The sequence below is a fragment of the Carex rostrata genome, chromosome 22 (assembly GCF_964058835.1).
Source record: "Carex rostrata chromosome 22, lpCarRost1.2, whole genome shotgun sequence".
Lineage (NCBI taxonomy): Eukaryota > Viridiplantae > Streptophyta > Magnoliopsida > Poales > Cyperaceae > Carex > Carex rostrata.
In genome coordinates this window covers 7028012-7099535 of record NC_135939.1, presented here as the reverse complement: position 1 = coordinate 7099535, position 71524 = coordinate 7028012, and the positions used below count along the sequence as shown (strand labels likewise).

At 35.3% G+C, this 71524-nt stretch overlaps 7 protein-coding genes and 1 long non-coding RNA gene across 9 annotated transcripts in view; 4 read left to right on the top strand and 4 right to left on the bottom strand.

Annotated features, from left to right (window-relative positions):
• Window positions 1–3901: 3901 nt before the first annotated feature.
• On the bottom strand, window positions 3902–6342 carry LOC144574363 (uncharacterized). The gene is made up of 3 exons (XR_013518195.1): window positions 6153–6342; window positions 5482–5525; window positions 3902–4391 (listed from the first exon to the last, which is right to left on the bottom strand). It is a non-coding gene; the product is annotated as an uncharacterized LOC144574363 (long non-coding RNA).
• An 11986-nt stretch (window positions 6343–18328) lies between these two features.
• On the top strand, window positions 18329–20358 carry LOC144573898 (uncharacterized). Its single transcript, XM_078323679.1, has 5 exons — window positions 18329–18883; window positions 19373–19630; window positions 19725–19790; window positions 19881–19946; window positions 20053–20358. Exons 1-5 carry the CDS (start codon window positions 18329–18331, stop codon window positions 20143–20145), a joined length of 1038 nt encoding a protein of 345 aa, XP_078179805.1. The 3' UTR covers window positions 20146–20358.
• A 401-nt stretch (window positions 20359–20759) lies between these two features.
• On the bottom strand, window positions 20760–21677 carry LOC144574342 (uncharacterized). Its single transcript, XM_078324283.1, has 2 exons — window positions 21132–21677; window positions 20760–20922 (listed from the first exon to the last, which is right to left on the bottom strand). Exons 1-2 carry the CDS (start codon window positions 21631–21633, stop codon window positions 20891–20893), a joined length of 534 nt encoding a protein of 177 aa, XP_078180409.1. The 5' UTR covers window positions 21634–21677; the 3' UTR covers window positions 20760–20890.
• Window positions 21678–28703: 7026 nt separating this feature from the next.
• MLH1 (MUTL-homolog 1) lies at window positions 28704–38893 on the top strand. 2 transcript variants are annotated; one of them, XM_078324069.1, is made up of 16 exons: window positions 28704–29074; window positions 29274–29446; window positions 30676–30748; window positions 31133–31267; window positions 31779–31989; window positions 32270–32418; window positions 33257–33355; window positions 33467–33539; window positions 33831–33969; window positions 34148–34242; window positions 34684–34792; window positions 35739–35913; window positions 36448–36606; window positions 37263–37434; window positions 37924–38072; window positions 38589–38893. In XM_078324069.1, the coding sequence occupies exons 1-16, from the start codon at window positions 28799–28801 to the stop codon at window positions 38631–38633; spliced, it is 2232 nt and encodes a 743-aa protein (XP_078180195.1). In that variant the 5' UTR covers window positions 28704–28798; the 3' UTR covers window positions 38634–38893. The 2 variants fall into 2 exon arrangements, with proteins under 2 accessions (XP_078180195.1, XP_078180194.1); XM_078324068.1 differs by having other exon boundaries at window positions 37921–38072.
• A 331-nt stretch (window positions 38894–39224) lies between these two features.
• LOC144574201 (uncharacterized) lies at window positions 39225–39768 on the bottom strand. Its single transcript, XM_078324100.1, has one exon. The coding sequence runs from the start codon at window positions 39723–39725 to the stop codon at window positions 39303–39305; it is 423 nt and encodes a 140-aa protein (XP_078180226.1). The 5' UTR covers window positions 39726–39768; the 3' UTR covers window positions 39225–39302.
• Window positions 39769–40272: 504 nt separating this feature from the next.
• On the top strand, window positions 40273–41005 carry LOC144574180 (uncharacterized). Its single transcript, XM_078324066.1, has one exon. The coding sequence runs from the start codon at window positions 40387–40389 to the stop codon at window positions 40813–40815; it is 429 nt and encodes a 142-aa protein (XP_078180192.1). The 5' UTR covers window positions 40273–40386; the 3' UTR covers window positions 40816–41005.
• A 1191-nt stretch (window positions 41006–42196) lies between these two features.
• LOC144573897 (uncharacterized) lies at window positions 42197–42619 on the bottom strand. The gene is made up of 2 exons (XM_078323677.1): window positions 42475–42619; window positions 42197–42369 (listed from the first exon to the last, which is right to left on the bottom strand). The coding sequence occupies exons 1-2, from the start codon at window positions 42617–42619 to the stop codon at window positions 42197–42199; spliced, it is 318 nt and encodes a 105-aa protein (XP_078179803.1).
• Window positions 42620–67677: 25058 nt separating this feature from the next.
• LOC144574413 (acetolactate synthase small subunit 1, chloroplastic-like) overlaps window positions 67678–71524 on the top strand; it is a 5374-nt gene continuing 1527 nt past the window's right edge. Inside the window, exons 1-8 of the mRNA XM_078324380.1 lie at window positions 67678–67944; window positions 68528–68741; window positions 69456–69539; window positions 69810–69878; window positions 70617–70700; window positions 70802–70954; window positions 71061–71147; window positions 71411–71515. Coding sequence (XP_078180506.1) covers window positions 67724–67944; window positions 68528–68741; window positions 69456–69539; window positions 69810–69878; window positions 70617–70700; window positions 70802–70954; window positions 71061–71147; window positions 71411–71515 — 1017 coding nt within the window. The 5' untranslated portion in view covers window positions 67678–67723. The remainder of the gene's footprint in view (window positions 67945–68527; window positions 68742–69455; window positions 69540–69809; window positions 69879–70616; window positions 70701–70801; window positions 70955–71060; window positions 71148–71410; window positions 71516–71524) is intronic.

The following is a 71524-nucleotide window of genomic DNA, read 5'->3' as shown; positions in this document are numbered from 1 at the left end:
AACTTGAAAATATAAAAAAGTTTGCATGTAAACGCATCACTCTTAAAGTAAATTGGTTTGAACGGTTTGAACTCACCATTTGAACTCGATTTTATAGGTTTTAGAGTTGGTGTTATATAGACTGAAATGACACTGATGTTATATTAGCCATACTCATTATAAATTTTAGAAGGAAAGGAAAAAATACGAAATTTCCAAATTTTTTGTGGGGCATGAAATCCCCCCTAATAAGTAAGGGTGTTCATAACTCTTATTCCGTATGCGTTTTCCACAAATTAATGCTTCTAAATTTGCAAAAAATAATAATAATAATAATATTAGAACTAGATTGTTGTCCAGTAGACTTTATTTTAGTGACAAAATACAAATATTTTTTTTGTAAAAAGTCATGAGTTTGAAATCTGAATTAATGATTTTTTTATATAAATATTAAAATTTTGAAAACTTAATCTCCATCATTACACGTAAAAAGTAAATTTGCCAAAAAAAAAAAAAAAATGGAAAGGTGGCCCTTCTTTAGAGGAGATTCCTCGTTTTAGCCTTGGAATTTTCCAACGGGCGCCTTTGGACTGGGCACGAAATTTTTATTAATATTTAATATTAAATAAAAATTAATACTAATGTTTACGATTTTTCAGAAATTTTAAAAATGTGCAGCCTTGGTGGCTGAATTTGTTTTAGCCTGTCGAAAAACTCGACGGAATAACATAATTTTTTTTTTAGATTTATGTCAAAAACCGTTATTGGATTTATGGTATTTTTATTTAATTTTATGATTTTATGATTTTTATTTTTCTATTAAAATATTAAAAATATTGTTATATTTCTTTAAAAATAGATGAAATACTATATAATTTAATTTAATAGAAAGACTATAACAAATAATCCCGATCAACATTTTTAGTCAAAATTTTATATAACTGTAAGAAAAATTAAAATATTTTTTATGTGTGATTGGAAAAAAATAAAAATATTTTGAATCTGAGTTATTAATCTCGGTTGAAAAGTCATTTCTGTGTAAATAAAATAGCTTCTAGAAAAATAGATAAAGTTACATTCAAATTTATTCAGAAATAATTTTTGAACCGGGATCAATAACTCAAATCCAGAACATATTTATTTTTTAACTTTAGCACACAAATAAATATTTAAATTTTTATTTCAACGACTGAAAATGTTGGCCAGAGTTTTTTGTTGCAATCTTTCTAGTAAATTAAATTATATAATATTCCATCTATTTAAAAAAATATATAAAAAATTATAATATTTTAATAGGAAAAATAAAAAATCATAAAATTTCTAATTAAATTAAAAAAAAACATAAATCCAAAAACGGTTTCTGACAGAAATTTAAGAAAGCAAAAAAAATTATGTTATTCGGCCGTTGAGTTTCTCGGTAGTCCAGAAAAGAACTCAACTGCCGAGAAACTCGGCAGCCTGGGCATTTCTATAATTCTTCAAAAATTATGGGTATTTTTATTAATTTTATTTTAATGTTGGATAATAAAAATAATAACGGGGACTGGGCAAACATCTGAAATCAAGTTCTTGAATAAAAAAATAAGGACAAATAAAAAGCGATAAAAGAGAATATTTGATGATATGCGAGATAGCTTAATAATGTATACAATTTATTAAGAAGGCAATAAGAGGAGACCAATTATTTCTAACACTAATCATACCTAGATCGCATTCTCTATAATTCTATATAAAAATTGTCGTTTTCAAACACCCATATTATTATTATATCCTTGAAAATTAAGATTACCAAACCGAGTTATTTCTGTTCCCCTACTTTTTTTATACAAAAAATAAATAAAAAAAACTATTAAAAAAGGGTTGCAAAACGACAAAAATAAAGTTTTTTTTTTTAATTTCAAATGCAATCACGCAATCATAGTTGGCACTTGGCAGGGGCGTTCAAATGATTCGGTCAATCTAGTTTTTAACCCAAATAAATTTATTTTTACTAAAATATTCATATTAATTTATCTTTGTTCGATTGGTTTAAAAAATTTGGTGGTTTGTTTTCATCATAGTTGAAAATCAAATGAGGTGAGATTGTTAATAGATATTTTCTTAGTATTGTAATACGTAAAATTGTCAGTTGATATATTTATGATACTATAAATTGAACTTTTTACAATAATTTAGTTAAATTAAATTAATCGACTTAAATTTCACCTTGTTTGGGTTCGTTTAATTTTCATTAAAATCGAAAACAATTTCATTTGATTGATGTTAGTTTATTTTGGCACTAGTACCGACTTTATACGTCATATCATATACAGATGCGAAAAAATTACACATTAATATTGTGTAATGAAAGGAGGTGCTTGCACAAAAAAAAAAAAGCTCATACATACCCACACAATATATCATACACGGATACAAAAAAATTACACATTAATATTGTGTAATGGAAGGAGGTGCTTGCGCAAAAAAAAAAAGCTCATACATACCCACACAATATATCATACACTGATGCGAAAAAATTACACATTAATATTGTGTAATGAAAGGAGGTGCTTACGCAAAAAAAAGCTCATACATACCCACACAATAAGTTAGTTTCAAACCGTGTTCAAAAGTCAGGATTATTTGTACACAGTTTGTTAAAACCTAACTGTGTACAATTTGTGACCTCCATACACAATTAATAGTTTAGAATCTGTATATGTTTTGTTCAAATATTCAAACACAAATTTCTATCAAAATTCGTGTTAGATTCACTCTGCCTTGATCAACTGAACATCTGAACCAATCCAAAATTTGTTTGTATTGATTCAATTTGTATATACATGTGTTTTGAGTTCAATTGCATTCTTATTTTATAAATACATGTTATCATATTAATTTATTTATGTGCGCTTATAAGTTACAACTAGAAATTTAACATGAATATATACACATATAGATTAAATAACAAAGAACCAACAAATATTAAACAAAGAAAAGATATATATATAGATCAAAGTCAATATCATACACATACTTACATGAGTATTTGTTCAAAAAACAAGCAAAATAACACTAAAAATTAAACAAAGTAATTATATAAATAAGTACTAAATAGAAGCATCTTTTCACTACTAGAATTTCCGTTTTTTTCAAGGGTAGCATCTGTATTTTCAAGGGTAAGAAGGGCCCTTGGAAATAAAATCGAGTTTACTGACACATTTAACTATTTTCAAGGGTAGGCCCTTGGAAATAGAAGCGCATGGAAATCTCTGATGCCAACCCTTGAAAATGCTTGTTATCCACTCTTGGAAATACTTTTGCACGACCCATGACCCGCTAAACAGAACGAATACTATATTTTATTGATAGCCCATATTATTTCCAAGGGACTACTCTTGAAAATGTTTTGGCAAGTTTGTTTATATTATTTTATAGTGGGGCTCATGGAAATGCTGGAGCAAAATACTCTTGGAAATATTTTGTTGATTCAGTTTATATTATTTTATGCTAAGGCCCATGAAAATGCTGGAGCACACTCTTGGAAATATTTTATTGATTCAGTTTATATTATTTTATAATTAGATATAATATTTTCATGAGGCTACCGTTGGAAAAGTTTAGCTCTTAGAGACAGAAACATTTTTGATTATTTGAGATGCCCCTTTGAATGATGAAAATAATAAATCACAACAATAAAACTAGTACAATAAACACCCACAATTCCAATTAATAATACTAAATTATATAAAAAGATTACTAAATAACACAATAATAATATCATATTATGCAAGTATCATATTTACAAAATCAAAGTATCTCATTATTCAACACAGTTTCATATATCTATGATCAGAAAAAATCCACCTACAATTTTTCTCAAAACAAGAAAAGTGTCAAAACCATTAAAAAAAACTCAACGCAAACTAATATATCCCCACTGGTTCTAACTAATACAGTGTACAGGGGGGATTTCATTGTGAATATGTCTAATAATCATGAATATCAATTACATTTTCTTTTGCTATATTAATTTTTTTCAAGATGGGATTTCATTGTAGGAGTAAGGCTAGTGACTGGTACCAAACCGGTACCAGCACATCAGTTTTACAACTGACCATATGTCAGCATTACACAACATATATACCAGTAGCATTCTTTTACTAATATAAACTCTTTCTAATAGCTAACCATGCAAAATAAAACCTGAGTTACAACCCAAACAAAACAAGTCTGACAACAACTATTACACTTTTGCAAATAAGTCCACATAACTAAGAAAATATCAAAAACTTGAAATCAGCAGCTAACAAATAAGCAAACTGTCAATTTCCAAATGGTTCAAACAGCCGATTCAAACCGTTAGACGTGGTCTGTATATCAACAACATGTGCATGGTCATGCTCAAATGTAACCTGCTCTGCTGGCTTGAACTGCTCAGCCTGCACAAATTATCAAAAACACCAATTTAAAGCAAAAAAATAACATAAAAAGAAAAGGCATTTATTTTCTGGAGTGATTCAATGTCATAGTTATTAGGCAGACTAAACTCGATAATCAAAACTATAGGTTAGGCAAACAAAGCAAAGGAAACCACTTAAATTTTCCTAACATCAACCTTTTTAACAAAAAATTTGATTTCACTTTCAAACCCTTTCCCAATAGGTAACTATGCAAAATAATTTATGAGTTATAAGTTATAATCAAGTGTGCTCCAGAAAGGGTTAGCGGAGGGGAAAGGGTTTATATCGTAATTGATAATTTGGTTTACTTCCACCTTTGACATTTCACAAGTCATGTACCCCTTTGACATTTCACATAAGGACTGTACCAGTACACTAAGAGAGAAGTAAATCCAATCTCCACTTGATGATTGTACTTTTCAGCATTTAGAATTTGTTACCTGTCTTTCCTGCTTTTTGAGAAAAAAAAAACAACAATTATAAATACAAAATTATTAAGGAAAGCATGTACCAGAACAAGCATAATCAAGTAAATAGAAAGCAAATAGTAAATCAAAATACAACTTAAAGCATACAAGTCAAAAAGCTAACTGCAGAAGTGTATATTTGGATTTCATCATAAATTTTATTTACATATGACTATTTTACCCTTATTTTCATATGACTATAATACAAAAACATGAGACGCACCATCATAGGAACGAAGAAAGTTGTCTTGCAGAAAAAAAAATAGCCAAGTCTAATGCTTGTTACTTGTACCTAAAATCAAGTGAGTCAGATACCAAAAAGGATATTGCGCCATTATAAATTATAATGACATATCATCCGTCGAGCATACTTATTAAAAATAAAATCAAAAGTTTATACTTCTTGATCCATGGAAATGTTTCTTAATCTGTCTATTTGATTTTGCCTAACCTATAGTTTTGATTATCGAGTTTCATTTGTCTAATGACTGTGACATTGAATCACTTAATCGAATGGTTCAGATTTATTAGTTCTCATTAACAAATTAACAAATTTGATAGGAAGGTATTGCTGCTGCATAAGAAATGCATACCCTCTATCTCTCTCTGCCCGTCTCTTCACTTTGCTCTTCGTTACCTGTAAAGGACAAGATCAGTCCAACAAATCATAACAATATCGTACTTAAACCAAGAAAGAACACTAGCTTGTGCTATGGATGCTGGGTTCACAGTTTCTTGAGCTAGGTAAAAACAACTAAGACCAAGCAAAAACAATGTCAAGTACCGGACCAAGTGGGTACCACCACTACCATGCCAGATGGCTCCTCTACAATTATGTAACTCCATACTTTGGTGACAAACAAATTCAACATAGAAAACATAACAACTGGTTCTAAGTACAAGTTGAGTGCCTTAGCACCAAGTATTTCAAAAATCATTTTGAGGAATTTACTGGTACTTTTTAAACTTCTAAAAATCTTTAGGTCTGACATGAGTCATTACATACCAGTTGTATGGACCATTAAACCCAACAAATTAAACAAAATTATTGTAGCTGATCTGATTACATTCAATGTACATTCAGGTTCAGATTGGATTTCAATTCACATCCTTCCTGAATTATGAACCTTGATAAGGACCCATTCAAGATTAACCTATTTAGCCTATTCAGTTGAAATTGGTACAGAAACAAGGAAACAAAGAATTAAATAGAGAGAAATTTGGAACAGAAATCTCAACTTGATTTTAAGCCTAAATTATTAACCTGAAGTGAAAAGGCAGAGGTGGGGACAGGGAACAAGGAAGAGCGGAGGCGGTGGCGATGGGAGGAGGGGAACGGGGAGGAGAAGACTGGAGGCGGTGGCGACGGAGCTCAGATCTGCAGAGGTATGAGCAGGAAGGGGCGAGAGGAAATCCTCGGAGGCGAATGGATCGCCTGTGAATTTTAGCTGAGAGAGAGGATCGAAGAGGGGAGATGAAAGATACTCTGGACGGAGGAATTCGTACCTCTGAGGTAGAGAAAAAGAGAACTGAGCTTTTGAGTCCAATAAGCTCTAGCACTGTCCGATCTATATTAAGATATGGGCGCACAAAAATTGAAGCATTTACACATGGATATTTAAGCAGAGCCCACGCATCTTAATTTGGATCGGACGGTCACCGAGTACATCGAACCAAAGAACCATCCGGACCTCTCTGAATTCAGAGAAAAAAAAAGTTTGGACTTTGGAGAAGAGACGATTTTTTACAGAGAGGGCTGAGATAAAATTTGGTACACCCATGTGGGTCCTCCTAGTCTGTGACACAATATTGATTAATTGGATGTATCCATTGGTAATTTGAACAGCACATCTTCTATCAAACGGTTCAGATTTACATATGTTTCTAACCATTCGATGTTTCGATATTCCGTCGACTTGATGGATAGGTAAACTAAAATAAATTTTCATCAAAATTTGCTGCAGGAATATAAATGCAGTGCTCTTTAATTTCAACGGTTCCGATCGACCAACAGAAGACGTGTTTACGTGCGCCTTCATTAACTCACAAAGCAAGAGTATATGTTTCATAAGACATATACTCTTGCTTTGTGAGTTAATGAAGGCGCACGTAAACACGTCGTCTGTTGGTCGATCGGAACCGTTGAAATTAAAGAGCACTGCATTTATATTCCTGCAGCAAATTTTGATGAAAATTTATTTTAGTTTACCTATCCATCAAGTCGACGGAATATCGAAACATTGAATGGTTATGAACACTTCACGTTAGATCGAAATTCAGACATAATAAAACTTCAAAATTTTTATGTTGGTTACGTTCAATTTTTTCTCTTGATCATTTTAAAACAAATATGGAATAATTTAATTACAGATCGACCGTTAATTTCTCACGTGAAAATGAACGGTTCGTATATATTTGTTAAATATGGAGGGGCAAATAATGATAAAAGTCTATAAGATGGACAATTATAACTATGATTTGGTTATAGAAGATATAAATTATTTTATTTTATTTTTTTGAATTTTTTTCATATTATTTGTTGCACATATATTATTTGGAAATAATTTTTTCATATTTTTTGCTGTGCAAGCATTAATTAATTTGTATATATGTAAATCTGAACTGTCCGATTGAAAATTTGTTGTTTGGATTATCAATGAATATGACCATTTATCTTATGTATTAATTCTGGATCAGAGATAGAATAGAGGATGACAAATGGATCCCACCTGACACATCAGAGATGAATAGTGATTTTTTTGTCAAACAGAGGCGCTTAGTGAAATTTTTGAAAAATAATACCCCCTTTCCTATTCTCCAAGTCCAGTTGAGCGCGAAACGAAAATTTTGCCAAATTATTTCCCCCTCTTCAATTGGGGTTCCCTTCAATTACGATCCGTAATTCTCCCAGTAAATGCAATAGGTCTCCTTTCCATCTCTTCTCTGTAGACTTAACAAAATCTCTCCTCCTCTCCTCTCCTCTCTGTACTCTCTAAGAAAAAAGAGCACTATCGCCAAAACCCTAAATCGGATCTACACACTCCTATCCAAGCCCTCCTCCTGCAATCAAACCAGCGCCTCGCTGCTGTCCACACGGCGGTCCGACAGGAGCTCCTTCAATCCCTCAAATCCTTCAGCCACGGTGTTTGCCTCTGTTGCCGTGGGGTCCACTGAACCCCTTGTTGATCTGTAAAGGTACTAATCTCTCGACGAAACCAAATTGAAACCTCTTAGGAGTCCACTTAGGCGTTTTTTTTTCCATTTTACTTCTCTTAAGTCAGATACCAAGTTGAAACCAAGTACTTCTCGACAAAAAAACCAAATTGAAATCTGCTGAACCTCTTAGGGTCCACTTAGGCATTTTTTTTAAATTAAGTCCGAAAAAACCAAATTGAAACCTCTCTTAAGTCCGATACTTGTCTATTTATTCTTTCAATCTAATAGTTTTGGCATGATTATCCATAGGAAAATTATCCATCTTAAAAGGTTGAGAGAAGGCTAAACCCCCAAAGAAGAGCTTATTTTGAATCATCACCATCATCATTATTTTGGGAAGGGCTGGGTATTTGAGGGATGGGAGGTGGGGTGGTGGGGTGGGTTTGAGGGTTGGAGGTGTTGGAAACATGGAATGAAGTCAATTTAATTCGATTTGATTCATTCTAGTATACTGGTAATTATCCATAGGAAAATTACCACTTGGGCGTTTTAATAATTTATTGTTTCCATAGGAAAATTATCCATCTTAAAAGGTTGAGTTTTGGCATGATATACAAATGTAACAAACTCTGAATTTCAGGTTGAAGGCCGTCATAGCTATTCCAAAGGTGCAGCCTAGACATGCAATAGCTATTTGGAAAAAATACCCAACCATGAGATCTTTACTGAATGTGTATATGGACCCATCTAGACCTGTGAGTTCTGTTTTAAACTTGGATGTGCAGGCCACTTGAGGATTTTGTTACCTATTTTGTGCCATAGCAGCTCAGCAATGGGCTGGGAACAGTAATACAGTAATGGAATCTGATATATAGGGTGGTCAAAGGAAGAATGTATCTAATATATCAGATATACAGTAATACAGTAACAGTTCAACAAGGGTAGCGCATGGAATCTGATATATAGTTAAATAGATGCAAGCCTTAAACCAAGTTAAATAGATAACAAGATAACAAGCCTTAACTTGTTATTGATATAAATTCAACTTGTTGAATATTGACTGACATTTAACTCTTGTAAAATAGGAATCATAAATAATTAATGTTGCTTGGTTAGTTCATAGTTTCCAATTTTAATTTTGTTGCAGAACAATATATAAATAATTAATGTTGCATGCTATATATGTGGATTGTTTCAACGAGGTAACTTCTTCATGTGATATTCAATTTTCAAGGTTTCTGTATTTTATTCCATTTTTCTTATTTTCTAAATGATTTATATTTTTCTAAGGAGAATCTTTATTTCTAATGATGCAGGCTTGCCTTATTGCAGACATAGTACACCACTTTGTAGATGCCAAGCTCGACTTTTCTATAGGAATTTGCACGTTTTGTCACCCAAAACATATCGAATCCTTTAAAGAGGTAATTATTCTTCTATTTCTTTTTCTTAGAGTGAAAATTTAGGTTTGTTAAAAATGTAAATGCTTTATCTCAGGGGCTTGAATTTTTGACACCGTATTATGTGAAAGGCTTGAATTTTTTAATAGATTTTATGTGAAAGGCTTGAATTATATGATATGTGCTGGTACCGATCAGATCAGGAACTGCTCTGAAACTTTGCAGTCCAGTCCTATTCTGTTGCAGTATTTTCAGAATCTGTCACAAACTGAAACTACTCATAACTTTTAATTGACAAATGGTTTTAGATTGATTCTTTCACCAAACGGTTGTGGTTTCAGTGTAGTTTTAATTAAGGTAATATTATTTGAGAAGTTCTGAAAAATGTGTGAAATATTAGTAAATTAAGATGAGATACAAATTCTTAATTTTAGTACCACTAGGTTGAGTTGGCAGCGGTGCAGGTACCTGTCTAAGTTAAAATTGCATTATAAACTTTTAAAGTTAAAGTATATTATCATGTTTCACTTCCTTTCTATACGGTTTATATGATTGAACTTTTCTTATTTATAAATGATTAAATAAAGCGGTGCATAGGCATGAACTTTTAACTAGTATAATTATGTACTGCTATACATATAGCAAGGATTATAGTTTCATCCCCAAAATATGCCAAGTCCCAGTTAACCCAATTGGCAATGTTGATTCATTTGACACTGATTTATTTTATAATTAAGCTTTATTTTATCCATTTCAGCTCTAGTATGTGAATTTCTGAAAATGTTGCATGCTTTGGTTGCTTAATCAAGTTTAACAATCCATTACAATTGTGCCAGCACACTGTAACTGTGTAGTTCTTTGAAGTATCATGGTAACTTTTAAATAGTTTTAACATTTATGTCTTTATATTATATAAAACAGAATGGTGCCTTCATGGTTGGTTGCATGCGCTCCCATTGGTAAGTTCTCTTTTAATGTTCAATTTTCATTAATTTTTCATTTTACTTTTAGTTGCCTCATTCTTAAAACTTCTGTTTTAATAATCTACAAGGTGCATTTTACTGTGCACATTGAAAAAAACTACAGACCTTCATACAAATAGACTTGTGATACAATACTTGGCAATTACTTCTGTCTTAATTCATAGTCTTACTAACTACTTGCACATTACAATTGAACTTTTATTTGAGCCTCGAATGGTGCATGTTTCAGTTCTGCTATACACCTTTAAAATCATGTTCTTTTGTTGTATTGGGCTTATTAGGTTTCCTTGTTAATTGAGATATCTAATTAGTGAGCTACTTGATAGTTACCGTTGTACCGATTTAGTTCTATTACTCTTCAATGTTTATATTTTCTAATAATATAACCTTATTATAAGTACGTGCAGCTAAACTTGTTATTTTTGTTAAGCTTCTATAGGATATTTTGGGAGTTCAATTGGAAGAAAAAAGCAAGGCAGAACTTGCTACTTTACCTACATGGTATTTACTTTTCCTTTTTCTCTCTAAAAGTACAAAAACCTTAATATAAATATATACTATTAATTACTGGATGTAATTTTTGAAACATGATCTGAATATAGGCATTGCATTGTGGTTAGCTGCACGAGGTGCTAGAACGTAGATGGTGAGATCTATCAACTGTTAGAAAATAGCACCAACCATCAACAAGAGTAAGCAAGCACATAATTGTTATTAACCTTGACTACTGCTCATTAATCCAACGACACAGCATTATAATTTGTTAATTTGTAGTTGGAAGGCAACACAAAAGTTCACATGGTTTAGAGTTCCATTAATTCTTGAAGGAAGAGCATAAAAACAAAGCTCTCCTGATAACCATGCATTTCATGTATTTGGAGTGATTGGTAGATAATTATTAAATGGAAATGTTTATGATGCAAAATGAGTACTAAAATGTTGGTGTGTGGCTGAAGCATAATTGGTGCATACTAACAGAGGTTTATTTTAAAATTCAAGGGGTTTAGAATATTTCTTGCATTAGTAAGTTACTGAGTTGTAAAAATAACATAGCTATACAACTTTTCATTAAAAAAAAATTATTAAATGAAAGTATCCTTTTTTTCTAAAAAGATACAGGTGGAGTAACAAGATTTGTGAGTATCAAGCTCAAACTGGATAAGAGGTTGCAAGGAGTGAAGCCGCAATGATCAAATGGTGAGGGCAAAATGTTTTCACTGGTAAAATTGTACCAGTATATATTTATAAATTCTGAAAAAGCCAGAATTTTTTTGGAAATACTGTGTTGCAAGGTGTTGAATTTTTTTTTTTGGAAATACTGTCTTTAATATTTTTGGGTGTATAGCAATGTGCAAGTACACGGTGTTGTGTTGTAATGGGTTTTCGACATTTTTTGATACAATGTGTGTTGATTATGCTATGTTAATGCTTTATTCTTATTAAAAGGTTTATGCTTATTAAATGCTTTATGATGTTTTTCTCAATGTGCTTTCTATCGATTTGTAAGATGTGTTCTCAGTTTGAATGGGAATTGGGGATTGTAAAGGAATACTGGGTTGGTACCGGGAGGATTGTCCAATGAAAGCATTCTGGTACCAAAAATAGGAGGCTAGTAATTCCAGAGGTATATCCATGGAAAAAATGCACGGGCCCATTCAAATAATAGTGCCAATTTCTGACCAAGTGGGGCCCACTTTCGCTGGTCATGGATATGCTGGGGTGGGTCCCCCGTAAACTACCCTTGAAAATACTCAAGTGGGTCCCAGGGGTGTCACCCTTGGAAATGTTCAAGTGGGACCCATGTTCCCTCCCCTTGAAAATAATCTGGTGGGCTCCACGATGCTCCCCTTGAAAATAATGTAGACAGTGGCCAAATTTGAAAGTATTTCCAACGGCCCTTTTTCCAAGGGTAGTCTCTTGAAAAAAGCTAGAAAAGAGTATTTTCAACGGTCCCCTTGAAAATACTGACTATTTCCAAGGAGGGTATTATCAACGGTAGCATTTTCAAGGGTAGCGCTTGAAAATGACGATTTTTGGGCTTTTTTCAAGGGTAATCCCTTGGAAAAAGCCATTTTTGGGAGCATGAAAAAAGAGTGAATTCTAGTAGTGTTTTTTCCTTGGATTTCTCTTAATTTTAGGAGGAGGTATGACTGATTGATCAACATCAATTTCTCCTATTCGCCCCCAATTAATCTATATTGCTCTTCAAATCCTGTATAGAATTGAGGGATTCTCACTTCCACCCATACCCCATCTGACCATACCACCCAATCGATACGTTCTTCTCGTAGCAAATCAGTTAATGGCTTAGACTCATAATTAGAAGCCATAAGAAATGATAATTGATTTGCTTGAAAATGTTGTAATCTGTGAAAATATATCTGAGATAAAACATATATAAATGAGATCTTTCGTACGTATTCTACTTCTGACATAATTAAATTTAATAGAAAATTGATAAAAAAAAATTAAATACTCAAATCTAACATGGTTAAAACAATAAATCGTGTATGATACTGAGTTCTACACGGTTTTCTAAACAAACCGTGTATAAATATTGATAAGAATGCTTGGTTTTCTCACGCATGTTGGTCCAACTGTCTCTTCGATCGACTTACCAATAATTTAATTATATACAGTTAGTATGTGAACTGTGGTATATGTTGTTAAGCATACGCGGTGTTTTATATCAAACCATGCAGTTATATATATATTTTAGGGTTTTTCACTTTTCCGCGCCTTTTCTTGTCTTTAATATTTTTCACTAACTCTCTCACCGTCTCACGTCTAGTAAAAGAACTCTCTCATATATCTCTCAGCTTCTCTTTCTTTATAGTTGTTGATTCATCTTCCCTTCTTCACACTTCTCTTTCTCTCTCTTAGGATTTCGACGTCGCTCACTACATCATGACCACATAACGAATAACTATTGGTGAAATAAAAATTTGAACAATGCAGATCTGTCTGTAACAAAGCTCGTGTCTATTAACCGTCTACTATAGAGAGAAAGTGCAGTTTTGTTTATAAAAATTCTAAATATTTCATAGGATCAAAGATCTTGTTTTTCATGTTCAATAACCATATAATTGTGGTGCGAGGGAAATTTACAAAAAGAAAAATGAGAGATACTAAAATATTTTAATCATCAATAGGTGAAGTAAAGTTATTCCATCTCATTAGGGCTAAAATATTTTCCTTTTTAGTTTTTCATTATTATATATTATTATTATTATTGTTGTTGTTATTGTTATAACTACTAGTGCTATTAATAATTAATTAGTTACTATTTTACCATTACTATAATTTAAAATTAAATTAAGTAATTTAACTTTTATTAATTTAAATATAATCTTATCCTGATTAATTTTAAATTAAGGTAATTTGATTTTCATAGTAATTAATTTGCAAATAAGTGTAAAAATATTACATACAACAATTAATGCAAGAGAAGTTAATGCAAAAAGTTTTCTAGCATCAAATAATTAGTGTACGAGTTCAAATATCTTTTTTTTTTTAATTCACAAGCTGATGTTCTGATAAATTATTTGATCTTTCTTATAATCGAATATAAATTCTTTGGGGCATATTGGTCTTTTATACAAATTCCTACTACTATAATATTATCATTTTGTTTACCTTACTTCACCACACTACAGCAAAACGGAGCTTCAGCGACCGGTATCAGAGACCGGTGGTAACGCCGGTCGCTGATGCTAATTTTTTTTTCCTAAAAATAAAGATTTTCACTCAAATTCAGGCGACCAATAGTATCAGCGACCGGTATTAGCGACCGGGGATGACGCCGGTCGCAGAAATTCAATTTCTCGAAAAAAAATAAAATAAATTCCATTCATCAGCCGACCACTGGCATCTGCGACCATATCAGCGACCGGCGCCATTACCGGTCGCTGAAAGTATTGGGTACAAAAAAAAAGGCGTCAGCCTTCTCCCCCGCGCCAGACAGAACCCTAGTTTTTTCAATTTTCCCCCGCGCCCAATTCAAATTTCAGTGATTTTTGGTGATTTGCTGCGATTTTGTGCTCAAATCTCTGCTCAACAGGTTAGAACCTCGAATCTCTTCTCAAATTTCTGCTCAATTCGATTTTCTATTCAATTCGTATTTTTTTCAATTCGTGGTTAGAAGGAGCTTGAGTGGACCAGCAGAGGCTCGGTGAACCAGCAGAGGCGACACTGGTATCTTCTCTCTTTTCCCTTGTTCGATTTTGCTTAGTGAGATTCTGGATTAATTTTTTTTCGTTAATTTAATATTAATCTAGCTATTGGAAGAGGAGACTGCTAAAAGAATTGAAGAAGCAATTAGGAAGAGGGCCAGCAGAGTTTGAGTTCAGAAGCTACCTTGATCGCAGCCAGAGAACGGTACTTAATTATCATGTATTTAAATAATTGTATCCGGGTGGTACCAAATTAGAACGGTACTGGTATTGACAAGTTAGATATAGGTTTGTGTAGTTTAGATGTTATTTGGTATGGTACAATGACTTATGTAGTTTAAATGTTTTGTGTAGATATTATTTGAGATATGATTGGCATTTATGTTTGATTTTTGGTATGTTTAATTTGTTATGTTTTTTTGGCACTTGTATGTTTGATATTTGTTGTCTTATTTATGTGTATTGATGTAATGTTGTATGTTTGTTATCAAATATTATGGACAAATGTAAATAATAAAACAAACAAAAAAAAATGTTGGTAGAATCATCAGCGACCGGTTTTGAGTATCAGCGACCGGAAAACCGGTCTCTGATACTTTTTTCTGACGTCAGCAAAAAACAACAGCGACAAAAAAAATTAGTCGCAGAAAACTTATCAGAGACCGGATGACATCAATCAGCGACCGGTGACGTCATCAGAAGAGTATCTGCGACAATGCTTTCAGCGACCGGACTATCAGCGACCGGAATCGGATATCTGCGACCGTAATTACTATCAGAGACCGGCGTCATGACTATCAGCGACCGGAAAACCGGTCGCTGATAGTCTTTTCTGCTGTAGTGCCACCAAACACCAATGAATTAAAAGTGAAGTATGTAGATTTATTATTACTTCATTTTTACTCTACTTCACTTGTCAAACGGAAGGAAATTCAAAAGTTATTATGTAATACATTGTTGTATAAAACATTCTAATTGGCCAATTAGTTGTTGGCGGTAATCAAATTGTCATAAAATTTTCTGACTAATTGACCGGTTATTTTCAATTATTCTCGATTAATCGCTTGGTGATACCCTGTCCGTCCGACAACCGCATACCGTTATTTATAACACTGATGTAATTACAATGGACTATTTATTTTCCAAATTATATTGGAGTCTGAAATGAATTACAAGAGAGATATTTTGAAAGGAAATTATCAAATATTTATAAAGAAACTAAAATAGAGTAACAAACGTCTAAAAGATGTCTCAATCCTCCTCTTGATTTTTCTTTTTTTTTGGTAAAAAAAAAATCATAATACTTTCATCCTTTATTACGAAAGTAGTAAATTGCCTTGCGTTCTCTTCTCTTTGTATTTATCAATCGTTTTTCCCTAATAAATAATGACTTCGTACCAAGTATCATTAGAGCATCTATATCTCTGAAACTCTTGGAGTTTTTAATCTGATGTGGCAGTTTTTAAATCAGTTTCAGGGATGCAGATGGGTTTCTTATTTAGCAATTTTGCTTCAAAGTTTCTTAATAAGAAATCGTTTATAAATTCTGACATGGTCAAATAATTCGTTGAAATTTTTTTCTCCTGTAATTTATTTGCTGATGTAGCAATTAAAAAAATCTAATTTTAGTTTCAGCGATGTGGGGGTTTAGAAACTTTCAGAGACAAAATTTCTAAAAATTAGTTAACAGTTATTTAAAAACTCCAAGAGTTTCAGAGATGTAGATGCTCTTATAAACCAGTTGATTTTTCTAAGAGTTAATTTTCATGCGTCCATTAAAAAGGTTTGAAATTTTATATTTCATAGCTAGAATTTCAAAATTATTTATTTTCTCATCAAAACTCAGAAACTTTTTAGATTTTGCTTTTTTTCTTTATTAATTAGAATAATATTAGCTAGAATTCATGTAATTCATGTTTAGCCTTCTGTCGAAGATCAAAATTACTATTTTATTTACACCCCCTTACTATTAAAAATATCATTTTCCTCAAATATATATATATATAGAGAGAGAGATGAGCTACGGTACATTGCAATGTATAGCCTTCTTTGTACATTACACTATAAATCACGTGATTTAAAGTCTAAATAACTGATCCAAACCGTTCATCTTGTTGTTCATATTAATGTGTTTGGAGACCAAATTTTACATTTTTTGGAATTTTTTACTATTTTTTAGATTTATTGAAAATCGCTGTTTTTTTATGGTCCAGATTTGTCTGAAAACAACGATTTTCAATAAATCTAAAAAAATAGTAAACAAATTCCAATTAAAAAAATGTAAAATTTGGTCTCCAAACACATATTAATATGGACAACAAGATGAACGGTTTGGATCGGTTATTTGAACTTTGAATCACGTAATTTATAGTCCAATGTACAAAGAAGGCTATACATTGCAATGTACCATAGCCCATCTCTCTCTCTCTCTCTCTATATATATATATATATATATCTGGCAGTTTATATTTAATTGAGAGACGTCCATTTCGATGACTGGAGATGATCTGCAAATGCAGCTGCCTTTTGAAAGCTGTTGTGTATTTTTATTGATGTTTAAATGTTTCTAATGTTTATGAAAAAAAAAATATATTCGCCAAGTACGCTTATTATAGATCAGTTACTCTTATCCACGTTCTATTGGGCCCCACATATTTCCTTTATTTCAAAATTCATACGAAATATATTTTCTATTTTATTCAGAGTACAGGTTATCATGAAAAAAATATATATAGGTTTTTTTTTATAATTAGGTTGCCAGCTTACCACTAATATATATATTTTTTCTTTTTTGTATTACACTAATCGTAATACTTTTATGTTCCTTTTATTCAGTTTTTGAATGGTAAATTTAGAAGTTAAAAGACTCCAATTTGGACAGCGCTGCTTGATGTTTAAAAATTATAATTAATTCATAGGCAAGATATTCTCAAGGAGGATCTTATACACTCAAGTCAAAAATCAATCAAATCGAACTTCAAATGACGAATTTGAACTGTTAAAATCCGCCTATTTTATGAGTGATGTGTCTACATGTGAAAATTTTAAACATTCAAATTAATTTAGTATAAAGTCAAGAGGTCAAAATTAGAAGGTTAATAAATTAATTTTAATACATTCATTTTTTGAACATGCAAACGCATCACTCGTAAAGTAGGCAGGTTTCAACGGTTCAGATTCCTCATTTAAAGTCGATTCGACGGGTTTTAGACTTAGTTCACCAAGGGACTTGGTGAACTTAAGAACACCCTAGTTCTACTACTGATTATATACTGTAATTGTACATGTAAAATACTTTGATTGGACTGAATTGAATTTATTTTCCACTTATAGCTTTGCACACAATTTCAGTAATTGATCCTTTGTTTTCATTGTTAGAGCATCACATACAATTAATAGTGGCAGCAAACTGGGGTACAAATTGGGACATTGAAGCAGCACTACTTTTCTTTTTTCTTTTCTTTTAGTTTCATGCATTATTAAGTCCCTATCTCCCAAGTATAAACCTCTTATGATTACAATTTACAACCGAACTAACATTACTTAAGAGAAATGTAAAATAATCTTAACCAATACTTAGGGGGAAGTACAAAGTCAACAACCCAATCAAAAAAGATTTTTTGAAGATGCTGGTATAAATACAGCTGAACTGCCATAGCAATACTCCTCCCCACTCCAAATTGAAGCATCTCTGTCAATCCCTCCCTCTGCTTCTTTCCACCCGAATCGATGTCTCAGACTCAGATGGAAACTGGTTCGGCCATACCAGATTCCAACTGGGTCTCGTACCAATCACAAATGCAAAGTGAAGAATCCGAAATAGTGGCCCAATTCCTCACTCCGTACCCGCCATACCAAAATGAGCCAGATGGCTCAGACCTGGGTCTAAGGCAACCATCTATGTTTTGGTCTGACAACACAAACAGCTCAAACATGTACTATTGGTCACAAGGAGAAAGCAATAACAGCAGCAGTAGCAGTAATTACTTTGCATCACAACCAGATTATGAGAACTACTATCTCAATGAGCCTAATGTGGCACTCGAGATGAACACAATTCCAGCCCCAACGGACTTCAACTTGGTGGAGGAGCAACATAAGAATAAATCTATCCATTTGGTACCAAACCCGAGTTTTGGAGAACAGGTTGTGAATGACGAGAATAGTGATGAAAATGAGAATTCATGCCCGAGCGAGTCTGACTCGAGCGCAAAGAGGAAGTTCCTTGGCAAGTTAGACGGCCAAAGTGAGGCAGTCAAGAAGAAAGCCCGTGCTTCGACTCATGTGAGTTATTTTACTTATTTTCAATTGAGCAATTAGTATATTAAAAAGTTGTTTTGAGATTTTCGTAGTTAATCACTAATAAACATGTTTTCAAGAGTTTAGATTTTAATCTTAAATAATTAGCTTTGGACTGAACTCAATTCTTACTGTTGATGGCTTTGTGGTTTTGTCTATCAAATCATGGTGATATCTTTATGAAAGATGAATCAAGGTTGTTGTTTGTTTCTTTTTCATTTAATGTTCTTTTCTGGTAACAGAAGAACATCATGTTTTTAATCCAATTATAACTTTCAACACTTTTATGTTTAATCTTGCTGTTTGATTCTTACATTTTCAGCATAATTCCAGTAAAGAATGTTGAATGAAGTTTACTCTTGTGTTTTAAAACACTACATGCATATATATTTTTTATTTCATTACAAAAGCCAGGTGTCTGCAACTTTTTTTATGCTAAAAAATGACATATCAAATTGATATGATCAATTGTAGATCCAAAAATCTGAGAAGAAAACGAGCTCCAAGAAAGGGCAAAAGAGTGCAAGCAGAGAGGAGGAAGAAAATAAAGGTGCACTTAACAAGCAGAGCTCAAGTTGTTATAGCTCAGATAATGAGTCCAACGGATCACAAGAAAACAATGCTAGTGGAGTTACGAGCAGTAGATCAAAGGGATCTTCGGCTCTAAACTCAAATGGGAAGAGTAGAGCTGGCCGTGGGTCCGCCACCGACCCACAAAGCCTCTATGCAAGGGTACTTAGTTTTGACTTAATTGTTTATGATTTAAATATTGCAAAGGGGGGCAAAAAGAAGAAACCTTACAAAGATTACCATTGTGTGATTGCAGAAAAGAAGAGAAAGGATCAATGAGAGGCTCAGGATACTCCAAAGCCTTGTGCCAAACGGTACCAAGGTGAGACAACGATAACCACACTTTATGTATAACGTGCTTAATTCTGTAATTACTGGTACTTATATGTTTCCTTTATGTATGGTTTTTCAGGTAGATATTAGCACTATGCTTGAAGAGGCAGTACAGTATGTCAAGTTCTTGCAACTACAGATCAAGGTATCAAGAGGACCCTTCTCTAGATCTTTCCACACCAAGTTTGACATTAAAATAATTTTATGTGTTTAACAATGTAATGACAATCTATTTGTTAACAATTTTACAGCTTCTTAGCTCTGATGAACTGTGGATGTATGCTCCGATTGCTTATAACGGGATGAATATTGGCATTGATCTAAAGATATCCCCACCTCAATAAATTCTTCTTTTGTTTTTCCCCTTCCTCTTTTTGATAGTCCACCTCCACAGTTAATAATTTAAGGTCCAAGCAGATACAGCAAAATTCCTCTATCGTCTAATTTCAAGCACATTATTAGGGGTATATTGTCGATGAATTGCTAAAACCCGAGAATGAACTTATGGAGCATCGGGTCTATTTGCCAGATCGATTTTTATTTTTTTATTTATCTATTTTTTGTTCCATTTTGGTAATGAGTTGGTCCATGCACCAAGTCTACGGGAACTTCAGACTAAACCTTGAGAAATCTTTTGTACTATTTTGTACCCGGAACATTCTTGATATGAGCATTAATTTATACAATTTCAGAGCAATTATTTTTTCTTTCAATTCTTTATTTAGATCAATGCTCATAGGACATTCTGTTGATTTTATTCCGGCAGGTTTGATGATATGAACATGATTGGATAATAAAATACTTGGATTTATCCAACTCAAGTGCTATTTTTTTAGTCATATCTAGAAGGATTAGATTACAACAGCCTATTGCTAATCATGGATCTGTTGTATTAATTAAGGCAGGCTAATTACTAAACTATAAGTCTATAAGCTCCGAGACAACTGAACGAGTTTAAGATTGCAACAGTAATTTAACCAATTACCAGAAAAAAAAATTGTTCAGCAAAATAACTGAAAGAGGGACAAAACACCTAAGAGATTGCCAAGAAAGCAACGTCTATAAAGAGCTCATTTACGGCTGCCCCGATCAAACCAACTCAAAACGGCATCCTTCAAAACCTGAAACAGAAAAGAACAAAGAGAATATTTGGTAACGAAATATTATTTCAGTACGGACAAAAATTCTAGAAAATGTATTGGCTCGGGGCCTTCTTTCTATTTGAACCCACAAAGTTCTCAAGAACTAAAACCATAGTAATTTTTTTCTGAAACTTCTTCTTAAATTCCGATTGTTTTGAAAAAGAAAAAGAAAAAGTAGTTAGTATTACTTGGATCGGAGCTAACAACAACAGCAGCACCGCCAAAATCACAGCTCCCACCACTGTTTCTCTCCCTCTGCCAGTAACTGTTAAAAGCGAAAGAGGCATGCGAAATAACAGTATCAGGATAAAAACAAGCCCCGCCCGGTCTGATCTCCATGCAATCAGCTCCTCCAGCCCCGCATGCATAATCCATTGCCTCTTGGAGCAGATCAGCTGGTGCCGTGGGTTTGGCAATGCACCAGGCTAGGAATGGAGAGGGTGCTGGAGAGGAAGAGGGAGGGGTTGGAGAGGGTAACTGAGAGTTGGAGGGCACTGGAGAGGACGAGTGAGGGGTTGGAGAGGCTAACGGAGAGTTGGAGGGGATTTCAGAGGGAGATGAAGTGGGGATGAAGGAAATGGAGGCATCCGTGATTGGAGAAAACTGGAGGAGATGTTTGCGGTGGGATTCAGATTGAGGAGAGTAAGAGAGGAGGAGAAAGAGATAAAAGGTGGCGATAGAAATATTCATTTTCCTTTCTTTTTTGAAACGAAGAGTGGTAGAAAATTGGGAGAATGGGAATAATATGAAGTCTAAATTGATAGAAGTATGTTTGTCGCTTCTCTGTCTGTTTCCCAAGGTGATAGATTTAGAAGAGAAGAGGCGGGAAACATTGGCGGTAAAAAGTTGAGGAGGAAAAGTTTGTCATTGTCAGTGTCAATGGTGGAAATAAATCTGCATTGGAATCGCAGGGATCCTGCTTTTACAAATCAAACCATTCATTTTTTGTAATACACGGATCTCAAAATCAGTTGGTTCTATGCACGAATTTCAAAATAAATGGATGATTTGATTTAAAAAGGCAGGATTCCTGCGATTCCAAATAATCGCAGCAGATTTATTTTCGTCAATGGTACGATACAACCATTTTCATATACATAACTAGGGGTGGCAACGAACCGAACCGAATTTACCTTAGGTTTGAGTTTGGTTTGAATTAATTTTAAACCGAACCTGGTTTGATTCGTTTCGAACCGAACTCATTTTGAATCGAATTAATTGCAAACTACACATTTTTTGAATCGAACCCGAATCGAATCACGAACTAAATTATTTTTTAGCAGTTCTAGTTATACCGATAGTTTATACATTAATTTTTTCTCGCGGAACAATTCACATGGCTTCCTTTTACCGGTATGAACTATGAAATGAGTGTTTTTAAGTTGAAAAATTGTTCATGAAAAAATACATCAGAGACGGTTTTCCTGGTATAAACTATGAGAGACGACCGAAGAGAGAGGAGAGACAATCATCTAGGCCGGAGAGAGGAGTGACAGCCGGAGAGACAGCCAGTCGCCGAGAGCATCGACTAGATTTTAGAGCTAGAGGGAGAGTGGGTTAGGGAAAGGTGGAGAGAGAACTAGGTTGTTGAGATTTGAGAGCGAGGGAGTGTCGGCTAAGTTAAATTATGACTCTCTATCTTTGATTTTAATTTCATCAGGTAAATGGACGGCCGATGTTATTATGAGATTCGAACCATAAAAATGATCGAACCCATTTCGATCGAACCAGGCTAGGTTTAGGTTTGGTTTGAATTAATTCCGAACCGAACCTGATTTGGTTCGTTTCAATTCAAACCCATTTCGAATCGAATTAAACTCGAATCAAACCTGAATCAAACCCGAATCGAATCACAAACCTCGAATTTTTTTGCCAGCCCTATACATAACTATTAAGAGTTGATTTTATTCATAACCCATCTATACTTATTAAGGACATGTTTGATTATTTATTGTGCCCGTGTGAAAAAATAAAATCAATGCCCGTGTGAAGAAATAAAATCAATGACTTTGCGAAAATCAGTCCATGCGTACAGTATTTCGACCATTAAAAAATTTTCATTTCTATTTCATTTAGACGGCCGAACAGATCCTAAGAATATGTTTTATCCTACCCTACTTATATCCGTTAAAAGGATAATGAAACGGTATAGAGTGAATAACAAATAATACAAATATAATGATTTTATTATTTTTACAAATAATTCATCAAAACTTATCATGTCATACATATGTAATCACAATTATTAATATAAAATTAAAATACAAATATACAATCAATCCTAACTAATAGTTTTTTTATGAAGCAAAAAAAAAATCAAAATCAATTCGTTAAGTAAATAACAAAACATTCAAATAAAAAAGTAAAATATTTAGCATAATATTCTTTCTCACAATAAAATACATACATTTTCTCGTGATATAATTTATCTTATATAATTACTCATTACTCAAGAGGTACAAAATAGCCTTTACCCGTATCCGTACCCATTTATCTAACGGAAAAAAATCATTATCCATACCCATATGCAATAAGCTAACAAAAAAAAAAAAAATCTTACATACCCATCTTGTCATATGCGATGCAAATAAGGTAAACGGGTAAAAGGGTGTCATTGACACCCCTACTGTCAGGTTACCAAACCAGATTCTATTACACTCGTGAATGGTGTTTTTTTTAGCAAAGATTAGAGAGGTTTTGAACATGCAATTTTTCACATGATATTTTTTTTTTTCACCAGAACAAAGACCGATTCTCATTACACTCGTAAATTGTGATTGTATATGAATTCCTTTAGATTCGAACTTGGAGTAAATCCAAACTATATTAACTCCGTTAATCTCCCGATTTAAAGTTAGTTATTGGTTTTTTTTTCACTTTTGTTTTTGAATTAAAGTTAGTTATTAGTTCAGTTATTTTAGTTAGATCAGGTTTAGGAGGGACTAACAGCAATACAACACAAAAAGTGAGTTCCCAACTTGCTCTGGTTTGCTGGGTGGTCCTCTGCATTAAGTCAAAAGGGAATATTTTGAGTTAATGCATTTGGACCATCCGAACAGTTTTAAGATTCATGTAAATTAAATCCGCACTAATATTAAAGATCTATGTTTTTTAGGCAGGGGCTGGATGGATTCCGTTTACAATCGGACGGCCGGTATGTATTAACTCAAAAGATGCTCTTTTGAATTAATGCAGGAGATGCGAACTCATGATCCAGTGGTAGTTTGACAGACATCCAACAAACAAAGTGAGTTCGTCGAGTTAGTCTCGTAATTATTTTTATAAAAATCTGTCAGGTTAGTTTCGTATATTATATCTGTAAAAATTTATTTTCATAGAGAATTAATTTTTGATCTAGTGGTAAAGATAATGCTATTCGTGTAAAAGATCACAAATTTAAAATATGAAAGAGACATTATTAAAAAGTTAAATAGTTTAATTTCCAATTTGTATTAAAAAAATACATCTCTGTTAATTCATCTCTCGAATAGCACACACGTGCCGTTAACAAATTTGCCAAATATCAAATGGTGCAATAAATTTTGAATAAACCAAACAACACACAACACGCACCTGCCCTCCGATTGGGGTGGATATAAATATCTCTCCTGCTTATTAAGGAGCTTAACGTTTAGATCCTGCAAGGATTCTGATTTATTGGTTTTTTTTTTTGAAATGATGCTCAGTCGTTGAATTTTCAGATCGCACATAAATGAATTTTTCAAATTATGAGCTTCAACACTTAAGTATGCATTGGTCGCGCCGCATATGATCCCAGTGCCCGTAGACCGCATGCCGTACCTGTGGACCGCGCCTCTGAACCACGCACGGCACCTGCGGACCGAGCATGTACACCGCACACCCTTTTTCTTTTTTTTTTCTGCTAAAGGCGGGATTCAAACCCAGTTGGGTTCTGTTGGTGCCAAAATTCTTACCACTACACTAGAGTTCACATGTGTTATCTTGTAGATAAATATAGTATTTAACTATTTTTCTCTACAAATTTGATTTAAATTATCTCTCCTTATTATTAAGAAGCTTAATGTTTTCTACTATATAATTTGCTCTCGTTGCTGTGCACAGGACGATTACTAGTTCAAACTTATGTAAGTTTATTCAAATTTGCGAGGCTATTTTGTCTTGTTCTGTTAAACTATTGTACAGATATTTTGTATTTCACCGGAATATATATGGTTTAAATTTATCTTTTTCGTATTTGAACAGCCAATTCAGGTTGCTCGATACGTGACGTTGTATACAAATTTCGTAGCATATATAATGTTTTTGATTTTTTTTATTTTTCAGAATTTTAAAAAATGACACTATTTACTATATACATTTTTTTTGGGCACATCTTTCAGAATTCTTAAAAAAATGTAAAAAAATTATAAAAATAGTAAATTCTGAGGTCCTTCAAATTTGACATGTAGTCATGTAGAACACATTAAATGATTTGAAACAACAATTTAGATACAAATATATAATTTCAAAAGAGATGGGCTACAGTGATTTGAGAAGTGTAACCTATGTTTTACTTTCTGTTCATATTTTGTGATTAACGTTCAAACAATCCGTTCGAAATAGTTTCTCAAAATCAAAATGTACCTAAAACCAACTTTTACTACCTTTTTAGAATTTTTGAAACTCACTATTTTTCATGGTCCATAATTTCTAAAAAAAAAGTAATTTAAAAAATTCTAAAAAACTAGTAAAATATTTTAAAAAATATAAAATTTCATGAACAAACACATTTAATTTCAAAACCTTGTTGAACATTTCAAATCAACTAATTGAACTTTGAAGAAAAACATGGACTTTACTTCTCAAAACACCGTAGTTATTTCAAAATGCATATATCTGTACAATATCTAATTATTATTTTTAAAGATGTTTCTAATCTTTATGGTATTGTTTGGGAGATTAAGCTTCCACAAACCTCTTTTAGATTCCTTAGTCGTTTGATCTTTCAATCATCGATTTCTTGACAAGAATAGAAATCTCCTTCTTTAAGCTCCTTTTGCCCGATATATTAATTCTTGTTCGAACCTTAAGGCACATCTATCCTAAATTAAACTTCATCAGCATCCATAATATAGATTAAAACAATCAAACATGAACTCTAGATTTAAATTTAATCTTACTTTTATTACCGAACTAACGCACAACCAAATGCACGGCACCATTAGCACGTCAACACAACCTATACTTGTACTGTCTCTAATTAGGAAATCTAATATAGTTAAGCATCAACTGGTCCAACTGTGCATTTTTTTGTTTCAATTAGCTGTGTGTTTTTTATAAACACTAGTTGTCTAATTTTATATAACAGCTATTTTGTAACTCTTTCTATCAATGAAATTGTTTATGGGTTTTAAAAAAAAAACCGTTCAAGTGCCATGAATCGGGTCGTGTGAGTCGGCAAGCGAGTCAAGCATGTTGGGCACGACCCGTACAAATTTATACCAGACCGTTAAGCTTTGAGAAATATTCGTTTTAAAGTGTGATTCAATTTATTAATTATGGAAAATAACGAGGAACAAAGGAATTTGGAAATTTTATAACTTCATTGATGGAAAGGGAGAAGAAAGTAATGCGATCTGTTTTCGTCGCTGGAAAAAAAAATAGATTGTAAAGAAAGCTTAAAAAGCCATAATGGCTCCGACTACATCGAAGTAATTGCATAGGATTATCTCACTTTACGGTTTGAGGTTAAATATCAACCAGTTTGAAATTCGGATCACGCAGTTTTTTATCTTTTTTTTTCAAGCATGCTTGTATTTTATCCCTTTGCATCAAATTACAGTTGAAATTGAATTAAATCATGCGACTAGATAGATTTCTAATTATTTGGCAACAAGAAGGAGGGTTTAAATGTCTCTTCTATGATTCTATCTTCATCAGTTATCATGCTTTTATATATTTTTTTAAATAGTAAAAAATTAAAACTCTAGCATTAAGATTCGTGCACAATTTTTAAAGTATATAATTCTTCGATAACATGAATTTGATGAATCCGCATGCAAGCTATAAATCTGGACTGTTATTTTCATGTGGCACGAATTTCAAAGCAAACCCCCTTCCAGTTCCAAGACTCCCAACTTGCTCTGGATTGAGTTTGGCCCAGCTAGAATTAATCTCGGCCATCCATTTTTTTAAATTGTACCTGGGGACACGGACTCGAATTTGATCCGGGTCGGACCACCCCAACTTGGTTTACGCCGAAATTTTTATTAATAAAAAATTAATTAAATAAATATTCAAAATGAAGAATGAATATGAGTTTTTTCGAGATATAAAAAAAACGTGATAGTGTATAACGTTCTCTGGACGTTATAGATTATCAAGGATTAGCGATACTAATCACCGCACTTATTAATTAACTAAAAAAAAAATCCTGGCAGTCATTGATAATCACGTCCATATTGATACGAGATATAATATGCATGCCTGGATGTGATTATCAAATTACGACCAGGATTTTTTTTTAGTTAATTAATAAGTGCAGTGATTAGTATCGCTAATTTTAATCGTAACGTTCAGAAAAAATCATACACTATTATATTTTTTCTATATCTCAAAAAAAAAAAAAAGATTCATTCTCCATTATATATATTTATTTAATTAATTTCTTATTAATAAAAATTTCGGTTGGTTTACGGGACTTTTTTCATAAACCATAATTAATAAATCGATTTTTAGGGAACCAATATAATTGATTTTTTTTTTTCAAAAACCATAAGGACCGTGGGGTTCCCACGGTCTCAAATTGTTTTTTTTTTTTTTAATTTTGAAAAACAGATTTTTTTTTTTTTTATTTTCAGACCGTGGGGTTCCCACGGTCTAAATTTTTTTTTTTTTTTATAAAACATAATTTTTTTTAATTTTTGTATTAAAATATTAGAAATGTTGAATATATTTCTTTGAAAATAGATGAAATACAATATAATTTGATTTATTAGAAATACTGCAATAAATTACCCGGATCAATATTTTTTAGGTCGGGTTTTTCGCGGCTGTAAGAAAAATTAATATATTTCTTTATGTGTTATTAGAAAAAAATAAAAATGCTTAGATTCTGAGTTATTGATCCCGGTTCAAAAGTCACTTCTAAGTAATCCAAAAAATATTGTGATCTTTCTAGTAAATTTAATTTATGAAAAGTTGTATCTATTTTTGAAAAAAACAATAACTTTTAAGTTATTTAATAATTGTTATTCAAAAAGAATTCTCAAAATAGATATAACTTTTTATAAATTAAATGTCCTAGAAGGATCACAATATTTTCTGGATTACCTAGAAGTGACTTTTGAACCGGGATCAATAACTCAGAATCTAAGCATTTTTATTTTTTTTCTAATAACACATAAAAAAATATATTAATTTTTCTTACAGCCGCGAAAAACCCGACCTGAAAAATATTGATCCGGGTTATTTATTGCAGTATTTCCAATAAATCAAATTATATTGTATTTCATCTATTTTCAAATAAATATATTCAACATTTCTAATATTTTAATACAAAAATTAAAAAATTAAAAAAAATTCTGTTTTATAAAAAAAAAAAAAAAAATTTAGACCGTGAGAACCCCACGGTCTGAAAAAAAAAAATCTGTTTTTAAAAAAAAAAAAACAATTTGAGACCGTGGGAATCCCACGGTCCTTATGGTTTTTGAAAAAAAAAAATCAATCATATTGATTCCCTAAAAATCGATTTATTAATTATGGTTTATGAAAAAAATTCTGGTTTACGCCCCCCCTCATTCTAAAAAGGCGCGAAAAGAAACCCTGAACCTCGAAATCCCAGAACCCTCATCGAGCAGTCGAGCTCTCTTCTCCTTTCTTCGACAGAACAGAAATGGAGTTGTACCCGCCATCACCAACCTCATCATCGTCTCCACGATCTCCATCTCCACATCAACATCAACAGCCCTCATCTCCGCCGAGAATAAGGAGACTTGAAGCGTCGGTGGTAAATAGGATTGCCGCGGGAGAGGTCATCCAGCGCCCCTCTGCTGCCGTCAAGGAGCTGGTCGAGAACTCTCTCGACGCTGCCTCCACATCCGTCTCTGTCTCTGTCAAGGACGGCGGCCTCAAGCTTCTCCTAGTCTCTGACGACGGCCATGGCATCCGTGTACCACTTCTTCCTTTATTTTTAATTTTGGATAATAATGATTATAAAATAGCAAACCAAAAGTAGGCCTCTGGTAACCCCTCTACTGTGCTAAGGGTAAATTCAACCCCTACTTTAATGTGATGTTGTATATTAAGCTCCTTACTCCAAAAAAAATAGTGTACTTTAAGCTCATCCTTGATCTGAACTGTGGATACAGTATGAGGATCTGCCAATACTATGTGAGAGGCATACCACATCAAAGCTATCAACGTATGAAGATCTACAAACAATCAAATCAATGGGTTTCAGAGGAGAAGCCTTGGCAAGCATGACATATGTTGGCCATGTCACTGTCACAACTATAACTGAAGGCCAGTTGCATGGCTATAGGTTAGCATTTGCACTAATGCACTAAATATTTAGTTTTTCCATAGGATGCGTCCATTTTGTGATCTAATCCAAAGTTATACCCTCAGCCTCAAATGGATTTGCAAGAATATTGGGGGAGGGGTGTGGGGATCAAAATAAACATCAATTCCTGCGAAAAATGATGGATACATTTATTTGAAGGTCCTGGTTTCAACCTATTTGGATGTGAATTCTGGTATGATAACCTTGTAATAAATGTTCTGCATATTTTCTAGCCTTATACAGTCTTAACAAGTTTTCCTTTTGTTCCTATACTGCATGAGTCGACAGCAAGAGCAAACTGTTAAGGATTGTATGGCACTGTTCCCTCGATCCTTATTTTCATTCCACTAATGAACTTTAACAATTAAAATGGCTAGCTTCTGGAACAGTAAGCACCGAAATGAGAATAGACGAAAACTTGAAGGACCGTATTCTTGCAATTTACTAAAAAAAATGATTAAATTTGAGGAATCATTCAAATTCCCGAAAGGAGCAGATAATTTAATATTAACATGAATAGAAATCTTTGATGAGTGTGGTAAGTAAACTATTCATGTTTCCAAGGGCTTTTTGGAAATTAAACAATATTTCTCATTTTTTCCTACACTGTAAGACAATAAAAAGGCAAAATCATTGGAGACGGTATGAGACTGTACCTCATATTCTTGTTTTTATACCCCTAGTTAAATTTAAGAATAAAAATGTGTAGCTAAATAGTAAGAACCAAAATTACTAAATAGACAAATTACTTTCATAATTTACTCGAGAATTGATTAAATTGTGAATCCTGCTGTAGTTACTAAAAGGTTAGAGGAGCCAAGATGCACTTCATATTTTCTGGGACCTTTTGTTTTGAATTAAAACATTTTTCATATTTTGAAATTGCAATCAAATACTTTTAAGGTTCTTTTGAATGGGTACTCATGATCAAAACCGATCATTTACGGTGCTGATTAGTGCTTTATTTACTATTTAATGTGTAGGAATTGTATTAGAAAAACCCACTTGGGGATGTAAATAATTTTTTTTTTATCAATATATTGTCAGCTGGCTTCTTGCCAGCTGACCTTAAAAAAAAAAGGTTCTTTTGTCCCAAATAATATGAACTTCAAATTGTGGTTAAATAGTGGGTATTCATAGAAAATCAGAAGCTATACTACTCTCTGATTTTTCTTTATTTGTTTAATTTCCTTCCCATTTTAACACAGGGTTTCCTATAGAGATGGTGTGATGGAGCATGAGCCCAAACCTTGTGCAGCAGTGAAGGGAACTCAGATAATGGTTTGAAATTTTAATTCTGGAAGTTCAAATACACTAATTTATTAACCTTATTCTTACTTTATAGTATATAAAATTAAGGATATATCAAACGAGGAAAATACCTCGATTATGCAACTAAACTTTAACCCAATGATCTCCTTCAATTTGACTTTAATGATGCTTTAAAAATAAAGGACAAATCGAACCAGTAAAACAAAACAGAACAAGGGACTGAAAGATTGGTGGAATGGCTGGTCAAATTGATATTGCAGGGACCTATTATACCACATCCTATTTGAAAGTTTGTTTTTTAACTTAATTCACAAGGCAGATCTATACAAACAATCTAATTTTTTACATATGGTCCAAGTGGACTCTTTATATATTCTGTTATTTTTTTAATAGGTGGAAAACCTATTTTACAATATGGCAGCCCGTAGGAAAACACTTCAGAACAGCAATGATGACTACCCAAAAATTGTGGATTTGATTAGCCGATTTGCTGTCCATCACATGAATGTGAATTTTTCGTGCCGTAAGGTAGGCTAACTTTTATGTTTTCTGGCCATGTTGATTTCAGAAATAGCTGTTAAGGATACTACCAACTGTGTTTACATTCATGGATAGTGGTATTTGTGCCATTACTTGTTCAAGTATAGCAATTTGGCCTAGTATGCTGAGATAGCAGAGAATTTATACAGGGCTCTTGTGTAGTGTTTCTTCCAATAGTTCATTTAAGCCGACTTAATTGGATAACTTATTTTCAACCTGACCTTTTCCCCCAATTGAACCCCCTTTTGCAATTCAGCTTCTATTTGTTCTACTTCACCCAAAATCAATTTAACCATCAATAGTTTGACTAAATTTAGCTTCGGTCTATCAAGGGAAAAGTAAACAATGAAATGCCAAGAAATAGATGCAAATATCTAAACTATGGTACTAAAGCAAGCATGGTGATGGTGTTCTATTATATATGACTAAACATCTGCATAATAGGTTAAGAGTTTCCTGTGTCTGACTCATCTGATGTAGTACTTTACCCCAATTACAGTATGGTTCCAATCGGGCAGATGTGCACACAGTTGGTGGGACCTCCAGGTTAGATACAATCCGAACCGTCTATGGTGCATCAGTGGCCCGTGATCTGATGGAGATATCTGTTTCAGATGACAACCCTGCCAGATCAATCTTCAAAATGGAGGGGTTTATTTCAAATTCAAACTATGTTGCAAAGAAGACAACCATGATCCTTTTCATCAATGGTATGCTGCACCCAATGATATGTGCTGATTCATTTGTCTGTTTAAGCTCACTTTTCTTTCTGTAATGCCTTTTCTTTTAACTTCTTAAGGTTTGATCCAGAAATTCTGTGAAAAACATTGTGGTAAAATTGGCTTAGGTTGAGTAATTATTGCAAACCTTACGTATATTCCTTCAGGGGAATTGAGTACCATATAACTGAGATTGCAAGTGTGCTACGAGTTACCAGTGTTTACTGTTGGAACTGATTTTCTGTTTTTATTCCATTTCTTGTGTCTGCAGATAGATTGGTGGACTGCACTGCCTTAAAAAGAGCAGTAGAGCTAGTATACTCAGCGACTCTTCCCAAAGCATCAAAGCCTTTCATCTACATGTCCATTAATCTGCCACCTGAGCATGTAGATGTCAATATACATCCTACGAAAAGAGAGGTATGCTCTATTAATGAAAAAATTTCATGACCTAGCTCACCCAAGAATTGCGACAACAATAGCTCCTCTAACCACCCCCACTCTAATGCCCACGCCCATGCCCACGCCCACGCCCACCCCCCACAAACACCCACATTCACACCTTCACATGCACACCTTTTTATAACCTTTTCGTTTTTTGTTTTAATAGTCACCATGTTGTTGACATGGAGGAAAATTTGAGGATTTATATCATATGAGGCCAAGTGAGAGGAATTAGTGTATATTGTGGAATAACTTTATAATCGAAATTAAATAAATTAAACTGTAAATATGTTCAGTTTAGTTGGTTTAAGATTTAAGGAAATAGTAATTTAACTAGAGTAAGGCTACGGTGAGTTGCGAAGTAAAACACGTTTTTACTTCACGCAATATCTTCATTTTCAAAGTTCAAATAGCCGATCCAAACCGTTAGATGTTTAATCTATATTAAAATATACTTGGAAACTAAATTTTACATTTTTTGGAATTTTTTTACTATTTATTAAGCCACTTTGAAAATCTGAAAATCCGGGTGAACAGTAAAAACAGTAAAAATTTCTGGACCGCTGGATCGGCGATTTTCAAAGTGGCTTAATAAATAGTAAAAAAATTCCAAAAAATGTAAAATTTGGTCTCCAAGCACATTTCAATATGGAGATCATGTTGAGCGGTTTGGATCGACATTTTGAACTTTAAAATCGTAAAATATGAGCGTGAAGTAAAATAGTCGCTTTACTTCGCAACTCACCGTAGCCCAACTCATTTAACTATGTCAATACAAATGCAATTTTTTTATTAACCTATTATGTGCTCTCAGGTTAGCCTTTTAGATCAGGACAGTCTTATTGACACAATTCAGAGTGCTGTCGAGTCCAAGCTTATGAGTTCTAACAGTACTCGCATATTCCAAACACAGGTTCTTTTTATTGTGTTTTTATTTTCTTATTTTTCTACCTGCGAAGACACTTAACCTTTCTATGACTAAGTTGACAATACATTACCAAATTATTTTTTGCTCTCTTGATAGGCTGTCAGTTCATCCTTACCAACTACTCAAATTAGCACGAGGAAAGACAAAGAACATAACATTGCTAATTCTGGTAAACTTGTCTTTTTTCTTACATTTTTTTTCTTTTCGAAATTCATTGTATTTATGAGGGTTTAACGGTTTAATCTCATCGATTGGTCATGTCCAAAATTAGTTTTGTTTGTCGAAATTCTGTAAAAAAGGATAATACACCTTAAAAAAGTCCCAGAGAGGCAAAAGTGATACCTTCCATTTGAAAACTACTGGGGATTTTGTTGGCGAAATGTAGCAAGCTATTATATTTGCAATTTTCATACTAATACAGTTCCTACACACAAATGCTTATATTTTTTTTTATTTGTAGGGACCCAGTTGCAGAAGGTGCCAGTAAATCAAATGGTGAGAACTGATCCGCGCAACCCATTTGGTAGGCTGCATTCGTATTGGAAAGATGAAGCACAATCGTCTAAGCAAGAAAAGAAGTCTGACCTTGTCTCCATGAGGTATGTATATATCACATTTTACAAGGTCCCTCCACATTCCTCATATATATTTTTTAAATCATTATTTTTGAGGCACCATTAATCTCGTAAGACAGCATGCTTGAGTATTCGGAGTGTATATATTTTTTGTATATTGAGTAATCTGTTTAGCATAAATCCTTCTTGTTTGGACTTGCAGGAGCGTTGTCGTAGCAAGGAGGAACTGGAAGGAGAATGCAGACTTTACAAGCATTGATCAGCTTCTTAGAGAAACTGATTCTAATGTTCATCCTGGTGAGTTGAGATATATGCTGTGTATACTTCATGGAGATTAAGCATGTACTGGTACTGTTCCAGTTTGTTAGTTGTTTTTCCTTTTTCTTTTGCTTAGTTGGAGAATGGGAAATGAAAAGTCTCAGTCAAAAAGAAAAGCAACAAGCTTTCCTCAAGGAATATATTGATGGATTTGTAAAAGTTTTGTGCCAGCTCAGTCTTATACTGGTAGGGTGTGAAAAGGTAGCAGACTTATAAAGGTAACCAATATTTAAATTAAGCCCAAATAGAATTGCAAAGTGGAAAAGTTGGATAATAGCAACTGAGTTTGATTGTTACTTGAAGGTTTTACATACAGTTATGTGATGTGAAGGAAGTGACAAACTCCCTTGAAATAAAATGTGAAGTCTGGGTTTGCATATTTTGATTCAAGTTATGTAATGTCTAAATTTTAATGTGTAGGCCTCTTGGACATAGTTAAGGACTGCACATATATCGGGCTTGCAGATGAAGTGTTTGCATTGCTGCAATACAACACTTATCTGTACCTTGTGAATGTGGTAAATGTAAGGTATGCAATTCCTCCATTTGTGTAGGAACCTCCAACAAGGGCCCCTGGAATATTTTCTTTACTGGGCACTTGATTTTTTTTTTTTTTTTAAATTATGTGTAGACTTTCTAAGGTACGTAAGATAAATTGTTTTAACTAGATAAATTTATGTTAAAATTCATGTTATATCTGGGTTAAGTAACTCGTATCTTTGAATTATAAAGTTTTTGCAATGAGAGCAATCATACCTTGTCTGCCAGAATGTTTATGTTGTGCTAAAAAAGTTTTTCTTTCTACATGGGATATATTTTATTTATACCAATCATATTTCTTTTTGTTTATATAAAGTGGATGGTTTCGCAGGTGCACTATTATTTATATATTCGTGACAATGTGAACAATATATAGTCGCATGCAAATGTATCTGTATTTTATGCTTTTGCACTAGAAGTTTCTATATCTTTAATAGAAGGTGATGTCCCACCCCATGAATAGAAAGATAACTTGTTGGATTGTTGTTCTTGTAAATGCAAAGCTTGCATTCAAAAGTTCTATTTTTTACCCCTGAACTTATTCTTGGTTCAGTCAGCCCCATGTTCATGCAATTGGTCCAATCCAGCCATCTTCAATGGCACTTGATTATGCTAAAGACACTTATAACATAGCACTGATGACAATTTGGTTTTGACATAGCAATGATTTTTCACTGGGTTGAAAAAGGATAGGTGATGAGGTGGTGCCGCATCATTGCCTCTAGTGAAGGGAGGGCTGGAAACCATGTTACAGTATTTCAAGGGGTTGACTGGACAAAAAAAAAAACCAAGCTTAGGGCTTTAATTGAACCAAGTGCAATAATATAATGGTCAAAATTAAGCTCTCTTCATCACTAAATTATAGTTTGATACTTTAGTTGACATTGTTTAATACTGTGCACTATATTATTTTTTTCCTCCATTTTTTATAACAGTAAAGAACTGATGTACCAGCAAGTGTTGCGCCGATTTTCAAAATTTAATGCCATCCAATTAAGCGAACCTGCGCCACTTCGAGATCTCCTATTGATGGCTCTCAAAGATGAGGAATTGGAGACCAGAGGAGATGAAACTGAGACTGATGATGATCTTAAGGAGAAGATTGCTCAGGTCGTTGCTCCCTCCCTGCCCCTCTCTCTCTCTTAGTTATCTGCATTTGTGTTGCATGGGGAAAAATGTTGCAGTATTCCACAGAATCTTGGGATTTGTGATGGGATGATTGTTAAGCATGTGTAGGAATTTGCTTAGACTAGACAATTATCCTAATCAATATGATTTTTTGTTTTAATTTGTCTAAGGATCTTTCAAATAAGTTGTAATTCTATTTCATTTGATGAACAGGTAGCAAAGTTGGTATTTAATAAAAAAAAAAATTATTCCATGGAAAAGCATTTGTTTCTGGTCCTTTCATTTATTTTGATGGATCCAGTGCAAACAAAGGCCGGCTATTTTGGTCTACTACACCTTTTTTTGATAAGATATCCTGTTCTAATGCAGGATGTTATTAAACTACTTGGGTTATATACCTTGTGCTTTTGGCTTTTTTTTTCCCTCAGTGATCACTATCAACCATCTGCATAATTTCTTTTTATTGGCTCTTCATCAATATAAACTCCTAAATTTTATTCAACTATTCTTCAACAGATGAACATAGAACTGCTCAAAGAGAAGGAGGACATGCTAGAGGATTATTTTGGTATAAAAATGGAAGATGGATGTCTGATTAGGTTACCTGTCATACTTGACCAGTATATTCCTGACATGGATCGCATCCCTGAATTCCTATTGAGTTTGGCAAATGATGTACACTCTTAGATCCTTTGATATTTCATGTTTTCTTTTGTTTTTCCTTTTCAATTATTCTGAGTAATTTTGTGTATCTGTTTATGCCTGCAAATCTAAAAGCATCTCACATCCCCTTTTGAACTTGAAAATTTTCATGAACAATTTACTTGGTATGATTGTATAGGAATGCCCATCTCAATTCATTTTTTTTTTCATTTGTATATTGAGAAACAGCTGGGGATGGGTAGTTTGGATAATGTAAACAAGAGAGGGCATGCTTATACTTTTCTTGTCACAAGGTTTTTGTTGTCTATCTTATGGTTTGCCAGGATGCCTGATTTTTTTTTTTTTTTATATGTTTCCATGGGCATACGTGGCCTTCTGAAAATCCAGTAAGGTTATAGCTTGAATTACCTCTAGTATTTTTGTTGAATTTTTTCACTTTGCTCAATTTATCAATTAACTTGTAGAGGTGAATTGCCAAATCTTGTTCCCGTAATGTAAAAAAGTTGACTATCCATCTGAAGCCGAAGCTTATAAAATGAGGTGGTTCCCATGGTAAATTGACAAATTTGCCCCTCAACACTTCTGGAAAACAAGGTTTTTGTTTTCAAGGCAAAGTCATTATTGATCATAGAAAATCTTTACTCACTGATATTTTTCTTATTTAACAGGTTGATTGGGATGATGAGAGAGAATGTTTTCAGACGATTTCAGCTGTCCTTGCAAACTTCTATGCAATACATCCTCCAATTCTACCCAATCCATCAGGAGATGGTATTCGTTTCTACAAGAAAAATAGGGAGGAGGCGGGTCTAGATAGCGAGATTTTAGCTGAGAAGTCAGGTTGGCCCTTTTTACATTATTGATTATAAAAATTTGTATGGACAATATAAGTTATGATGAGATCCAATACACCCTTGAAAATATACCATGCCTAGCTTTTCACTTTTCATTGAAGGTGCTTAATCACAATCCTTGTTCATTCTTGTGCAGAAAGTAGTGAGGTATAGGTGATATATTCATCAAATTTTATAGGTTTATAGGTTGTTATAATCTTGAATCTTGTTCTACATTTCGCTTTGTGAATCGTAATTAGGACTGCATAAGAAAAGCCTCAAAACACCCATCCTCCGGGACAAGTTCTTGATAGCAATAAACAAAAAGAGGCATGAATGTTTATAGGATGAATAAAAGGTAATACATAATAGGATAGGTACAATTTTTTAAGAGAGATGTGTCGCAGGCTTCTGAGATGTTCCGGTGATCCGTACCTTTTGGCAGGCAGGACCAATTCCTAATTATATTCTTTGTTTTCTTTTTTGCTTTAAGCAGTTGAAGAAGAGGTGGATGAAGAGTTAGTAGCAGAGGCTGAGACAGCGTGGTCTCAGCGAGAATGGAACATACAGCATGTCTTATTCCCGTCCATGCGCTTATTCCTTAAGCCCCCAAAATGCCTGGCAACTGATGGCACTTTTGTTCAGGTCTCTCTCTCTTTCTCTCTCCTCTCCTCTCTCTCTCTCACGCGCGCGCACTCACACACACAAACATACACATGTTTTGTCTTGCTTTGCTCATCTATAGCTTGATTGCAACAATGGGGATGATTTGAGGCTATTTGATATTTGAGAGATTTTGTAATGTTTAATTGCTTAACTGAGGGTTAATTTCAGTTAAATTGATTTAAGCCATAGTTGCACAAGCGAGGGTCTTTTTCTCACCCAAAAAGAAATGCAGCATTTAGGTTCAATAGAAGAAGAATTAGGGTGCACTGAGGCTTGGCTTGCAAAACTAATTCTAATTGGGTTTTGATTTGGTAGAAATTGCCTTGGAATCTTGGTACTGTAAAAGTTGGGCCTAGTACCTTTATGTAAAAACTGAACTCACAATCCTATACAGAGAACACCCTAATGCATGCAATATCCCTTTGTAAGGAATACTTTTCTTGTTTGTGTTGTCCTTTATAGGAAATATAAATGAATTGTCTGATGTTTTGATAGGTTGCCTCTCTGGAAAAGCTCTACAGAGTTTTCGAACGATGTTGAAGGTTCTGACTTATAACTGCAAGGATTGCTGATTTTGGTATATATTAGAGAACTCATAAAATATTTTGTTCTGTTTTTTCTGTTTGTATATTTTTTTCTAGCTAGAGCACAGCATTATAGCCTGCTGAATTTTTTGCATCTCCTTGTAAAAGCTTTACACCTTTGTCTTACGCAAACAGTATGCAGCTTTAGTATTGATTACTGTGAGGTTTGCATAGACGCATAACAGATGTGTCTAAATTCAGAAGTTGCATTATATATGCTCTGGCATTCTTATTTCTAAACAAACTCAATGCTTTCAATATGGCTTTCTTCAAATCATAATCTTTAAATCTCTGAACTTTTCAACGGGGTCAGCCATCCATTATTTGATTAAAAAACTTGATGATTCTGTATCGTAGTATTAACATAATGACATGAAAGTGAACATAAATGTTTCTGTTGTTCAGGTTCTAATTGCAACTGTCTTGTTTAGACCAGACTAGATTATCCCCTCCAGAACCACATCAATAATACCATCTAATAGTTAAAATATAAAACTACATCTTATATTTCAACAAGTATTTTTACAAGCATTTATTCAGTAATTTCAAATTGCTAGAAAAATTACCATTAATATGAATTGACATTCTTTTTTAAATATGCATACAAGGTAGCAAGTAGCAACACTCAAATCTCAAAAGCAGACACATCAAAGCTCTCAGAAAGTCCGGTACCAGTCTTGAATGTAATCTTCTGTTTAGAAGCCTCTTCATTGTAAACCTCAACCACAGAGAGCCAGAGAAATAACTCTTTAGTTTTAACCCCAGTTATGGTCTTCACCTTCCCTTTCTCCACAAAAGCTGTCACCTCGGTTGCGTACGACACCACCTGTTTGATCTTCTTGAAAGTATGGTCTATCTTTTTCTTCTGAATGAACCATATGAAACCGGCATTTCTGTTATAACCGAACTCTTCTATATTTTCAAGAGGAAAGAGGCCCTTCGGGAGACCCAGCTCTTCGAGCATCTGAATAGACTTCTTCTTGCAATCAGCATCTCCTCTGGTGATATCGGCACTTTCACGGTGGGTGTTAATTATTTGAGCTGCCATTTAAATGTTTGATGTAGTTAATGAAGTGTTGTTGATATGATTAAGATAGCATAGTGGGAGTAGGCTTATATAGAGAGGGTCTGAACTCGGAAGTAGGGGATGTGAGTGGGACTAGGCTTAAGATTAAGATAGCATAGTTGGTCTGAAGTAATTTGGAGGCTTGTTTATTGAAATTGTTAGCCATATTGGACTTCTCAGCTGGTTAGGTCCGGTTTGCGACTCTGGCGTGTACTGGAAACTGGAAATTAGTCCTATTTGGTTAGACCGTGCAATTCACGGTAGACGGCGCCAATTAATGTATTTGTTTTTTTTTTGTTTAGTAATAAATAAATTCGGTTGTCCTATGTGGACCGTTAAGTACACGTCAAGCGGTCAAAGAACACGCATTAAAAAAAAATGGTAAATAATAAAATAAAAGAAAATATGCAATCCTAGTCTCATTAGTGCAAAATTGACCAACTCGATCGATCGGTCAAACAAACAACATGAACAAAACTGCAATAGTTACATGTACACTTGAGCAAAAAAATATCTTGGAACAAGACCGTGGATTTACTATATAAACATCCCAAGCCTCTCTTTCTTCTCATCCCTCTCCCTCAAATCCTCCATTAACAAAAGCACCTTTTGCTATAAAAAGAGAGGAGTACATCCGCGAAAAATGACATCTAAAACTATCGACAGCTACCGCAACAGTGCCGAAATCATAAAAGGAGATGCAGAATGCAAGAAAATGTCGGTTCAATTGCTGGAAGAGCTCGGGCTACCGAAGGGCCTCTTTCCTCTCGAAAACATAGAAGAGTTCGGTTATAATAGAAATGCCGGTTTTATATGGTTCATTCAAAAGAAAAAGATAGAACACACTTTCAAAAAAATCAAGCAAGTGGTGTCATACGCCACCGAGGTTGCAGCTTTTGTAGAGAAGGGGAAGGTGAAGAAAATAACTGGGGTTAAAACTAAAGAGCTGTTGCTCTGGCTTTCGGTAGTCGAGGTTTACATAGAAGAAGGTTCAAAAGAGAAGGTTACATTTAAGACAGGCACCGGTCTTTCCGAGAGTTTTGATGTGTCTGCTTTTGAGCTGCTCGAGTAACAAATTATGTCTTAAGATTATTGACGTGCGTTTGAGGCCATAAATTAATTACAAGTATGCTGGTTGCCTGGTTTTTTTTTTTTTTTTTTTAAGTTGAATTGTAATTTGGAGTGGTAAGTTCCTGTAAACTATCTAGAAGCTGGTTAATATGTTGCTTGCTTGCATGTTTTAATTTTGTGCTACTGTTAAACATTGTCAACTTGGCTTGTAATTGTCTTATTTCAGCAATGGAATGGACCTCTAAAACATTTTTATTTTAAAAAAAAAGTTGCTGTAAATTTATTATGGCAATACATAATTGGATGAAATACATTTTTCATGTAAAATTTGTGCTATTTAACAGCTGTTGTATCAAAATTGCTGGTGTTGATGCGCATATCCATTTTGTCGTCTCCAGAACAGAAGGTTATATAGCCTTATAGGATTTGACTAGAGAAAATAGAAGAAGGGTTGCAATGATTGCTGGGCCGATTGAAGGGTGGCCGAAACCAGAAAATATTTACAAGGCCGAAATAGGAATTAAGGTGGCAGAAATTGAAGAAATTTTTTTGAGCAACGGTCTTCAAGTTATCTAACTATTTAATATTTATAATTTTTTTTTTTTTTGAATTTCGAATATACAATCCCCTACATAGATAGTCTTATTTTCATCGCTAGACTAAAAATTGGTTCTCAGAAATTGAAGAAAATTAAGCGGTCAGGTCCAAATTTCAAAAACTGAATAAAATCTGGACCAAATTTATGCACCAATTAAGAACTAAATTGAAAAAAGCAGTTCAATGGAGAGTCAAATCGATCAATCAACCAACAAAGACGCGTATTAATATACATGCTAACTTGAGAAAAACTCACAAGGCTATATACCTAAGAGGTATAATGTGTCCTATAGATCCAAAAAATCTCAAGTTGAGATGTGTTAAAATTAATAACAAAAGACATACGGAGAAGCAATTTTTGGGTGCACTTGCCAAAAGCAAAATATGAAAAATTTGCCAATTACATCCAATTCCGGAAAATGTAAAAAATTATCTATCGTTCAGGTTCTAATTGAGATGAAATTGCATCTTCATTGAATATATATCTGTCGTTCAGGTTCTAATTGCAACTTTGTATATTAATTGTTTAGACCAGACAAGATTATCCCCTCCAAAACCACACATCTCTATCAATAATGCCATCTAATTTATTTATTTTTTTTGAGAAACCAGGCAAATGTTGCAGTTAAAACATAAAACTATATTTCATATTCAACAATTTTTTTTTGTATAAGCATTTATTTCAGTATCAGAGTAATATCGAAGATTACAGCTTGCTAGAAAAAAAAATATTATTAATATAAATTGACATTTTTTTTAATACGCACACAAGGTAGTAGCAACACTTAAATCTCAAAAGCAGACACATCAAAACTCTCAGAAAGTCCGGTACCAGTTTTGAATGTAATCTTCTGTTTAGAAGCCTCTTCATTGTAAACCTCAACAACAGAAAGCCAGAGCAGCAGCTCTTTAGTTTTAACCCCGGTTATCTTTTTCAACTTCCCTTTCTCCACAAAAGCTGTCACCTCGGTAGCGTACGACACCACCTACTTGATCTTCTTAAAAGTATGTTCTATCTTTTTCTTCTGAACGAACCATATGAATCCAGCATTTCTGTTATAACCGAACTCTTCTATGTTTCCAAGAGGAAAGAGGCCCTTCGGAAGGCCCAGCTCTTCAAGCATCTGAATAGACTTCTTCTTGCAATCGGCATCTCCTCTGGTGATATCTGCACCATCGCGGTGGTTGTTAATGATTTGAGTTGCCATTTAAATGTTTGAGGTCTGTGTGGTTGTTTTATGGATGGAGTTATTGAAGTGTTGATAAATATGAATAAGATTGCATAGTGGGAGTAGGCTTATATAGAGAGGGTCTGAAGTAGGGGATGTGAATGAGAGGTCATGCATGTTGATTGTGTATGGGAATTGGGAAGTTGACTTGGTGTAATATTGGACAGAAATTTTTATAAATACTCAAAAATAAAATAAAATTACGGAATCTACCCACGTTTTGAATGAAATTCGAAATGTACCCAATCCGGTTATCCAGTAATCGGATTTTCAATTTATTTCCAGTGACCCAATTTCCGGAATTGAGAAAAATGTTCGGTTACTGAGTAACTGGAAATATGGTCTGAGTCCGATTATCCAATAACCGGTTTTGGTCCGGTTATTTGGTAACCGATTTTTTTTTTATAAACTCATTTTTTTTATAATATATGTATATGTATATGTAGTATATGTATATGGATATGTAGTATATGTATATGCATATGTAGATGTATATGCATATGTAGATGCATATGCATATGTAGATGGATATGCATATGTATATTTATATGTATATGTATGTATAGAGATGAGCTATGGTGAGTTGCGAAGTAAAACGCGTTTTTACTTCACGCCGTATTTTCATTTTGAAAGTCCAAACGACCGATCCAAACCGTTAGATGTGATCTCCATATTGTAATGTGCTTGGAGACCAAATTTTACATTTTTTGGAATTTTTTTACTATTTATTAAGCAATTTTGAAAACTGTTGTTTTGCTATGAACAGTAAAAACAGTAAAAATTTCTGGACCATCAGATCAGCGATTTTCAAAATTGCTTAATAAATAGTAAAAAAGTCCAAAAAAATGTAAAATTTGGTCTCCAAGCACATTTAAATATGGAGATCATGTTGAGCAGTTCGGATCGGTCGTTTGGATTTTCAAATCGCAAAATATGAGTGTGAAGTAAAATAGTCGCTTTACTTCGCAACTCACCGTAGCCCATCTCATATGTATATGTAATATAATATATGTATATGTATATATATGTATATATAATAAGGAGGGATCAAGTTACAACACTTGAAAGTTACAACAAAGTTACAACATCATTTTTTTTCATTTTCAAAGTCCAAATCGTCGATCCAAACCGTTAGATATTCAATCTATATTAAAATGTGCTTGCAGACCAAATTTTACATTTTTTGAAATTTTTTTGCTATTTATTAAGATGGGTACAAAATTGCTGTTTTTTAATGGTGCAGAATTTTAATAAAAACAGCGATTTTGTACCCATCTTAATAAATAGCAAAAAAATTTCAAAAAATGTAAAATTTGGTCTGCAAGCACATTTTAATATAGATTGAATATCTAACGGTTTGGATCGACGATTTGGACTTTGAAAATGAAAAAAAAATGATGTTGTAACTTTGTTGTAACTTTCAAGTGTTGTAACTTGATCCCCCGATTTTTTTATTTATATCCAAAAATTAAATCAAATTACAAAAAATAACCGAAGTATCGTTGAATTTCAATTTCTACCCAATCCGGTTATCCAATAACCGGATTTGAGATAAATGTCCGGTTATCCAACAACCGAAATCAAGAAATATAACCGGTTATTGGATAACCGGAAAGTTATGTTTTTGTTTTGTTTTTTTTTTTTTTTAAAGAAAACCCGGTTAATCACTAACCGGAAAGTAAGTTTTTTTTTTTTTTTTTTTTTTTAAACCAGAAATTTCGAATTTTTTTTATTTTTTATATTAAAATATTAGAAATGTTGATTATATTTCTTTAAAAATAGATGAAATACAATATAATTTGATTTATTAGAAAGACTGCAACAAATAACCCGGATTAATATTTTTCAGGCCGGATTTTTCGCGGCTGTAAGAAAAATTAATATATTTCTTTATGTGCTATTGGAAAAAAATAAAAATGCTTAGATTCTGAGTTATTGATTCCGGTTCAAAAGTCACTTCTAGGTAATCTAGAAAATATTGTGATCCATCTAGTAAATTTAATTAATAAAAAGTTGTTTCTATTTTTGAAAAAAATAAAAACTTTAATTTATTTAATAATTGTTTTTCAAAAAAGAATTATCAAATTAGAAACAACTTTTTATTAATTAAATTTATTAGATGGATCACAATATTTTCTAGATTACCTAGAAGTGACTTTTGAACCGGAATCAATAACTCAGAATCTAAGCATTTTTATTTTTTTCCAATAGCACATAAAGAAATATATTAATTTTTCTTACAGCCGCGAAAAATCCGGCCTGAAAAATATTAATCCGGGTTATTTGTTGCAGTCTTTCTAATAAATCAAATTATATTGTGTTTCATCTATTTTTAAAGAAATATAATCAACATTTCTAATATTTTAATATAAAAAAAAAATCGAAATTTCTGGTTTAAAAAAAAAAAAAAAAAAAAAAAAAAAAAATTACTTTCCAGTTAGTGATTAACCGGGTTTTCTTTAAAAAAAAAAAAAAAAAAACATAACTTTCCGGTTATCCAATAACCGGTTATATTTCTTGAGTTCGGTTGTTGGATAACCGGACATTTATCCCAAATCCGGTTATTGGATAACCGGATTGGGTAGAAATCAAAATTCAACGATACTTCGGTTATTTTTTGTAATTTGATTTAATTTTTGGATAGAAATAAAAAAATCGGTTGATCCCTCCTCATATATAATATAATATATGTATAAAATATGTATATGTATATCAAATTTGACCTCTGCTGGTAAATCTGAAAGTTTGGACTGATACACGGACCAAACTGCAAAAGTGATTACACTAGCATGTAGAGCATTCAAAAATACACAGAATTGACACAAATTTCAATTTATTTGGATTTTTCTACAGTTAGTTATGAATTTTCAAAGTTCAGCTTTCGAAAAAACTTTAAATAGCCATAACTTTGGCTAGGAAAGTTGGATTTGCGCGTATGACCACTTTTCGGAAAGGGGGGACGAGACGGATCCAATTTTGCCTGGGAGAAACTCGAGCATCGTCGTATCCGAAGCATCAGAATTTCAAAAAAACGTTGTTTAGTGTCTCAAAAATTCAGTTTAAGTTTTCGTTCAACAGTAGACGTACAACGTATTTTGTTTCGTTTGGGTTTTTCTTTATAAACTCATTTTTTATAATATATGTATATATAATATAATATATGTATATGTATATATAATATAAGTGGAGGGATCAAGTTACAACACTTGAAAGTTACAACAAAGTTACAACATCTATTTTTTTTCATTTTCAAAGTCCAAATCGTCGATCCAAACCGTTAGATATTCAATCTATATTAAAATGTGCTTGGAGACCAAATTTTACATTTTTTGAAATTTTTTTGCTATTTATTAAGATGGGTACAAAATCGCTGTTTTTTAATGGTGCAGAATTTTAATAAAAACAACGATTTTGTACCCATCTTAATAAATAGTAAAAAAATTTCAAAAAATGTAAAATTTGGTCTCCAAGCACATTTTAATATAGATTGAATATCTAACGGTTTGGATCGACGATTTGGACTTTGAAAATGAAAAAAATAGATGTTGTAACTTTGTTGTAACTTGATCCCTCCTCATAATATAATACATGTATAATATATGGGAGAGTATCCGGTTATCCAATAACCGGTTTTGGTCCGGTTATTTGGTAACTTTTTTTTTAATAATATATGTATATGTATATGTATAATATAATATATCTATATATACAAATATTATACATATACATATATTATATGAGATGGGCTACGGTGAGTTGCGAAGTAAAACGCGTTTCTACTTCACGCAATATCTTCATTTTCAAAGTTCAAAACTTCGATCCGAACCGTTAGATGTGATCTCCATATTGAAATGTTCTTGGAGACCAAATTTTACATTTTTTTTGAATTTTTTTACTATTTATTAAGCCACTTTGAAAATCTGAAAATCCTGGTGAACAGTAAAACAGTAAAAATTTCTGGACCACCGGATTGGCGATTTTCAAAGTGGCTTAATAAATAGTAAACAAATTTAAAAAAATGTAAAATTTGGTCTCCAAGCACATTTCAATATGGAGAACAAGATGAACGGTTCGGATCGACATTTTGAACTTTAAAATCACAAAATATGTGCGTGAAGTAAAATAGTCGCTTTACTTTGCAACTCACCGTAGCTCATCTCATATTACATATACATATACATATACATAGGATTTGGCTAATATGCTATGGGTAGCTAAGAGGCCTCCCGTGCTACGGCTCAATATTTGACTTTTCAAAATCCTAACGATCGATCCGAACCGTTCATCTTGTTCTCCATATTAATATGTGTTTGGAGACCAAATTTTACATTTTTTGGAAATTTTTTACTATTTTTTTAGATTTATTGAATATCGCTGTTTTTTATGGTCCAGATTTGTCTGAAAAACAGCGATTTTCAATAAATCTAAAAAAATAGTAAAAAATTTCCAAAAAATGTAAAATTTGGTCTCCAAGCACATATTAATATGGAGAACAAGATGAACGGTTCGGATCGACCGTTACAATTTTGAAAAGTCGAATATTGAACCGTAGCACGGGAGGCCTCTTAGCTACCCATAGCACCGTAGCCAAGTCCGAGTTTATAAAAAAAAAAAAAAAAAAAAAACGGCCAAAACCGGTTATTGGATGACCAGACTCAGACCATATTTCCGGTTACTGAGTAACCGGACATTTTTTCCAATTCCGGGAATTGGGTCACCGGAAAGAAATTCAAAATCCGGTTACTGGGTAACCGGATTGGGTACATTTCGAATTCCATTCAAAACGTGAGTAGATTCCGTAATTTCATTTTATTTTTGGGTATTTATAAAAATTTCGGATTATTGGAGGTCTGCTAATTAATTGAAACAGTTAGCCATAATGGACTTCTGATCAAGTCTCAACTGGTCAGGCCGGGCTCCCGAGTTTGACGTGTACAAGAAACTAGTCCTATTTGGTTAGACCGTACAATTTACGGTATACAGCGCCAATTAATGTATTTGGTTTTCATTTTGTAATAAATTGTGCTCTCCAACTGTCCAAGCTAGGTCGACCGTTAAGCAGACGGCAGGCGGTCGTCGGTCAAGGAACATAGACATAGAAAAATATAATATAGTAAATAATAAAATAACCAATCCTATAGTCTCAGTAGTGCAAAATACATAGATAGGAAGTCAAGGAACAAAGACAGAGAAAAATAAAATATTGATAAATAATAAAATAACTAATCCTAGTCCCATTAGTGCATAATATATATATAGATACGGGTGTCAACGGCTACGATAAGGTTGGAGGAAAGCATTTTTTTATCCATACCTCTTATTAATTGTTTTTTATTCGTACTTAAACTTTATTCGTTACAAATTATTTTATCTGTATTCTACTCTTATTTGTTATAATTGTCGGATAACAAAATAATAGTGGTAAATAATAGATAATGTTAATTTAATAATTATTATTATTATTTACTAAATAAAATATTAAGGAACATCCATTTTACACATATATACATGTTTTAATTGTTAAGTATAACACAACTATCAAAATAGTGGAGAATGTATATTCATTGCTCATTGATTTATATAATATATATATTTTTTTATAATTATCCGATCATATAACGGATATGGAATAGGCTTTACCTGTACTCTTATCCGTTTAGATAACGAAAAGAATCTTTACTCGTATCCGTACCCGATCAGTTTATGAAAAAAAATCCTACCTATATCTATCTTGTCGAATACTGTACTAATCGGATAAATAAATAAAAGGTTGCTATTGACACCCCCTATGTATAGACCAACTCGGTCAAACAAACAACGTGAACCATACTGCAATAGTTACATTTACTGATGTACACTTCAACAAAATAATATCTTAGAACCAGGTCCGGCCCTTACCCAGGATACCCAGGGCGATGGTCCCGGACCTCAAAATTCAAGAGGGTCCAAAAAAATGATTTAGTTTGTATATGTTAAAAAAAATATATATATATGCCGTTTCTTCACGGTGAAACGAGAGAAGATCAGAAGAAACCTATCTCCTCCCACGAGGTACGATCTCGTTCTGTGACTGCGAGTGTGAGGTGGCGTCTTAACTGGGCGAAGCAGAGGTAGACGCAAAGGCGGCGTCTGATTAGGGCGAGACTAATGCAGTGACGCAACGTCTGAATTGGGTTAGGTGAGACGGCGACCGCAGCCTCTAGATTGGACTGCCGGGGGCTGACTGGCAAAGCCCTGGTCCCTAGAATGTACAATCTGGTGATTCTGGTATCGTCAAGCACTCAAGCCGAAGCCTCTCGGTCTCCATCTGGTAATTTTTCTAGCCTCTGCCAATTTTTTTTTTTACAGTGAAGATTAATGTTCTATCAACCTTCTCTCATTTTGCGCTGGCATCTGATTTTTAATTATTGGTAATCAAATAACAAGAATACAGAAAATATTTTTTAGTGCCCCAAAAGTTTCAACATTAAAATTATAAGAAGTACAAATAGAGTAATTTTAACTTAGTCTCTGCCATTTTTTTTTGTTTTTACCGCGAAGATCAAATTTGAATAAATATTGGAAAAAAAATATGTTGAAAATTATTGACGTTGAACATATAATTAATTATTTTGTTTCTAAAAATATAAGGAGTCATTTTAGATGAGATGTGGTTTATATGTGTTTTTTGTGCGGCATACAAGTGTTCAAAATTGATTTTTCAAGAAGCAAGAAGTATGGTGTGAACATGTTACATGTTTTATTTCGAGGGGTATTGGTTTTATGTTTTTCTATTTTGTATGATCTATTGGCATATTGATTGTTAATTAACGGATAAAACTTACAAATTACTCCGTTAATCTTCGTGCGGAAGCGGATCTTGCGAGCGTAGCAGTATCACTGGTTCTGCAAAGAATCACAAGCCGAAGCCGGAAGCCCTGCGTTTTCCACGACCTAAGACCTTCAAGTATTAACATAGTGCTTCTTGGTGTTTTTCTTGTATTACGAAAATAGTGGTTCTGTTATTTCTGTTAAGTAACAGAGAGAGAGAGAGAGTGATTGGGTTTATATAAAAACCTGTTACGTTACGAAATTTTTACAATTAAATTAAAATGATTTAAAAGAAAGAATCAAGTTAATTGTGTTAATAAAATGGAAGTTTAAACCTTAATTAAGGTTTCCCTAAATAAGTAAGTTAATTGTGAATTGAAATCGCGTCGAAATTTCGAGATTTCAGAACATTATAGGCTCAGTGCGGATGGGGTCCATCCGCAGTGCGGGTAAGGGTCCATCCGCAGTGCGGGTAAGGATCCATCCGCAGTGCGAGTGGGGTGCATCCGCACTCATTAAAATTCTGTGTTGGTCCAAAAATCGGCTAAGTAGTGAGTGCGGATGGGGTCCATCCGCAGTGCGGGTAAGGGTCCATCCGCAGTGCGGGTAAGGGTCCATCCGCAGTGCGGGTGGGGTTCATCCGCACTAGGCTCGGATTTTCTTGATTTTGGTCTGAAAACTTTCTAAGTCCCGAGTGCGGGTCAAGCCACCCGCAGTGCGGATGGGGGCATCCGCACTCAGGGTGATTTTTGCCCTAAAACTCAAATCCAACCTTCTCTCTCTCTCTCACTTCACCATTTCCCCATTATTTCGTGATTTTTGGCCAAAGAGAAGGAAAAGAGTGCGAGGACATTCCGTTTCTTTCAGACTCCCGATTGTTGCGAGAAATCGAGTTTGGAACCGAGTAGGCAGCCGAGGATCTCTCCGAACCCTCCTATTTGGTATTTCTTTCTCTCCTTTTTGCTTTCGAAACCTCGAATTTTCTCGATTTCTCAGATTCTCGTTTTAAACCCGAGATTTGTGTTCGAATTGCTCGAGGACTAGTTCCTCTACACTTCTTACTAGTTTGTTTGTCAATCTTTTTCCCGATTTCTTCTGATTTGTGAAATCTGATTTCTAGGGTTTCGTGCCAAAATTGAAAGTTGGCATAATCGTGATTTGATTTGTTTAACCCGACCAATTAGACTTGTAATCGGTAGGGTTGCCTCCTGATCGTGAATTTTTAGAACATTTAACGGCTGATTTGAGGTTTTGACCAAATTAGGGTTAACCAAACGGTGAATCGAATTGATCCGAGAACCAAAGTAGTGAAACGGTGATTGATGGTTACCAAAGTGAAATAGTATAAGGCTAGAGGGCCTAGATGGAATTGTGTACCGTTATGTGAGATTTTGGTAAGAAAGAAAGAACCGAAAAGAATCGATACCAAAACATAAGAATTGATTTAGGACTGTACAAACCCTAAGTAAACGTATGGACCATTGAATCCAAATTAAACCAAGTATACGTATAATATAGTTGTAGGCTCGGTCGAGCAAGAACTTGCGAGACAATACGAGACGTCCGATCCTTAAATTAAGCGGTACGCTCGTCATACTAAGGTGCGGGATTCTTGGACTTGTTTGATACTTTATTTTCAGGAATTAAACTGTGTATTCGTTTGTCATGTTGAATATCATTGATTGCATCACTGAATTGCGTAGAGCATTTGCATAGCCCAATTAAATTAAACTCGAATTGATCTGAATTGAATGATTTGCATGCTGGTATGGTTATAGGTTATGTTGATCTATTGTGATCTGATTTTGATTGAAAGTCACCACGAACTGTGTATGTGAATGTATGTGAATGGATTTACGAAGTTAAGCATTTGGATCCAATGAATTTGCCAAGTCGGGCTGTATGCTGACTTGGATTCCCAGGATCCTAAATGGCCTTAGGTGAACGGCCCTCGATATTCCCAGTACCGGTTGGGACGAGGGAGGGTGATTATGTTATGAGATGTGTGATTGGAAATCGTGGTTGACTTGTGTAACGTCTATGGCTCGGTAGCATTTTCCTACGTGTTAATGCATTTGAACGGTCGATTGAATATGACGAATATTGGAAACGATTCTAAAGTGGATTTTCTTTACATGATTTGAACCAGACCTTAATAAAATGTTAAGCCAAGCGGTTGCAGATGGGTGTCAGATAAAGGGTCCAGCGGTTGGCCATCTGTAGGTGTCAGTAACCCTACAGATGTGGGTTTGATAAAGGTTCAGCTCGAAAGAACATCTGTAATTGCTACAAGCCCTACTGAACTGAGTTAGGAATCGAGTTAAGCCAAAATATATGTTGTGTTTGAGATTCATCTTGGAAATTCCGTAAACTGTGTTTCAGGTTGATTAACTGTTGTCGAGTAGTGGCATTCTGTTATTTATGTTTTCTTATATAACTGTTTGCATTGTTGTTGTTTGGGTTTCATTATTGAATATAGAGTTTGATTGCAAGTCCAATAGTTCAACTGTGGCAAATTCGCACTGAGAATTTTATTCTCACCCCCACCTTCCCCGTTATTTTACAGGTATTGGTGCGACTGATTCCGGAGAGGCACGAGAGTAGTAGGCCTTAGTAGCTTACCAGTATATGACCCTAGATATCTTTTGTTGTATAGATTTAGGGTAGGCCTCGTGGTTGGTATCCGGATGAGATACTTTTGTTGTATTATATGCTGACCAGACTGTGTACTCTGATATATATATTAGAAACTTGTTTGAATTGCTTGTTGTTTGGTTTGAAATGTGAGTAGCCTTGTAAGCATACACGGCGTTGTATGCTTACGGCGGGGGACTGTTACGACCCGTGGCCGCGGGGTGTGACAGCTCTCTTCGGTGGTATCAGAGCTCAAGGTTTAAACCCTAACCAGACTGATAGGATACGTGAGTGGGGTACGTTATACTTCGGGTCGTCACGGCTAACGACTTGTTCGTTCTATGAGATAAGTATATGCAAATCTAATGACTATTTTCTTCTTATTTAAGAATTATGGAAGGACGTCGAGGTAGGGGACGACCTAGAACCAGGAACCCACTGAACGAACCGATCATTCATGCGAGCGAGGCCGGATCTGCAGGGCCTGAGGTCCAGAGAGTTGATCTTGGACCTGGAGGTGCGCAGAACCGGGACCGAGATCTAGACGATAGGTTGATCGCGGCTTACGAGAGAGGTCGCCAAGCAGAAAGACGTGAGGTGGCACCGGAGGCTCCCCGAGGAGGTCCGGAAGATTTTAGGAGGTTATACGACTCCTTTATGCGCCTTAATCCACCTCGGTTTAATGGCACTGGTGAGTATGCCGCTGCTGAAGAATGGCTCGCGAGCGTGAGTGCGAAGCTAGTTCTATGTAGAGCACCAGAACAAGATATGGTGGAGCTGGCAGAGCAGCAGTTAGAGGAGGGTGCGAGGTTCTGGTGGGATGGAGCCCGACGTAGTTATGTCGGGGAGGAGGCCAAGATTCCGTGGGAGTGGTTTGAACTGCAGTTCACTCGACGGTTTTTGAGTAACATCCAGCGAGAGGCGCTGCGGAGGAAGTTCCTAGACTTAAAGCAGAGTGGGCGAGCAGTGGCGGAGTATAATAATGAGTTCCTTGCCTTGTCCAGGTACGCGATTGATGTGCAGACTGATGTGGTGAGATACCATAGGCAGTACCTGGATGGACTGGATGGAGGGATATCGATGATTGTGGATACCCCTATGGCTACTGAGTTGCAGGCCATGATGGATCACGCTGAGCAAGTGGAGTTGCACAGCAAGAGAAGGAGGTCGGAGATGACAGAGAGGAATGTCAAGCAGAGGGAGGACCAAAACCGACGGTTTAGGTCAAGGGGAGGACCGTCGACAGCTAGACCACCCCCGAGACAGTTTATGGCACCTAGACCCCCTCCGAGGCAGATAGCAGCACCGGTACTCCGGCCGGGCTTCATTTCTGTGTGGTGCCGTTCATGCAACCAAGCACACTCTGAGATCGATTGCAGACGCCGCAACCAAGCGTGTTACACCTGCGGCAGCATGGAGCATTGGGCAAGAGAGTGCCCGAATGCGGCACTAGGGTTCCAGAGGAACGGCGGTGGCAGAGGGCCCATGGGACGTGGATCTGGTAGACCACCATTCCGTGGTCGAGGTGCGTCACAGACCAGCGGAGGCAGGATTGGAGGTCGAGTGGCTGCCCACGCACTCGGCATAGCAGATGTTGCATATGACGCAACGAGGGCTCTGGAGGAAGGTGAAGGCTCGCAACCATCTGATTCTCGAGCTGATGTGATGACAGGTATACTTTCTATCTCAGATGAGAGTGCCTATTGTTTGATAGATACTGGGTGTAGCCATTCCATTGTATCGAAGGCTTGGGTAGAAAAGTATAACTGGTCAACTGAAACCAATAACCAAGTCCTGAGTGTCCAAACCCCTTTCGGTTCGACTGACCGAAAAATAACCATATGCCGAAACCGAAAAGTCAGAGTTGATGGAAGGGATCTCGAGATAGACCTGTTGGTTATGGAGATCACGGGTTACGACGTTCTATTGGGGATGGATTGGTTAACAAGACATGCCGCAACGATCGACTGTCCGCACCGCAGGATTTGTTTTGTGACCGCAAAAGGTGGTATGTCGTGCATGCTGAACTGTAGGAAGGTTGGAGGGTTGATACCGTGCATCTCGGCTGTGGAAGTTAGGCACCTGATCGATTCAGGGCGCACTGCATATCTGGCAGCAATAGTGTACACTGATACGGAAGTTCCTGAGATGAATACGATTCCAGTGGTGTCGGAGTTCGTGGATGTGTTTCCGGAAGAAATAGTCGGATTACCACCGGAACGAGAAGTGGAGTTTGGCATAGAAGTGGTACCAGGTACGACACCAATTTCAAAGAGTCCGTATCGTATGGCTCCTGCAGAATTGAAGGAACTCAAGACCCAATTAGAAGAGATGCTGGAAAGCGGGTTTATTAGACCGAGCACATCTCCATGGGGTGCTCCGGTGCTGTTTGTGAAGAAGAAGGATGGTACCTTGCGGTTATGTATCGACTACCGTGAATTGAACAAGGTGACCGTCAAGAATAGATACCCGTTACCCCGAATCGATGACTTGTTTGATCAGCTGCAAGGATCTTCGATCTACTCCAAGATAGACTTGAGAACGGGGTACCACCAGCTGAGAATACGTCCGACTGATGTGGAAAAGACAGCCTTCCGAACGCGCTATGGGCATTACGAATATATGGTGATGCCGTTCGGGCTAACGAACGCTCCGGCTGCATTTATGGACATGATGCAGCGAGTGTTTCACGACCTATTGGATTCAACTGTGGTGGTGTTCATCGATGACATCCTGATATATTCAAGGTCACGTGAGGAGCATGAGGTACATCTGCGGATAGTGTTACAGAGATTGAGGGATCATCAACTATTCGCAAAGTTTTCGAAGTGTGAGTTCTGGCTTGAGAAAGTGGCCTTCCTTGGGCACGTGATATCAGGTGAAGGGTTGGCCGTGGATTCAGAAAAGATTCGGGCGGTGACCGATTGGAAGAGGCCAGAAACAGTTACGGAGATTCGCAGTTTTCTGGGGCTAGCCGGATATTATAGAAGGTTCGTACTTGGATTCTCACAGTTAGCTGCTCCCCTTACGAAGCTTTTGCATAAAGGTGTGAAGTTCGAGTGGGGTGCCACTCAAGATCAAAGTTTTGAGGAGTTGAAGAGTCGGTTGGTAACTGCACCGGTTCTTGCCATGCCCATCACCGACGAGGAGTATACCGTCTACACCGACGCATCCGGATCTGGTTTGGGATGTGTATTGATGCAGAAGGACCATGTTATAGCATATGCTTCTCGGCAGTTACGATCACACGAACAGAATTATCCGACCCATGATCTGGAGCTAGCTGCAGTGATCTTCGCTTTAAAGATTTGGCGGCATTACCTGTATGGAGTGAAGTGCCGTATCTTCACGGATCACCAAAGCTTGAAGTATATCTTCACTCAAAGGGAGTTGAATTTGAGGCAGAGGAGATGGTTGGAGCTGATGAAGGACTACGATCTGGATATCCAGTATCATGCCGGAAAGGCAAACGTGGTAGCAGATGCGCTAAGCAGGAAGAGTCAGATCAATCTGGCATCGATTATCACCAGCGAGACACACCTCCTCGAAGAAATGAGAAGAATGAATCTGCACGTGGGTGCATCCCGTGAGTTTGCATTGGAAACCTCATCTCGATTGATTGGAGCGAGCAATAGTGCAGGTACAGCTACAGTTGCCTCGATTATCTTGGCCGCGGTCGAGGTTCGACCAGAGTTACACGAACAGATTCGAGCAGCACAACAAGAGGACCCAAAGTGCCAGAAATTCCGACAACATTTCGAGTCAAATGCAGACTCGCCATTTCAACTCCACGAAGATGGTATTCTGCGGTTCCATAACCGCATATGCGTTCCGAATGACTCAGAACTGAAGAATCTGATTCTGTCAGAAGCGCATGACTCGGGGTATACCATTCACCCTGGTGAAGTCAAGATGTATCAAGATCTAAAGCGATATTTCTGGTGGCCAAAGATGAAAAGGAACGTGCAAAACTATGTGGAGAAATGTCAGGTCTGTCAGCAAGTTAAGGCAGATAGACGGAAGAGGGCGGGCTTACTAAGACCTTTGGAGATACCCATGCGGAAATTCGAGTCTATCACTATGGACTTCGTGACTGGATTTCCGAGAACCGTTGGACGATATGATGCCATATGGGTAATAGTGGATCGGTTGACGAAGATTGCACACTTCATTCCACTCCGGATCGAGACATCCGGAAGAGAGCTAGCCGATTTGTTCCTGCAATACCAGTTTAAATACCACGGATGTTCGAGGCACATTGTCTCCGACCGAGACCCTCGATTTACATCTCACTTTTGGGAAAGCTTTCAAGAAGCCATGGGCACGAAACTGAGATTCAGTACAGCCCATCATCCGCAAACCGACGGTCAATCCGAACGAACCATACAAACATTGGAGGACATGCTTCGATCCTGTGCTTTGAGTTTCCGAGAATCTTGGATCAACCATTTGTACTTGGTAGAGTTTGCGTACAACAATAGCTACCATTCGAGCATTGGAATGTCACCACAAGAGGCACTTACGGGACAGCAGTGTCGCACACCGCTGTGGTGGGGACCCGCAGGTACGTATTCACCTACCGGGCCTCAGATGCTGGAAGAGATTGCCGAAAAGACGAAAGTCGTTTTGAGTCGGCTTAAGTCGGCCCAAGAGCGACAAAAGAAATATGCAGATGTGCATAGAAGACCGTTGGAGTTTCAAGAAGGGGATCACGTGTGGCTTCGAGTTTCACCCGTCAGGGGTGTACACCGATTTGGCGTATCAGGCAAGTTGAGTCCTAGATACATTGGACCGTTTCAGATTTTGAGGCGAATGGGACCTGTGGCATATGAGCTTGCATTGCCACCAGCATTGGACCGGGTTCATCCGGTGTTTCATGTGTCACAATTGCGCCGATACGTACGAGATCCATCTCATTGCATTAATCACTCGGACCTGCATGTCCAAGGTGACTTGTCCTATCAAGAAGAGCCAATGCAGATATTGGACCGAAAAGAACAGCAACTACGGAGCAAGACGATTAAGCTTGTCCTGGTTAAATGGGGACGCCATTCGACTAAGGAAGCAACATGGGAACATGAGGAAACCATTCGTGAGAAGTACCCGGAACTATTCAACGAATCAGGTACGCAATTTAGTTCAGAGGACTGAACTTTATTCTAAGGGGGGGAGAAATGTTACGTTACGAAATTTTTACAATTAAATTAAAATGATTTAAAAGAAAGAATCAAGTTAATTGTGTTAATAAAATGGAAGTTTAAACCTTAATTAAGGTTTCCCTAAATAAGTAAGTTAATTGTGAATTGAAATCGCGTCGAAATTTCGAGATTTCAGAACATTATAGGCTCAGTGCGGATGGGGTCCATCCGCAGTGCGGGTAAGGGTCCATCCGCAGTGCGGGTAAGGATCCATCCGCAGTGCGGGTGGGGTGCATCCGCACTCATTAAAATTCTGTGTTGGTCCAAAAATCGGCTAAGTAGTGAGTGCGGATGGGGTCCATCCGCAGTGCGGGTAAGGGTCCATCCGCAGTGCGGGTAAGGATCCATCCGCAGTGCGGGTGGGGTGCATCCGCACTCATTAAAATTCTGTGTTGGTCCAAAAATCGGCTAAGTAGTGAGTGCGGATGGGGTCCATCCGCAGTGCGGGTAAGGGTCCATCCGCAGTGCGGGTAAGGGTCCATCCGCAGTGCGGGTGGGGTTCATCCGCACTAGGCTCGGATTTTCTTGATTTTGGTCTGAAAACTTTCTAAGTCCCGAGTGCGGGTCAAGCCACCCGCAGTGCGGATGGGGGCATCCGCACTCAGGGTGATTTTTGCCCTAAAACTCAAATCCAACCTTCTCTCTCTCTCTCACTTCACCATTTCCCCATTATTTCGTGATTTTTGGCCAAAGAGAAGGAAAAGAGTGCGAGGACATTCCGTTTCTTTCAGACTCCCGATTGTTGCGAGAAATCGAGTTTGGAACCGAGTAGGCAGCCGAGGATCTCTCCGAACCCTCCTATTTGGTATTTCTTTCTCTCCTTTTTGCTTTCGAAACCTCGAATTTTCTCGATTTCTCAGATTCTCGTTTTAAACCCGAGATTTGTGTTCGAATTGCTCGAGGACTAGTTCCTCTACACTTCTTACTAGTTTGTTTGTCAATCTTTTTCCCGATTTCTTCTGATTTGTGAAATCTGATTTCTAGGGTTTCGTGCCAAAATTGAAAGTTGGCATAATCGTGATTTGATTTGTTTAACCCGACCAATTAGACTTGTAATCGGTAGGGTTGCCTCCTGATCGTGAATTTTTAGAACATTTAACGGCTGATTTGAGGTTTTGACCAAATTAGGGTTAACCAAACGGTGAATCGAATTGATCCGAGAACCAAAGTAGTGAAACGGTGATTGATGGTTACCAAAGTGAAATAGTATAAGGCTAGAGGGCCTAGATGGAATTGTGTACCGTTATGTGAGATTTTGGTAAGAAAGAAAGAACCGAAAAGAATCGATACCAAAACATAAGAATTGATTTAGGACTGTACAAACCCTAAGTAAACGTATGGACCACTGAATCCAAATTAAACCAAGTATACGTATAATATAGTTGTAGGCTCGGTCGAGCAAGAACTTGCGAGACAATACGAGACGTCCGATCCTTAAATTAAGCGTACGCTCGTCATACTAAGGTGCGGGATTCTTGGACTTGTTTGATACTTTATTTTCAGGAATTAAACTGTGTATTCGTTTGTCATGTTGAATATCATTGATTGCATCACTGAATTGCGTAGAGCATTTGCATAGCCCAATTAAATTAAACTCGAATTGATCTGAATTGAATGATTTGCATGCTGGTATGGTTATAGGTTATGTTGATCTATTGTGATCTGATTTTGATTGAAAGTCACCACGAACTGTGTATGTGAATGTATGTGAATGGATTTACGAAGTTAAGCACTTGGATCCAATGAATTTGCCAAGTCGGGCTGTATGCTGACTTGGATTCCCAGGATCCTAAATGGCCTTAGGTGAACGGCCCTCGATATTCCCAGTACCGGTTGGGACGAGGGAGGGTGATTATGTTATGAGATGTGTGATTGGAAATCGTGGTTGACTTGTGTAACGTCTATGGCTCGGTAGCATTTTCCTACGTGTTAATGCATTTGAACGGTCGATTGAATATGACGAATATTGGAAACGATTCTAAAGTGGATTTTCTTTACATGATTTGAACCAGACCTTAATAAAATGTTAAGCCAAGCGGTTGCAGATGGGTGTCAGATAAAGGGTCCAGCGGTTGGCCATCTGTAGGTGTCAGTAACCCTACAGATGTGGGTTTGATAAAGGTTCAGCTCGAAAGAACATCTGTAATTGCTACAAGCCCTACTGAACTGAGTTAGGAATCGAGTTAAGCCAAAATATATGTTGTGTTTGAGATTCATCTTGGAAATTCCGTAAACTGTGTTTCAGGTTGATTAACTGTTGTCGAGTAGTGGCATTCTGTTATTTATGTTTTCTTATATAACTGTTTGCATTGTTGTTGTTTGGGTTTCATTATTGAATATAGAGTTTGATTGCAAGTCCAATAGTTCAACTGTGGCAAATTCGCACTGAGAATTTTATTCTCACCCCCACCTTCCCCGTTATTTTACAGGTATTGGTGCGACTGATTCCGGAGAGGCACGAGAGTAGTAGGCCTTAGTAGCTTACCAGTATATGACCCTAGATATCTTTTGTTGTATAGATTTAGGGTAGGCCTCGTGGTTGGTATCCGGATGAGATACTTTTGTTGTATTATATGCTGACCAGACTGTGTACTCTGATATATATATTAGAAACTTGTTTGAATTGCTTGTTGTTTGGTTTGAAATGTGAGTAGCCTTGTAAGCATACACGGCGTTGTATGCTTACGGCGGGGGACTGTTACGACCCGTGGCCGCGGGGTGTGACAAAACCAATGCACCTTTTCATAACGGGTCAACACCTTTTCATAACGGGTCAGGTTTTGGATTCGGGTTTCCCATAATGGGTGTACCTATTAATAAATCCAACATCTCCCACTCGCACAAAATGGGATACCCGCTATAAACTAAGAGAACGTAATCTCTTATCTCTGTTAAAATTTATACAAGGAAATAGGCCGTGACCAGCATATTTTAATTTGAGAGTCTATGTTGTTATCCAACTGTTAGGTATGTATAACAACATCTAAGTAGAGTAAATATGCAGTACCCCAGATCATCAAGTTACATTTTTAAGTATTACATGATATCTTTTATTTATTGATACAACCATACTTATATATTCACAATTATGTTACATAAACATAATTGGTGCACCAGTGAATATAACTTAATGTAACACTCAAATGATTTTTTTTTCTTTTATCTAGAATCTATTAATTCCAAATCAATTGCTATTTAGATATGTTTCATTAGATCGTATCATTCATGATCATTGGCAACATTCAAAAATAACTAATTGAAAAGAAACTTCAAGGTATTTAGTAAAAAATCAAAGAGTACTCTGAGATCCTTTTGATCTCGCGAGTCTCACACAACAAAGAAGAAAATATCATATCTTCTGTTACTCTGTTGGTCAATTGCACATATGGTATGAAACATATGTTACGGTATTATTCTCCATTTCCTATGGAGCGTATGTCTAATTTAAAATCCAATACCGTACAAGTGATAGTTCAGATATACATAATATCTAACTTGAGTCCACAACTCTGCTTATCATATAAATTCAATAACAGGACTCCCACTTGGCATAAGACAGTTAAGGTGAATAGTGGATATTTCACCTTCAGTCATAATAATATATTCATATGACCTCATCTTGATTCTCTATCAAGGCGATATATATTTTAAGCACTTGCTCTCACATTTTGTATCATGTCTAGCTTAAAATCAATCTCATTTCTATGTCCTACCAAGACATAGAAGCGATTGCCTGTGTGAGAAGGCCAATCAACTGTCTGACATACCTTTCATTTTATATCTCATGTGTTATACTAAATATAATGATATTAAATAATTTGTAACAATTATAACATAAATGTATAAATAAATAGCATTCATTGCATTTTATCCCACAAATACAAATATACATAATATATACTGTTCAATCAAAAATATATCTACAATCTACGTAACCCTAGAGATTTCACATGGCCAATAAATACATCTCTAGGTATTGCCTTTGTAAAAAGATCTGCCACCATTTTGTGTGTAGATATGTACTGCATGCATACTTGCTTTCTCGCCACCATGTCTCTAACGAAGTTATATTTAGTATCAATGTGTTTGGTCTTTCAGTGATACTTGGGATCTTTTGTATAAGCGATTGCTGCTTGGCTATCGCTATATACCAACACTGAGTTAGTTTCATTCTCACCGAATCCCAAGTGATTCAAAAATCTTTTAAGCCAAACTGCTTCTTGTACTGCTGCTGAAAATGCTACAAATTCAACTTCCATTGTGGATAAGGATATGCAACTCTGTTTCTTACTACTCCAAGAGATAGCTCCATTACTAAGTAAGAAAACATAGCCTGAGGTAGATTTTCTTTCATCTAAATCTCCTCCCCAATCAGTATCTGCGTAACCCATAAGTTGCAGATTTTCTCCTTGAAAACACAATGAATAATTTGCAGTACCTTTCAGATATCTAAGTATTTTTTTTACTGCTTTCCAATGGGGCTGTCCTGGATTGGCTTGATATCTACTCACCATCCCAACGGCGAAACTGATATCTGGCCTAGTACACATCATAGCATACATGAGGCTGCCAACAGCACTTGAGTAAGGAACTTTTTCCATTTGTGATTTTTCATTTGGAGTCTTTGGACACATTCTTAAACTAAGACCTTCGCCTTTTGCTATAGGAGTATCAATGGGTTTACAGTCTTGCATATGGAATTTTTCAAGTACTTTCTTGATGTAATGCTCTTGCGATAGAGCTAACATCTTCTTGGAACGGTCTCTTTCAATCTTCACTCCAAGAATGTATGCTGCTTCACCCATATCCTTCATATCAAAATTGGAGGATAACCATTCTTTAATGATTTGTACATACTCTTTATTGTTACTAACCAACAGTATGTCATCCACATAAAGCGATAGAATCACAAATTTGTCTTTGGATCTTTTGACATACACACAATGGTCTTCATCAATCATTTCGAAATCAAATGATATGATTGCTTGATGAAACCGAATGTACCATTGTCTGGAAGATTGCTTGAGACCATAAATGGATCTCAACAATTTGCACACTTTGTGTTCTTGTCCTTCGGTAACAAAACCGACAGGTTGTTCCATATATATCTCTTCTTCCAGATTGTCATTTAGAAACGCAATTTTAACATCCATTTGATGCAATTCCAAATCTAAACTGGTAACTATAGCTAGTATCAATCGTATGGAAGTAAATCTTACAACAGGAGAGAAAGTCTCTTAGTAGTCTATCCCTTCTTGCTGTGTATACCCCTTAGCAACAAGACGTGCCTTATACCTCTCAATTGAGCCGTCAGCTAGACGCTTAATCTTGAGAACCCATTTGTTCCCAATTGCCTTGCGTCCTTCAGGGAGATCAACTAATTCCCAAACATTATTTGATCTCATTGACTCCATTTCTTCTTTCATTGCTTTCATCCATTTCTCTTTAGCAGGACAAGTGAGAGCCTCTCGAATATTTCTTGGCTCTTCTTCATCTTGCATGACAATCATGTAAGATTCATTTTCGATTGGAAAATAACGTTTAGGAACTCTAGCACAATTGCTATGCCTAATTTGTGATTGTGCTGAACTTGGCTCATCATCATCTACTGACTTGCTCCCACTTGGATGAGATACTGTTGAAGGTTCAGGAATATGCACTAAACGATTTGCAACAATCAAATCATCTTGCTCCTCTACTTCATATAGAGAAAATTCCTGACCTATCTCACCCTTTCTTGAAAATTCATTTTCCAAGAAAATGACATCTCGGGACTTAAATTCTGTTACACTCCCATTCGATTGTTCACCAATGAACACATAACCTTTGGAATGTTCGGAGTATCGTATAAATATACTATTTTTACCTCGTGGACTCAATTTACTATGTTGATGAGACGAATCATGAACAAAGGCAGCGCATCCCCAAGGTCTCAGATTACTAAGATCTGGTTTTCTATTAGTCCAAAGTTCGTAAGGAGTTGAAGAAACAGATTTAGAAGGTACACGATTTAGAATATAGGTAGCAGTCAATAATGCATCACCCCAAAAATTGATTGGCAGATTTGCTTGAGCCATCATTGACCTAACCATTTCCAAAAGAATCCGATTTCTCTTTTCAGCCACTCCGTTTTGCTGTGGAGTATATGGTATGGTTAGTTGCCTTAGTATTCCTTTTTCTTCGCACATTTGTTTGAACTCATCAGACAAATATTCGCGACCGCGATCCGTTCTTAAGGCTTTAACCTTTCTGTCTAATTGATTTTCACATAAGGTTATAAATTTTGTGAAACAAGAAAGAGCTTCAGATTTATGAGAGATCAAATAGACGTGACCATATCGCGTATAATCGTCAATGAAGGTGATAAAGTATCTACCTCCATGTCGTGCCCTCACATTCATTGGTCCACAAATGTCTGAATGAATTAATTGCAACGGAAATTCAGATATGGTTCCTGTTCCAAATGGTTTTCTCGCCATTTTTCCTTTTAAACAATTTTCACATGTTGGTAGACTAACCCTTTCAATTTGGCCTAACATGCCTTCCTTGGCTAATCTATCCATTCGTTGCTGTCCAATATGGCCTAATCTCATATGCCATACATTCACATCAACATTTTCATCAGCATATGATGTAATTAAAGAAAAATGAGTATTAGAAGAAGTCATTATATTAATAACATCCAGAATAATAAAACCATTCGATACATATCCATAACCATAACACACATCATCCAGATACAACTTAATACTAGTGTCACACATGTTCAAAGTAAATCCAAATCTAAGAAGAACAACTACAGATACAAGATTTCGTCGAATGTCAGGTGCAAAGAGAACATCATGTAAGAGGAGGGTTCGACCATCACGCATATCCAACTTGCATGTGCCTATACCCTTGACTGGTACACGAGAGTTGTTTCCTACATAAAGCCAATTTGAACCTTGCGGAATTCAACGAAAATCCACAAACAAATCACGATCTTTGGCTACATGGTCTGTTGCCCCTGAGTCTACAGTCCACAAAGGATGAGCAATAAAAACAGAACTGGAAACATATGAAAAATATGAAAGTTTTTCTATAATTTGTACCTTGCGGGGCTCTTTGCATTCACAAGCATAGTGACCATTCTTGCCACAATTGAAACACTTGATCTTGGCTTTATTTTGCTTCTTAAAATTCTGAGAAGCCTTTCCCTTTCCACGATCTTGCCCCTTATGTTTTTTCTCTTGTTTGCCCTTGTGACCATAATTTGACTTACGCTTCTGGCCTTGCCCTCCATGAGAGCTTGAACCAGCTAAATGTACAGCAGATTCAGTTTCTTGAGGCTTTGATGCCTCTATACGATCTTCCTCAAGTTCCAGATGCCTTGCTGCATCATTGAGAGTTGTAATACTCTCATTGTGGGTCAGATTCACATTCATATGTTCCCAAGTATGAGGAAGTGAACGAATCACTGCTTGAAGTTGTTGCTCATCAGTCAAAACATGGCCAGCGTCCTTCAACTTACTAATCATATTTGACATCTCCCTGAGATGTTGCCGCATGCTATGATTAGGACGCTTCTTGTAAGTGTCAAACTTGATGGTGAGTTGTCTCAGTTTTGTAACAGAAGTTCCACCAAATTTCTGCTTCAAAGCAAGCCACATCTCTTTTGCAATCTCATATTGCCTAAACTCACGCATCACATCATTATCCATACTGCTCAGCAATGCAATACAAGCAATGGAGTTCTTCTTTTTCCAGGACTCATATGCAGCACTATCAGCAATGTGCTTTTCAGTTGTACCTTTTTCTGGTTCGGTTAGAATATGATCAAGGACCGAAAGAACCTCTTGTTCTTCCAGGACATACTGAATTTTCATGGCCCAAATTTCATAATTATCGTCATTCAGTTTTTCACCCTTATTGAGTTCTGCCACAATATTCCTAGATGCAGATGTCATTTCACTAAGAAATTACAATTAAACTAAGTTAGGACATATCACAGTTTTGATGGCTTAATATAAATTATTTAATACCTAGCATAGCACTTCTAGTTTTACAACAACTGTGAAATAATTTAATAATAATAATACATATAGATTAAAATCGAAAGATCACTAAGTTTCACAATCATCCTTTAATTCTATAAATTTTATTACCATTAATTATTTCACTGTGCAAAACTCCCACTGGAAGTTATACATTTAATATATAATTTTAACAAACAAAAAAAATTATGTAAACAAATTTTTAAAAAATCCGTACAACCATAAAAAAATTCCATGAAATAGATATAATATAATATATATAAACAAAAAAAATTCAGTTGCAAAGAAAAATCTACTTTGTAGTATATATAATATATAGAATGAATAATTCAACATGAAATAGATTGTAGTATAGTGGTAAGACCATTGTCTCCTATGGTGCTTGACGGGTTCAAGCCCCAGCGGCTTCAAAAAAATTTATTTTCGCGGTTCATGAGTAAGATATGGACCAAGTCTATTTAATTTTGAACCGGTGAACTGATCACTCCATTTCCTACAGTAATGGACCTGTCCATTACCTCCGTTTGAACTAGAAATGGATTATGTACAATCTGGAATTATAAAAATTGTCCACACCGAATATCAACCATCTAATATGAAAAAATGGTTCTTTGGACGGTTGTGATTCATTTGGATCAAAAAATTGTCCAACCCAGTTGTATAAGATCCGTAATAAACTAAAGATGCATTGTTTTGCTTTGCATCTCCCATTTTCACTATACAAGATCACTGTTTTGCAATATATCTCCAAAAGATACATTTAAAAAATCTCCAAAACAATGAATACAAATATAAATACGATTTTTTTTTATAAAACGTATTTATATCTATCAAATTTACAAAAAAAAATTTTGTGAATCAAATCTTAAAATTAATTTTCGGAAATTCTTCAAAAAATCTGAAAATTTCTTTACAATTAATTTTCGGAATTTTTTTAGAAAACTGAAATTATTTAAAGAAAATAAAATCAGAAAATTTTCAAAAAAACAATTAATTATAACATATTTTACGTGTGTATTAAAACCAGAATACATGCTATAACTTAGCTCTGATACCAATGTTAATTAACGGATAGAACTTACAAATTACTCCGTTAATCTTCGTGCGGAAGCGGATCTTGCGAGCGTAGCAGTATCACTGATTCTGCAAGGAATCACAAGCTGAAGCCGGAAGCCCTGCGTTTTCCACGACCTAAGACCTTCAAGTATTAACATAGTGCTTCTTGGTGTTTTTCTTGTATTATGAAAATAGTGGTTCTGTTATTTCTGTTAAGTAACAGAGAGAGAGGGATTGGGTTTATATAAAAACCAATGCACCTCTTCATAATGGATCAACACCTTTTCATAACGGGTCAGGTTTTGGATTCGGGTTTCCCATAATGGGTGTATCTATTAATAAATCCAACATTAATAAACAAAATTGTATACATAAAGGGTTTAAAATTTTCTCCCACGTCGTACCTCAAAATCTTTAGGATTGACCCTGCTTAAAGTAAGACTGTAAATGTACTATTTAAACATTTCAAGCCTCTACTTCTTCTCATCCCACTCCCTCAAATCCTGAATTAACAAATACACCTTTTACCATAAAAATAGAAGAGTTCATTCCTCTAAAAATGGCATCTAAAACTATTGACACCTACCGCGCCACTAGACCAAAGGTTGATTCTCGACATGGACTCAGTTTAAAACCAATTATTATATATTAAGTTAGACCAATTTCAGTTCAGTTGAGAAACAAGAAAGCTAAAGATTGTGAAGGGCTTCAATGTTTTTCAAGAACTTAAAAATCGAGCCCGATAGTTTTCTTTTTGGCAATTGAAATCCAACCCGATAATCAGCCTCGAGCATCATTTTCATTACTCGTGCAATTTATTTTCTGAATAAAAAGGTATGAAGCCCGTTTCATTTAGAAACCAATAGTCCGAGTACTTGTGCAATTTATATACTATTAAGAAACTATAATACCAAAATGATGATAAATTAAATGTTGATGAGAGTTAATATAGAATAAAAAATAAAATCATAATCAGTCACTTAACGGTGGAACCGAAATCGGATGAATCGGATCATAAACTCGATCTTCCTCTTTTTTTTTTTGACAAAAGCTTGTTTAGCATAAAAGATATAGGAAGTAATGGATAAAAAAATATTAGAAAAACATTTTAAGAAAAAAAAATATTAACATGAGACATTAATGCTAATTTTTTTCTTTTAATTTTGAAAAAAAATGATAAATTCCACATATTAATCCTTCTCTCTCTTTTAGTTTTGGAGCCCATTTGCAGTGTCGTGGGTCCATCTACTGCGTGCGATGGCTTGGATCCTCTCCAGTGATTAATTTCTCGTACCACAAAACCCTACGCACTCCTGCCACCACTATTTCATCAACCTTCTTCTCCTCGAGCCATGGTTACCACTCCTGCCACCACTATTTCATCAACCTTCTTCTCCAGTTCTCAAATTCCGGCTCTCTCCAGCACTGTATACCTTCCTAGAACCGTTTCATCTGCCTCATGGCTCCGCCGGGGCGGAGCCGCCACCGGTTCGATAGTGTGCAAAGCTTCAGATGAGTCCGCCGGTGCAGCCTCTTCAGTGACAGTCGTTTCCCCTTCCCAAACCAGAGATCCGTACTGAATTTCCTTTATTTCCTGTCTCTGTGTTTTTTTTTTTTTGTATTCCCTTTTTCTTTTCGAAGGAACAATGCTCAGTTTAACGAACCTGTACTTTTTGTAATTATGTTTCGGTATAGATTTTATATATCCTTTTCCAGCAAAGTTCTGTTGGCTCCTACAGTTTTGCAAATTTGAGTCTGGGATCCTGTTTCAATGTAATACACATTTCCTTGTTCAATAACTATTTTGGAACCAATGCTATATTCATGCAGTTGAGAATTGGATTTCCTAATTAATTGGTGAAGCAAGCAAGGCAAATGATGCATACAATTAGGGGTTTTAGAATTTTGTTTGGTTTTAATGGGATGAAGTGTGCTTGTATCTGATTTTTTTTTTGTTGGATTTTCTTCCTCCTTTTTTTCCTGTAGACATTTTTAATTTGATTTAACAAAATTTTAGTTTGCCTACTACATAAAAAAAAAAAATCCACTACAACTTCAATAAATCTTTCTTAAGGGAAATTTTGATAAATCACAGTATTGATTGTTGACAATTTGACATTGCTTATTTCCTTTTCGTTTTTAAATTGGTCATGTAGTATAAGGAGGCGCACAATTTCAGTATTTGTTGGAGACGAGAGTGGCATGATAAACCGAATTGCAGGGGTATTTGCAAGGAGAGGATACAACATAGAATCACTTGCTGTTGGTTTGAACAAAGACAAGGCACTCTTCACCATTGTTGTTTCCGGTACTGACCGAGTGCTTAAACAAGTCATTGAACAACTTCATAAGCTTGTGAATGTCATCAAGGTTGTTTCTTTAACTTTTAATTTGTATATTGAACTGTAAACTGGCTTTTTGTGCAACCCAACATTTCATTGTGATTGAAACTAACAGCCGACACTTTGAAGTTATTTGCAAATTACACCGATGGTGAAAACCAATGTCTAGTCAAGCAAAAAACACTAAACTCCCTAAGCTTTCTGCATCAAATCAACAAAGTCTATTATAACAAGACCATGGGATCTTTTAACCCAAAATTTAAATGCATTTCGCTCGATGGTTTGCCAGCTTGCATTTGGAATAAGAACGTGTCAGAGGCAACCTCCTCAAAGTTTAATGGAATATACGAATAGCACTGGACTCATGGATGGTACTGGTCATATAACAGCTGATCTATATGAGCTCCTTAAAACATGTGAAGTTTTAGGTGTTTTTGCTAATTTGACAACATTTTGGCCTGTGGTGGAGCCACATGCAGACCAAGGGAAGGACACTTGCACCCACCCCCCAAACAACCCCCCCCACACACACAACCCCGGCAAAAGTTTTTTTGCAAAATATGCTCTGGAAACTATACTTCTCAACACAAAAAAAAAATTTAAGTATGCTTGAACTTGAAAATAAATATTGTATTATGCCCCAACCTATTCTGCATTCAGGCTGCACCCCTGATATTTGCTGTTTTTGTGCCCAAGAACTCTGCAAATAAAGTAGAACTAAAATAAAAATTTTTGATGATAGGTTGAGGATTTATCAAGAGAGCCTCAGGTGGAAAGGGAGCTAATGCTCATTAAGCTTAATGTAAATCCCAATATGCGTGCTGAGGTAAGTTCAAGTCATAAGTAATCTCTTTTGTACAAAATGGCAAGATATGGTCCCAACATAAAAAAAAAAAGTTAAAGATTTATAAAATGTACTCTGAGGCAAAACCGAATGAGAATAATTAAATGCAGTAAGGTAAGATTTCTAACAAGAATGAAATGAAGTAAGGTATCATTTTTATCTTCAGGGATATGTCCATAATTTTTCTCTTTTATTTCAGACAATTAATATTTATGTGACCTGTTTTCCAACATTTCTTTTTATTCATTTTAGGTTATGATTCTCATTGACATTTTCAGAGCAAAAGTAGTTGATACCTCAGAGCAAACACTAACCGTAGAGGTAATGATTGAATGAATTCCTTTTTTTCATTGGGGCAATTTCATGTATATCCCTCAAAAGTTTCAATATTACATATTTATCCCTTCAAAATCAATAATTACATATTTATCCTTGAAAATCATACAAACTCACATATTTGTCCAATCTAACTCTATAACATATCAAATATCTCCAAAAATAATTAAATAATATTTTTTAAAACTTAAAAAAATATTTTACAGTATTAATTAATAATATGTTGACTATTACGCTTTTTGTTTTTGTCTCTTTAGTCCATCTAAGTTCTCTTCTCTCTAAGGCGCCAAACCTCCCACCTCTCTCTCCAAACGAAAATGGAAAATTAAAGCAGCGAGGGGCGGCAGAAATCTGTGATTTGGCGCGTTTGGAGAGAGAGGCGAGGGAGATTTGGCGCCTTACAGAGAAGAGAACTCAAGCGGATAAAAGAGACTAAAGGGCATAATGGTCAACATATTATTAATTAATATTGTAAAATAAATTTTAAAGTTTTAAAAATATTATTTAATTATTTTTGGAGATATTTGATATGTTATAGAGTTAGATTGGGGAAATATGTGAGTTTGTACAATTTTCAAGAACAAATATGTAATTACTAATTTTGGAGGGATAAATATGTAATATTGAAACTTTTGAGGGATATATGTGAAATTCCCCCTTTTTCATTTCTATTTTCTGTTTCCTGTTTTCTACTGAATGTGTCTGATGACTGTCATTTTACAGGTAACAGGAGATCCTGGGAAAATTGAGGCACTACACAGGAATTTGAGCAAATTTGGAATTAAAGAGGTTGCCAGAACTGGCAAGGTAATTAATTAACTTTTTTTTTCCTTTTACTTATTGATCTTTCATGCAATTAATATGGTTTATCAACTATTTTCTGTTTCTCTATCTTTGTTTGCATTAAGATTGCTTTGAGACGGGAGAGAATAGGTGAAAGTGCACCCTTTTGGAGGTTTTCTGCAGCCTCTTACCCGGATCTTAGCACACCTAACCTGGAAAAACCAATTCTTGGTTCTGTGGATAATACCGTCAATGAAACCATTGAATCGTCATCTGGAGTAAGTGCTTATGGTCTCAATTTTGAACAGCGGAACTGAAAATACCAGAAAGGTTTTGAAGTAAGCTTATAATATTATTAATTTGCTTGTCTGCTTAATTTTTAAGGGAGATGTATATCCAGTTGAGCCATATGAAAGCTTCTCCATGAACCAAGTGCTTGATGCTCACTGGGGTGTTCTTAATGACGAAGATGTGAGTTTAATAATTTTCTCAAAGAGTGATGGCATTCACTGGCCCACCAAAGAGCTACTCAAAATCATTCCTACCACCTTAATACATGATGCTACCATTTTCATATGGAATTACTGCTATTTTGCCTATGACAATGCGATTTCTTGTATAATGTGGACTTTTCTTAATTTAGTATATTGTTTTGCAAAAGTTAATGCTACCTTTTCAAATGAATGCAAGGTGCATTCTTTTGATGATTAAGTTCTATTGGTTGGTTTTTGTAGCCAACTGGCCTATGCTCGCACACTCTATCAATCCTTGTCAACGACTCACCAGGTGTGCTGAACATTGTTACTGGTGTATTTTCTCGTAGGGGCTACAACATTCAGGTTTCTTTT

Coding starts and splice junctions, on each gene's coding strand:
- LOC144573898 (XM_078323679.1), top strand. CDS start 18,329: ATGTCTCAGACTCAGATGGAAACTGGTTCGGCCATACCAGATTCCAAC. Junction 18,884..19,372: donor AAGCCCGTGCTTCGACTCAT/GTGAGTTATTTT, acceptor GATCAATTGTAG/ATCCAAAAATCTGAGAAGAA. Junction 19,631..19,724: donor CACAAAGCCTCTATGCAAGG/GTACTTAGTTTT, acceptor GTGTGATTGCAG/AAAAGAAGAGAAAGGATCAA.
- LOC144574342 (XM_078324283.1), bottom strand. CDS start 21,633: ATGAATATTTCTATCGCCACCTTTTATCTCTTTCTCCTCCTCTCTTAC. Junction 20,923..21,131: donor TGTTGTTAGCTCCGATCCAA/GTAATACTAACT, acceptor TTTCTGTTTCAG/GTTTTGAAGGATGCCGTTTT.
- MLH1 (XM_078324068.1), top strand. CDS start 28,799: ATGGAGTTGTACCCGCCATCACCAACCTCATCATCGTCTCCACGATCT. Junction 29,447..30,675: donor GGCCAGTTGCATGGCTATAG/GTTAGCATTTGC, acceptor ATTTTAACACAG/GGTTTCCTATAGAGATGGTG. Junction 38,073..38,588: donor CTGATGGCACTTTTGTTCAG/GTCTCTCTCTCT, acceptor ATGTTTTGATAG/GTTGCCTCTCTGGAAAAGCT.
- LOC144574201 (XM_078324100.1), bottom strand. CDS start 39,725: ATGGCAGCTCAAATAATTAACACCCACCGTGAAAGTGCCGATATCACC.
- LOC144574180 (XM_078324066.1), top strand. CDS start 40,387: ATGACATCTAAAACTATCGACAGCTACCGCAACAGTGCCGAAATCATA.
- LOC144573897 (XM_078323677.1), bottom strand. CDS start 42,619: ATGGCAACTCAAATCATTAACAACCACCGCGATGGTGCAGATATCACC. Junction 42,370..42,474: donor TGGAAACATAGAAGAGTTCG/GTTATAACAGAA, acceptor CCGAGGTGACAG/CTTTTGTGGAGAAAGGGAAG.